Below are 72,089 nucleotides of genomic sequence, written 5' to 3'. Positions count from 1 at the left end.
GCGGCAAATGTGATCCTCACCAAAGTGCCGCCGAGGATTGAGTATGATCATCCTCATAAAGAAAAGTTGCATCGTACTTACATCGCCAGTACTAGTTCATACCTTTTCTCCCTCATAGGGCCTTCACGCTTGCAGCAGGAGTCCAGGGAGGGAGGGCGGGGGAAGACCTAAAAATAAAAATCTTTAAAAAAAAAATTTTTAAACACCAGGCCCCATACAGATAATTCTCTGGAAAAATTTTTTTAAAGATGTTCACTCATCTTTTTTTGTAAGTCTTTTTACTTACCGTCAGGGTTAGACCTGCCTCCATGCAGCGGTCCTTCCCCCTGCTGCTGCCGACTCCTGCCCGGAGAATCTACCAGCTCGGCCGGCGGGAGGACACTTACGCAACCGTCAGCGGGCGGTTCCCAGCGGTACTCCCCTCCCGCCGGCTGCAGACCTGGAGGAATCTGTCACCGAGGGGAGTCCGCCAAAAAATCTCAGCGGCAGCTGGCGGCAGTGGGCGGTAAGGCTACCGATTTCAGGCCCTAAAGTGTGTATGGTTTGTGGGGTAAGGGTCTCTATCAAAAGCAAGGCAAAATATGCACCTTTTGGTTTAAAAGCATACGGTTGTTCAGTTGTGATAATGGATATTAAACAGGTGGGAGGTAGACATCCAAGTATTGCAGTTGATGAGCTTGGTACCTGACAGGCAACTAATGCAATAGTGGTAAACTACAGTTAATTATTTTGGCACTGAAAGTGTAGGTAGTATCTAACTGCAGTTTATCTCACAGGAAGATGAATTAGGAAGCTACCAGAGGACCTCATGGAAATAAATCAACCTCAATGTGGAGCATATCCATCATGAAAAGGGGAAAAGCTTACAATTAAAACCGAAAGGTCTTTATATTGGGAAGTATCTTTGTTTAAATAGAGCGCGCAGAGAAACAGCTTCCTATACAAGTGAGTAAAGCCTCGTAACTCAAGCAACAAAGTAACTCCTTCTCACAAGAATATATTTGAGATTCTGATGGTCTTCACTACCTTGCTCATGCAACCCATTGAAGGACAGTTATTTATGAAATTGGTTTAGCTTTGATTGGCATTATTAGACATTCAGGCGTGCTATAATATTCATTATTACTCATTTGAGCTACCTCTGATCTCTTTCCAGTCATAATTCTGGACATTTTGAAGATCCCCTCAGCAGGCATAGTATTAAATTCACATTAAATTCACATAGTATTAATTTCACTCCAAGCATCTGAGTGATAGCTCTAGTAAAAGGTTTAGCTTCATGGCTTTATACAAAGACTAAATATTTGAGTGTGATGTCAATTTACAATCAGCTTCTGTGTGAGCAGAAGGAGCTTTATGTCACTTTGATTATCTGTAAATATGGCAGATCTATGGCATCAAGAGTGTAATGTTTCCACACACTGGAGTATGAATACATCATTATGATTTAACAGGATTACCAGAACACTTGCATAAATCTATTTCTGTGATTTTTCTTTTTCCTTTAAATGGTGTAAAGGTTAGTTATTTTGAAATTTTAAATTAATTGCTAAGTATTAATATTGTAGGTGGGAACTATGCAGGTCACATTTCACATGTGGATATACACGGAAATCAAAACAAAATATCTCTGAGTAAATGCATAATGGGGTGAGTACTGAGCTACATAGAGCAGGAAGATCTCAAGGTTGATCCCTGGACTGCTGTGAACTCTTGTGGAAGCAAGTCATCCTCATTCGAGGGAGTGCCTACAGTGATGATGATGAATTAGCTAATGTGGAGTTGGAGGCCTATCACTGGGCTCAGTGTCCCCAGTTTTGGAAGGGGAGGAGCAGTAACCTGGGTTTACATTCCCATTTGCTGACAACACAGAAGTAGGGGATTTAGCAGCAGCGAGAAGTGCTGCAAAAGTCTGCAGGTGGACTTGCATTTATACAGCAGCTTTCAAGACCCCAGGATGTCACAAAGCGCTTTACAGCCAATGAAGCACTTTTGAAGTGTAGTCGCTGCTGTAATGTTGTAAACGTGACAGCCAACTTGCACACAGCAAAGTCCTACAAACAACAGTGTGATAATGACCAGATAGTATGCTTTAGTGATGTTTATTAAGAGATCAATATCAATCGGGACACCGAGGAGAACTCCTTTGCTCTTCTTTGAAATAGTACCATGGGATCTTTTATGTCCACCTAAGAGGGCAGGTGGGGCCTCGGTTTAACGTCGCATCCAAAGGACAGCACGAGTACAGCACTCCCCCAGCACTGCATTGGAATGTCAGCCTAGTGCCTGGAGTGGGACTTAAACCCACAACATTCTGACTCAGAGGTGAGAGTGCCACCACTGAGCCACAGCTGAAAACTTTGCAGTAGACTATGGATGAAAAGTCTACAGTCATTACATTATTCCATTAACGTGTGAGTGCCAGCAGAAAAAAATCATAAGAATATAAGAAATAGGAGCAGGAGTAGGCCATTTGGTCCCTCGAGCCTGCTCCGCCATTCAATAAGATCATGACTGATCTGATCATTGCCTCAGCTCCACATCCCAGCAGCTCCCTATAACCCTTTACTCCCTTATCAAAAATCTGTCTATCTCCGCCTTTAATATATTCAATGACCCAGCATTCACAGCTTTCCGGGGCCAAGAATTCCATAGATTTACATCCCTCTGAGAGAAGAAATTTCTCCTCATCTCAGTTTTAAATGGGCGCCCCCTTATTCTGAGACTAGGTCCCCTAGTTTTAATTTCCCCTATGAGTGGAAATATCCTTTCTGCATCCACCTTGTCGAGCCCTCTCATTATCTTATAACTTTCAATAAGATCACCTCTTATTCTTCTGAACTCCAATGAACATAGGCCCAACCTACTCAACCTATCTTCATAAGTCAACCCCCTCATTTCCAGAATCAACCAAGTGAACCTTCTCTGAACAGCCTCCAATGCAAATATATCCTTCCTTAAATACGGAGACCAAAACTGTACACAGTACTCCAGGTGTGGCTTCACCAATACACTGTACAGTTGTAGCAGGACTTCTCTGCTTTTATACTCCATCCCTTTTGCAATAAAAACCAACATTCCATTTGCCTTCCTGATTACTTGCTGTACCTGCATACTAACTTTTTGTGTTTCATGCACAAGGACCCGCAGGTCTCTCTGAACTGCAACACTTTGCAATTTTTCTCCATTTAAATTATAATTTGCTTTTCTATTATTTCTGCCAAAGTGAATAACCTCACATTTTCCCACATTATACTCCATCTGCCAAATATTTGCCTGTCTATATCCCTTTGCAGATTTTTTTGTGTCCTCCTCACAATTTGCTTTCCCACCCATCTTTGTATCATCAGCAAACTTGGCTACATTACACTCAGTCCCTTCATCCAAGTCATTAATATAGATTGTAAATAGTTGAGGACCCGGCACCAATCTCTGCGGCACCCCAATAGTCACTATTTGCCAACCGGATAATGACCCATTTATCCCGACTCTCTGTTTTCTGTTAGTTAGCCAGCCCTCTATCCATGCTAATATATTACTCTCAATCCCATGAGCATAAAATCTGCCAATAGCATTTTGATTTTTAGAGAGACAAAAGGTAGAACTTACAACTTCAGCAGGATGCTTAAAAGCGGAGGCCAATCCGAGACCACCAGTTTTACCCCCACTGCTGAAGTTTAAAATTCCACCGATTGAGTATAAGAGCAAATAAGTTTATACAGATCATTGGTTAGGCCACAGTTAGGGTACTGTGTGCAATTTTGCGAGTCCCACTATAGTAAGGAAATTAAAGCCATAGAGAATATGCCTGTACAATGGAGATTCAGCAAGGTGATGTCAGTGATGGGAAATGATCATTCTGAGGAAAAACTTGAGCTACTGGAACTAGTTCCCCTCAAGTAGAACAGGCAAAGAAAAAAAAATATATAGGGCTAGAACCTCCACTTTTGTGCTTATCGCCCAAAAATGGGCGTTATTTCCGGTGTGGGCATTAAAAAGAGATTTTCAGATCGCCGGCTTCTCGCCCATTCTCAAAACACCTAGTTTACATTTTTGAAAATGGACGATACCGCGAGCGATATCAAATGGGTGGCAGCGTTAAATTTTCTTGACCTTCTGCCGTAAAGTGTGGCTGTCCTTAACAAACGGCGTGGCAACGCTCCATTCCCGCAATTCAGGAGGTCAAGGGTTATCATGACGTGCACAGAAGAGAGGAGAGAGAGAGAGGGAGCTCAGAGGCACTGAAAGCGTGTGTGGCTGTGGTGTGTGCTTGTTTGGCTGTTGTGGGAGGAACGACGGAGATTCACCAGCAGCAAAAAGCCGATTAAGCACCAAGAACATAGTTGGCACCGAGTTTTTGTCCAACAAATAAGATATAACATGGAAGGGATGGAGGAGGCCCTGGAACTGGTAGCCAGGAACACTGCTGCCACAGGCCTCCCAGTGGTCCCCGAGCATGGCACTTCACCCCTAGGTTTCGCACCACCACTGCGAACGACAGATGAGAGCAAGGACCAAGATCCTGCTTCTGCATTAGAGTATGTTGCCCCCTCGGCACCCCCCGGTCCCGTACCCATCCAACCAACGCATCTGCCTTCATCCCTCCCAACGAGGCACTGCCTGAGGAGCTCATTGGTCAGGTGCTGTGGAACGAGGAGGGGAAGGGGTAGAGGTGGGGAGAAGAAGGGGAGGGGGGAAGGAAAGTGAGGTGCATGTGCGCAGGTGATGGCTGTGTTACATCTCCATCTGGGTGTATGCAGTTTGTTGCAATGTATGGGGGCTAGGGACCATGCTCACGCTTTGCCTTTGTATTCTGTGTTGCTGGCTACGTTGAACATGTGAGTTATGTCAATGGTGGAAAAAGTGGGGTGTGGGCGGGGGTTGGATGTTATTGGCTGTGATATTTATGATTTCAGACCAATATTGGTATTAAACTTTTGTTATTGAACATAACCTTGTTGCATATTATCTCAGATAGCTAGACCATTACACACTGGTGATTCCTTACCATGAAAGGGTTAAATACAACTTACCATCAATCAACGTAAATTTTAACTGGCACCAAGGTGATGGGCACCATTGATGTCTGAGCTGCACACACACAGCAGTGTGTCAGCATTGCCACTCACATCAGCACTCTTTCAGGCAAATCTTTCAGATATCAGCTCCTCATGCAAGAGTGGGATTTAACAAATGCCAGTCACACTGCTGGCATTCGTTCCGGTTGGTTCCACTTTTTGTGGGCGGTTTTTTGAGCGAGCAATATTGTGAGCGATACGTGTGCAAGATGGTAAAATTGACGATGGGCGATCTCCATGGCCGCTAGCTTGGGTAAATGTGCTCTTTAAAACAAAAAACAGTTGCCGGGCGTACATATTGAATCTCAGCGTTAATTCCGTGCGGAAAGTAACACTTGGCGATATTATGGGCGTTGATTTCGCTCATTCTGCTGATTCCACCCAAAAAAAGTGGGGGCGGGCGGTAATATTTTTTCCCGCCGTTAAGCAATGGGGAAAATAATGCTTGCTGATAAGTCTCCTAAAAAAGCCCGTCAGTTTCGATTTTGTGCCAAAATGGGCGATATATGGGCGTTATACGTCATTTCAGTGGTAAAATGGACCTCAAGTGGGCGTTAAGCATGCAAAAAAAGTAGAGGTTCTAACCCATAGTTTTTTTTAAAGTATAAAGTATTTTGTTAGGGTGCATAGGGAAAGTCTATTTCCTCTGGTCGGGAGTCTGTGATAAGGAGGCATCAATTCAAAATTATCACCAAGAGAATAAGCAGAGAAGTTAAGACAAATTTCTTTATGCAAAAAGTTTTTAAAAGCATGGAATACGTTGCCACCGGTAGTGGTTGAGACAGAAACTAATGTTTTCAGGGAAAATTGGATAATTATTTGAAGCAGAGGAAGAGGTCAAGAGAGCAGGACAGCAGAATTAATTTTTGACATGCTTCAACAAAGCGTTGGCAGAAACATAGTAGACTGAGTGATCTCCTTCTGTGCTGAAAATTTTTATTCTCTGTGATTGCTAAAATAAACAATTTTCTGTTAACACTTGTAATGTATGCACTTGTGAGTATGCACACAGGTTTGTAGAGCTGTTGACTCGATGTGGGAGTCCTCCCTCTATTTATTGGGGACTTGGCCTGGAAGGTGGTGCACGGAGCAGTCCCGTGCAATAAGTTTTTAAGTCGGTTCACAGGCTCCCAGGCCGTCTGCAATTTCTGAGGTCTGAATGAGTCCGTGTTCTATGTTTTTATGGAATGTGAGAGTTTGCAGCCCCTGTTCCATTATTTAAAGGGGCTGCTCCTCAAATTCTGGTTGCACTTCCGTCCCACACTCCTGATCTTTGGGCACCCTGTGTGGAGGAGAGCAGGTAGGTCCGAGGGCCTCCTCGTAGGACTGCTCCTGGGCACGGCCAAGGGGGCCATCAGCCGGTCCAGGCAGCAGCCGGTCGAGGGGGTCGTTCAGCCTGACTGCCTGCCTCTCTTCCGCGCTTACATCCGAGCCAGGGTATCCCTGGAGATGGAGCACGCGGTGTCCACCGGTACGCTCGAGGCCTTCTGCGAGAGGTGGGCGCCGGAGGGACTGGAGTGCATCATCACCCCCGGCAACCAAATTTTAATTTGATTTTATATGTTTTAAAGTTTAATTTGTTTTATTACCGGGTTTTAGTGCCCCCTCCCCTTTTATAGGAGGCACTTGAATAATTTTGGTTTTAGTGCCCAAAAAACCCCCACAAAAAAAAGCAAAGAAAAACCCAAAAAAACAACAAAAAACAAAAAAGGACATTTGAAAAGTGTTTGGAGTGTCCCCTTCCTTTAATCAGGGGGTACTTGAGCTAACTGTTTATTTGTTTCGCAATAAAAAAAAGTTGCAGAGCTGTTGTACCAAAAAGAGTTGCAGAGTTGTCGACTCTACGCGGGAGTCCTCCCTCTATTTATTGGGGACTTGGCCTGGAGGGTAGTGCACGGAGCAGCCCCGTGCAATAAGTTTTTAAGTTGGTTCACGGGCTCCCAGGCTGTCTGCAATTTCTGCGGTCTGGAGGAGTCTGTGTTCCACGTTTTTATTGAATGTGCGAGGTTGCAGCTGCTATTCCATTATTAGAAAGAGCTGCTCCTCAAATTCTGGTTGCACTTCTGTTCCACACTCCTGATCTTTGGGCACCCTGTGCGGAGGGGAGTGGGCAGGTCGGAAGACCTCCTCCTCGGACTGCTCCTGGGCACGACCAAAGGGGCCATCAGACGGTCCAGGCAGCGGGCGGTTGAGGGGGTCGTTCAGCCCGACTGCCTGCCTCTCATCCACGGTTACATCCGAGCCAGGGTGTCCCTGGAGATGGAGCAAGAGGTGCCCACCGGTACACTCGAGGCCTTCTGCGAGAGGTGGGCGCCGGAGGGACTGGAGTGCATCATCACCCCCGGCAACCAAATTTTAATTTGATTTTATATGTTTTAAAGTTTAATTTGTTTTATTACCGGGTTTTAGTGTCCCCCTCCCTTTTATAGGAGGCACTTGAATAATTTTGGTTTTAGTGCCCAAAAAACCCCCACAAAAAAAAGCAAAAAAACCCCCCAAAAAAACAACAAAAAACAAAAAAGGACACTTGAAAAGTGTTTGGAGTGTCCCCTTCCTTTAATCAGGGGGTACTTGAGCTAACTGTTTATTTGTTTCGCAATAAAAAAAAGTTGTAGAGCTGTTGTACCAAAAAGAGTTGCAGAGTTGTCGACTCTACGCGGGAGTCCTCCCTCTATTTATTGGGGACTTGGCCTGGAGGGTAGTGCACGGAGCAGCCCCGTGCAATAAGTTTTTAAGTTGGTTCACGGGCTCCCAGGCTGTCTGCAATTTCTGCGGTCTGGAGGAGTCTGTGTTCCACGTTTTTATTGAATGTGCGAGGTTGCAGCTGCTATTCCATTATTAGAAAGAGCTGCTCCTCAAATTCTGGTTGCACTTCTGTTCCACACTCCTGATCTTTGGGCACCCTGTGCGGAGGGGAGCAGGCAGGTCGGAAGACCTCCTCCTCGGACTGCTCCTGGGCATGACCAAAGGGGCCATCAGCCGGTCCAGGCAGCGGGCGGTTGAGGGGGTCGTTCAGCCCGACTGCCTGCCTCTCATCCACGGTTACATCCGAGCCAGGGTGTCCCTGGAGATGGAGCAAGAGGTGCCCACCGGTACGCTTGTGGCCTTCCACGAGATGTGGGCGCCGGAGGGACTGGAGTGCATCATCACCCCCGGCAACCAAATTTTAATTTGATGTCTGTCTAAAGTTTAATTTGTTTAATGTCACCCCCACCCCCTTTTAGCCAGGGGGCACTTGTATAATTTCTGTTTTGGTGCTCTCGGAAAAAAAAACAATGGGGCACCTGAAAATTTTTTGGAGTGTGCCCCCCCCGCACTTAATGAGAGGGGCACTTGATTACTGATACAACTAAAATAGTTGTAGAGCTGTTCACTCTACACGGGAGTCCTCCCTCTATTTATTGCATTCTTGGCCTGGAGGGTGGTGCACGGAGTAGTCCCATGCAATAAGTTTTTAAGTCGATTATAGGGCTCCCAGGCCGCCTGTATTTTCTGCGGTCTAGAGGAGTCCGTGTTCCATGTATATGTTGAATGTGTGACGTTGCAGCCCCTCTTCCAATATTTGAAGGGGCTGCTCCTCAAATTCTGGTTGCACTTCAGTCCCACACTCCTGATCTTTGGGCACCCTGTGCAGAGGGGAGCGGGCAGGTCCGGGGGCCTCCTCGTAGGACTGCTCCTGGGCATGGCCAAGGGGGCCATCAGCCGGTCCAGGGAGTGGGCGGTCGAGGGGGTTGTTCAGCCCAACTGCCTGCCTCTCTTCCGCGCTTACATCCGAGCCAGGGTGTCCCTGGAGATGGACCACGCTCGTGGCCTTCCGTGAGAGGTGGGCGCCAGAGGGACTGGAGTGCATCATCACCCCCGCTAACCAAATTTTAATTTGAATCACAATATTTGAAGTTTAATTTGTTTAAGTTTGTCGGTTTTAGTGCCCTCCCCCCCCCCACCTTTTAATCAGGGGGCACTTGTATAATTTGTGTTTTTGGTGCCTGTAGTGTCCTTACACCTTACTATACAATCACACGAGGTATGTACTGCAGACAAGGTCACTATGTGACCTGAACTTTTATTCCCAGGACCAAGAAGTGCTGACCCTGCGTGGGACCTCCCTTTATATACCTGGATGACCAGGTGAGGTGTGTCTCCCACAAGTTCACCCCCTGTGGTCAAGGTGTGCATTACTCAGGTGTATACAGTGTACAGTGTTGTTACATAAAGGTTACAGTTATGTGAAGGTTAAAAACATGACATCACCTCCCCCCCAACGTCTTTGGGTCAAAGATTGAGTCTTTCAGGCGGTCGATGCTCTCTCGTGGAGCGCCGCAGTTGGGGCTCTGGTGGTTGGGCCTTGGCATGTGTCTCTGTCGCCTGAGGTGATTCTGGCCTGTCCGGGCTGGCCGCAGGGACTGTGCATGCTGGTGAATGTCCTTGTTGCTCGTCCACTGGCAGTGGTGTGGGTGACATCTCATGATCTTCCTCAGGTTCCTCAGTGTCCATGCTGAACCTTTTCTTTACTTGGTCCAGATGTTTGCGGCATATCTGCCCATTGTTAAGTCTGACCCTATGACCCTATTCCCCTCTTTGCCAATTACTGTACCCTCAAGCCACTTGGGTCCCAAAGCATGATTAAGAACGAATACAAGGTCATCAATTTCTATGCATCTCCCCACAGAGTTGCGATCATGGCACTCGATTTGGGACTGGCGCTTGCCCTCAACGATGTCTGACAGGTCTGGATGAATGAGGGACAGCCGCGTTTTAAGCATGCGTTTCATGAAGTTCCGCGGGCGGGACTCCCGTGAGCGAATGCGGGCGGGACCTATAGGCCAGCAGGTGGCGCGATGGGCAGTACTGAAGGGAGGGTCCTTGAATCCGGAGCATGCTCTGTTTTATGATTTGAACCGTACGTTCCGCCTGGCCATTGGAAGCCGGCTTGAACGGTGCTGGCCTGACGTGTTTGATACCATTACCCGACATAAACTCCTGGAATTCATAGCTATTGAAACACGGGCCATTATCGCTGGGTCACAAAGACCGTACGCAAACTTTCCACGGTGGTTGATGTCGTGCACAAATTCAATATGATGCACTCGATCCATTTCGAGTATGCATCGACAATGATCAGGAACATTTTCCCCATGAACGGGCCTGCGTAGTCTACGTGAATACGTGACCATGGCCTGGTGGGCCAGGGCCACGGACTGAGTGGGGCCTCCCTGGGGGCATTGCCCAGCTAAGCACACGTCGTGCATCTGCGAACCCAGTGTTCCAGGTCTGAGTCAATTCCCGGCCACCATACATGTGACCGGGCAATGGCCTTCATTAACACGATGCCTGGGTGCTCGCTGTGGAGTTCCCTAATGAATGCCTCCCTGCCCTTCTGGGGCATGACTACCCGGCTGCCCCATAGCAGGCAGTCGGCTTGGATAGAGAGCTCGTCCATCCGTCTGTGAAATGGCCTGACCTCCTCGGGGCACGCTCCGTGTGCGGGCGCCCAATCCCCAGTCAGGACACATTTCTTTATCAGGGTTAAGAGGGGATCTCTGTTGGTCCAGATTTTGATCTGGCGGGCTGTGATGGGGGAGCCTGCGGTATGGGTGTCAAAAGCCTCAACGGCCATGACCATCTCCGCGCTTTGCTCCGACGCCCCCTCGGTGGTCGCCAGTGGGAGCCTGCTGAGCACATCAGCGCAATTTTCAGTGCCTGGCCAGTGCTGTATGGTGTAGTCATATGCAACCAGCATGAGGGCCCACCGCTGTATGTGAGCTGACGCATTGGCGTTGACAGCCTTGCTGTCGGACAACAGGGATGTTAATGGTTTGTGGTCCGTTTCTAACTCGAACCTTCTGCCGAAAAGGTACTGGTGCATCTTTTTAACCCGTAGGCACATGCGAGTGCTTCCTTTTCAACCATCCCACATCCCCGTTCTGCTTGGGAGAGCGAACTGGAGGCGTAAGCCACAGGTTGGAGTTGGCCCTCATCATTACTCTGCTGCAACACGCACCCAACCCCATAGGATGATGCATCACACGTTAAAACCAATTTCTTACAGGGGTTGTACAAGGTCAACAGCTTGTTAGAACAAAGCAGATTCCGCACCCGTTTGAAAGCCCTTTCTTGACAGTCCCCCCAAAACCATTCACAACCCTTATGCAGGAGCATGTGCAGCGGCTCCAACAATGTGCTTAAGTTCGGCAGAAAGTTCCCGAAGTAGTTCAATAGTCCCTGAAATGACCGCAACTCCGATGTGTTGCCGGGCCTGGACGCACGACGGATCGCCTCCGTTTTGGATTCGGTAGGTCGGATTCCGTCTGCTGCAACCCTCCTGCCCAAAAACTCAAACTCTGGGGCCAAAAACACACACTTGGACTTCTTTAGTCGCAAGCCTACCCGGTCCAGTCGGCCTAGCACCTCCTCCAGGTTGTGGAGGTGTTCCTCGGTGTCTCGACCCATGATGAGGATGTCATCTTGGAATACGATTGTTCCAGGGATGGATTTAAGCAAGCTTTTCATGTTCCCCTGGAAGATAGCGGCTGCTGAACGAATGCCAAACGGACACCTGTTGTAAATGAATAGCCCCTTGTGCGTAGTGATGGTGGTCAGAAGCTTGGATTCATCAGCCAGTACCTGAGTCATGTAGGCTGAGGTGAGGTCCAACTTAGTGAACAGCTTGCCACCTGCCAGCGTGGCAAAAAGATCCTCCGCTCTCGGAAGCGGGTATTGGTCCTGTAGTGACACACGGTTGATGGTGGCCTTGTAGTCGCCACAAATCCTGACCAAGCCATCCGCTTTAAGGACAGGAACGATGGGGCTTGCCCAGTCACTGAATTCAACAGGCGAAATTATGCCCTCTCTTAGCAGCCTGTCCAACTCACTCTCAATTCTCTCACACATCACATATGGCACAGCTCTGGCTTTGTGGTGCATTGGTCTGGCGTCCGGGGTAATGCGTATCACTACTTTGGTGCCCTTAAAGGTCCCGACACCTGGTTGAAAAAGTGGCTCGAATTTCTGTAGGACCTGTGAGCATGAACTTCGCTCCACAGATGAAATGCCATGCACACCCCCCCCACTTCTAGTTCATCTCGGCTAGCCAGCTCCTCCCCAAGAGCGCGGGACCATTCCCCGGGACAATTCAGAGTGGCAGCCGGTTCTCCGATCCATTGTGTGTGACCACCAAGTTTGCACTGCCTAGTACTGGGATGATCTCTCTGGTGTACGTCTGTAGCTGCGTGTCAATGCGTTCCAGTTTGGGCCTGTTAGCTTCGAGTGGCCATAGTTTTTCAAATTGTTGGGCACTCATAAGCTGGCTCCTGTGTCCAGCTCCATGCGTACCGGAATGCCAGTTAATAGAACTTTCATCATCATAGGTGGCGTTTTGGTATATGAGCTGTGGACGTCTGCCACATGAACCCGCTGGACTTCAGCGTCAATAGCTTTGCCCAAGCATCACCCTGCCTTGCAGACCCTTCGTCTGGTTCCTCTGCCTCATAAACTAGCCTCGCTATGGGCTTTCTGCACATTCTGGCAAGATGTCCACTGAAGTTACAGTTTCTACAAATAAACTGTTGAAACCTACAGGTTTTCACAGCATGTCTGCCACCGCACCTCCAGCATGAGCTGAGATTGTTGTTAACAAAAGAACTGTTAACAGGCATTCCTCTCTTGATTGTCTCTTTGATTACTCCTTAGCACTCTGTTGCTGAGTGTCAATGGTCCCATCCCGGGACGCATTGTCCCTTGTGATGGCGTGAATTGCCGATCCCCCTGCCATTGTCTCTGTTGCTGGCCCACCCTAGAGCCTGTTGCTGCCTGGGCGGTGTTGAATTGCCCTTGCCTGCCTGCAGGGTTCTGAGTCTCATTTACAATGTTAACTCCCTGGTCCATCACCACGTTGGAACCAGGGCTACGCGCGTAAATTATCTTCGTCTCCTCTTCCCCCGCCATGAAGGTCTGAGCTATCCGAAGTCAAGTCCTTGGTCTCAATAAGCTTCCTGAAAATCCCGGCATGACCAATGCCCTCAATGAAGAAATCCCTTAACATCTCCCCCCTGCAGGCGTCTGTGAACTTACAGAGGCTGGCCAAACGCCCAAGGTGTGCAATTAAGTCCGATATGCTTTGTCCCTCCCGACGCCGGTTTGTGTAGAACCGATGTCGGGCCATGTGTGTACTGCTCGCGGTTTGAGGTGCTCATCGATCAGAGTGCTGAGCTCTTCAAAGGACTTGTCTGCCAGCTTCTCGGGTGTGAGCAGGTCTTTCATCAGCGCATATGTCTTGGATTCACAGTTGGTCAGTAGATGCGCCCTCCACTTGCCAGCCGCTTCCTCTCCCAGCCAATCCTTCATAACAAAGCTCTGTTGGAGCCTCTCAACGAAATCGTCCCAGTCCTCACCAACACAGTACCGTTCCTCTGTGCTACCGGTGGCCAGCCTCGTGGGTCGTTGATTCCCGTTTCTCATCGCCAAATGTGGTATCCTTACACCTTACTATACAATCACACGAGGTATGTACTGCAGACAAGGTCACTACGTGACCTGAACTTTTATTCCCAGGACCAAGAAGTGCTGACCCTGCGTGGGACCTCCCTTTATATACCTGGATGACCATGTGAGGAGTGTCTCCCACAAGTTCATTCCCTGTGGTCAAGGTGTGCATTACTCAGGTGTATACAGTGTACAATGTTGTTACATAAAGGTTACAGTTTTGTGAAGGTTACAAACATGACAGTGCCCTCAGATAAAAAACAAAAATACAAAAAACAAACAAGGGGGCAATTGATTGAAAGATTTTGGAGTGTGATGCCCCCCCCCCCCGCCCCACTAACTGGGGGTCATTTGTTTACAGATACAACAAAAATTGTTGCAGAGCTGTTGAGTTGGGAGTGGCTTAGCCAGTCACGTGATGTTCACAAGACTCAATAAAACCCCAGCCTCGTCCAAGAACCTCCTGGCTCTTTTGTGGTCTCCAATGTGCTCTTCTCCCACCTCACTGCTCTCTCCAGTGTCAGTCTCCACAGCGTGCTGTGATAGCTCCTCCTCGCTCGCCATTATAGGGCAAATTCGGTCAAATATGTGGCTGGTAACAGCTAATTTTTGATTGCCTACTTGCTATGAAGCTCTAAAGTCTCCCTCCTTCCTCCCAAAGCAGCCACACCACACCCAGACACGCCTTCAGTCCCTCTGAGCTCCCTCTCTCTCCTATTCTGTGCATGTCATGATGACCCTTGACCTCCTAAATCGCAGGAATCGAGCGTTGCCATGCCATTGCTAAGGACTGCCACACTTTACGGCAGAAGGTCAAAAAAATTTTAACGCTGCCGCCCATTTCATATCGCTCGCGGTAACACCTATTTTCAAAAATGAAGACTAGGTACTTTGAGAGTGGGCGAGAAGCCGGCGATCTGAAAACCCTTTTTTAATGCCCATGCTGGAAATAGCACCCATTTTTGGGCGATAAGCACAAAAGTGGAGGTTCTAGCCCATAGATTTATTTTGCCATATTTACAAATCAAACTTAACTACAGGTTTTCTGTTTTGAAGAGGATACCTTTGCTTTCGAACAGAACCTTCCAAACATGTTTTCGAACTTAGATTCATTCCAGGCTGATCCTGAGGAAAGTTTTCCTCCAAGGGATGCCCTTGATCTACATTTGAACTCTCTACAACTTCAGACTGTTTGTCTACCTGACTCGGACTCAAATTTAAATTTTGACTTTCTCGTGGACTTGTTTCTAGTACATCTGATGTCGGATTTGCTAATGGCACTCTGCTTATAATAAGACTATCTGATTAGTCAGAAATAATCGAATCATTCCAACTTTCAACTCCTTCCACATCTGTAGGTAAAATATGATCAATGTGAACACACCTAACCATTCCATGATCAAAATCTTGACCAAATATGTGTGAGGACCACATATCTTCACTATTCTTCCTGGTAACCACTTTAACAATTTATAGTGATGGTTCTTCACTCTCACCTTCTGATTTAATTTCACATTTCTCGGCTCTTATTCTACCTCTATCATGATTCTCTTTCTGTCTTAATTGTTTCTCTTCTACCGACTGTGCCAAGTTTGGTTTTAACAACGAGAATCTGGTTCATGGCTGTTTGAGAAACAACTCTGCTGATGTCCTACCAGTAGTTGTATGAGGAGCATTATGAGATGTAATTAAAAAGTTAGCCAATTTGTGATCTAACGACAGCTGCCATTTCTTTGGACTTTTGCTTGATGAGGGCATATTTTACAATTTGTACTGAGTGCTCTGCTGCGCCATTTGAAGCAGGGTGGTATGGTGGAACCTTGATATATTTCACATCGTTTCTGCTCGTGAACAGTGCAAATTCTTCTGCACAAAATTGTGGCCCATCATCAGACACAATTTCTTCTGGGAGGCCATATGAAGAAATTAATCTTTGCAAATGGTCTAGTGTTTTACGTGTTGTTATTTTCTGCATTGGAAACACCTCTGCCGACTTCGAATGGCTATCAATCACAATAAACAATTGATATTCTTTAGCTCAGCAAAATCAATATGTAACATTTGCCACACTCTGTGAGGCCATTTCCATGGCTGTAATGGTACTGATGGTGGTTTCTTGCTTACTGATTGACATGTTGTACACTGCCTAACGATGTACTCTATATTTTTATCGAGACCTGGCCACCATAAATAACTGTATGCAAAACTCTTGGTCAAGCACATTCCAGGGTGCTGGTCATGGAGGTCGCCTAATAGATTGGACCTGAATTTATTTGGGATAGCCACTCTTGCATCCCACATGATACAATCTTTATCCATGGACAGTTCATTCCTATGAATGAAGAATGAATGAATATCTTTCTTTGATATCTGGTTTGGCCAACCATTTGCGATATACCTTTGACATAACTGGGTCACGTTTGGTTGTTCTACCAATCTCTTCACCTGTGAATGGCAGTTCATCAATGTATGAAAAATAGAACACTTCTTCCCCATTGGGTGTAACTTATGATGACGATGGCAATCTAGACATAGCATCAGTATTACTGAGATCAGTTGATCGTCTGTATTCAATGTCATACATATATGCTGACAAAATCAAAGCCCATCTCTGCATTCAGGCTGTAGCTAAGGTTGGAACTAGAGACCTTGGATGGAGGATTGCTGTCATGGGCTTATGGTCCGTATTGATGGTAAACTTTCGACCATACTTGTATTTGTGAAACTTCTTGACCCCAAAAATTAATGCCAAAGTTTCCCTTTTGATTTGCACATAATTATGCTCACTGGCAGTGAGAGTGTGGGAAGCAAAAGCAATTGGTCTCTCCTCCCCACTTTGTAGTACATGAGATATCACTGCCCAAGATGCTCCATTTTCCTGTAGAAGAAACACTCTGCTTTCGCATGTGGACAACTTTGAGCACTGTGTTGTCCCAGGCACCAATAGCATGACTTCAATGTATTCTTACCGTGGTCAGTTGCTGAGTGCTTGGGGCCCAACTGCCTTTTTCTTTTAACCTGCAGGCGATTCACCTCAGTTGTCTGATGACTGGAAATGATACTAAATTCTCGGGAATATTGCTTGGCCATGTCCATCGACATAGCTGTCTGACAAGTTAAATCAAAAGTCAAGTTAGGGGTTGTGAACAACGTCCTCCTGATTGAGGGATGAAAAATGAAACAAACAAAGTGGTCACACAATGCTCGGTCCTGAAAGTTTCCGAAATTACAGTGAATGGATAGCTTTTTTAATGCTACAATGTACTCACTGATACTCGTCAGTTAACTGATCTCGTATTCGGAAACGATAACTTTCAGCAATTTCTAGGGGTTCAGGACTGTAGTGCTGTTCTAACTTGCTTAGAATCTCCATAAATAGTGCTTGATGGGAACAAGCAAATTTTTTACATCTCGGGGCCTGCTTCAGTCAAGAAAATAGCCCGTTTTCTTTCTAACACCACCCTGTTACGGTTTTAGTCATAGGGGACTTTGATGATACAATTTGCGGTGAAAAACATTTCTAGCTGCTCCATATATGCTTCGAAAGTCTCACAGTCGCGTTGAAACTCACCCAAGCACCCCATTTTTCCCAGAGGAGCAGCCATCTGGACTCTTCAGTTCAGCCACGTATGCTTGTAATTTACCTTGTATTTTTAGCTGTTCTGTAAACAAAGGACCTCTATAGTTTCTCTGTTGTTTGGTTTGAATCATCCACCAACAAAATTTTCAGCAGGGGAATCCAGAAACCCTATCCTTCATCGCCAAACGTGGTATATTCTTTATGACATCACAAACACACAGACTAGAAAATGGCTCTTAACACAGGAACTTGTCAGGTGACCTGTCACCTAATGCCTTTATTGTATTTTCAGCAATGGCTGCATTACCACAGTAGTCTATTTGGTGGAGCAGTAGTCCACTAGGTGGAACTATATTATAGGTATGTACTGGGAGGTAGGGCTGGAAGTGATTTCAGAGCAAGAATGCTGCAAGTCCATGCAGGAATTTGTGAATTCAATGCATTGGGGAATATTGAGTCAATGGAAGTTCATTAGAGTGTCCTCGCCTTGCCCATTATTTGCATTCTAAGGGGTGAACAGAAATTGCGAAAGAACTTCTGGGAAGTGGCGGTTTCAACTGGGTTATTGCCATTTTAATCACGGAGTAATAAAAATCTTCAGCACAGAAGGAAGTCACTCAGCCTATTGTATTTCTGCCGACTCTCTGTTGAAGCAATCCAAAAACTAACCCCGCTGTCCTGAAATACTGACCTCCTATTTACCTCCTCCTCCCCACTTTCAGCAGCAGACCCTTCAGCCACCTTGGCCCCACAATTTTGAAGTTTCTCTCTCAACCCCTCTTTCTTGCTACCATTCTTCCCTCCTGTAAAAGTCTCCTCACAACCTATTACTTTGACTATGTCTTCATTCACCTCCCAACTTGTGTACTACCTGTTTGGCTTTAGATTTAGCCCGTTTACAGCAATTTGGACATTTTATGTTAAAGGTACTGAATAAATGCTAGTTGTTGTTGACTCATCGCTACATGGGTGGTCATTCTTCCTCTGAGCTTCAGAACAAAAGCAACACTGATACCGTTGCTGCAAACAAGCTGTAACGAGTGGTGCTATCAATGTAGAAGTACTGGGGCCAAGTTTCAGCCTGAGTTGCTCCTGTTTTTTTGGAGCAACTGGTTTAGAATGGAGTATCTTAGAAATTGCAATTCTCGGTATTTAGTTTGCTCCAGTTCTAGTCAGTTAGAACAGTTTCACTTTGGAACAGATTTTTTTTTTCAAAAGGAGGCGTGTCCGGCCACTTACGCCCATTTTGAAAGTTTAGGCAGTGAAAACATACTCCAAACTGACTTAGAATGGAGTAAGTGTAGATTTTTGTACGCTCAGAAAAACCTTGTCTACACTTAGAAAATCAGGCGTAGGTTACAAATCAGGAGTTGGGAATGGGGGGGGGGGGGGGTTTAAAGGGAAGTTTACAAACATTAAACACTTCAGTTTTACAAATAAAGATCCATCATCAATAATAAATGATAAATACATCAATAAATCAACCAATAAATCAATCCAAAAAAAATTAATAAAATTTTTTTTTTTAAATCAATAAATAAAACATTTTCTACTCACCGACTGCAGCACCGGGAGCCCTCCAACAGCGTGCTGGGACGGCCCCCCCAGTGTGTCTCTGTCAGTGTTGGGAGGGTGGTCGGGAGCGGAGGTCGGGGGTGGGGGGTGGGTCGGGAGAGGAGGTCGGGGTGGGGGGGTCGGGAGCGGAGGTCGGGGGGGGTCGGGAGCGGAGGTCAGGAGCGGAGGTCGGGGGGAGTCGGGAGCGGGGGTCGGGAGCGGAGGTCGGGGTGGGGGGGTCGGGAGCGGAGGTTGAGGGGGGGAAGCGGTGGTCGGGTCCGAGGGGGGAGAAGCGGAGGTCGGGGGGGGTGCGAGAGGTCTGGCAGGGGGGTAGGGGGGGAGGGAGAGGTCGGGTCGGGTCGGGGGTCAGGTCTGGTCCGGTGGGGGAGGGGTGGGGGTCCGGTCCGGGGGTTTGGGTCGGGTTGGGTCCGGGGTGGGGTGGGGGGGGGTTGCGGTCCGGTTCGGGGGGGGGGGTGTGGGAGTCAAGTCGGATCGGGTCCAGTCGGGAGGAAGCAGGAGCTGGGCGTGGGAGGTGAGCCTTATCCACACCGCCCCAGTGAGCCCATTCGGCCAGGGCTAGGGGCTGTGTGCTTTGGGCCCCTCCCACACAGTTTTGGGCGCCTGGAGCTACTGCACATGCGCGCCCATTATAGCGCGCATGTGCAGAGGTCCCGGCGCTGTTTTCAGCGCAGGGACCTAGCTCCACCCCCCCACAGTTCATGCTGCGCCATGCCCAGCTCCAGAGGACCTGCAGGGAGCCGGAGAATAGGTAAGTTTTTTTTAGGCGCACTTTGTGGCGCGAAAATCGGGCGTCCAGTTCGGGGATGTGCCGTTCTAGGCGCAGCCCGAAACTTGGGCCCAGAGTTACTACATGTTTCCCACATTACAAAGGTGACTACACTTCAAACGTACTTCATTGGCTGTAAAGCGCTTTGAGATGTCCGGTGGTTGTGATAGTCGCTATATAAATTCAAGTCTTTCTATTTTCTTTTATGTATTCCAGTACAAAGCAAGGTTATTAGAGTCAAGTAAAGGGTCTTAAATCTTTGATAGTTCAGAAAATATCTCACAAAGAATACATTCTGCAGAATATTACATCAAGTGTATTTACATATTTAGCAACATGAAATTGCATCCTTGCAGCAGACATTTTTATTGGAAATACCTAAAAGTGGGCAAACGCATGGCAGATGCAGTATAATGTGGATAAATGTGAGGTTATCCACTTTGGTGGCAAAAACACGAAGGCAGAATATTATCTGAATGGTGGCAGATTAGGAAAAGAGAAGGTGCAACGAGACCTGGGTGTCATGGTACATCAGTCATTGAAAGTTGGCATACAGGTACAGCAGGCGGTGAAGAAGGCAAATGGTATGTTGGCCTTCATAGCTAGGGGATTTGAGTATAGGAGCAGGGAGGTCTTACTGCAGTTGTACAGGTCCTTTGTGAGACCTCACCTGGAATATTGTGTTCAGTTTTGATCTCCTAATCTGAAGAAGGACATTCTTGCTGTTGAGGGAGTGCAGCGAAGGTTCACCAGACTGATTCGCGGGATGGCAGGACCGACATATGAGGAGAGACTGGATCGACTGGGCCTGTATTCACTGGAGTTTCGAAGGATGAGAGGGGATCTCATAAAAACATATAAAATTCTGACAGGACTGGACAGGTTAGATGCAGGAAGAATGTTCCCGATGGTGGGGATGTCCAGAACCAGGGGACATAGTCTAAGGTTAAGGGGTAGGCCACTTAGGACTGAGATGAGGAGAAACTTCTTCACTCAGAAGAACCTGTGGAATTCCCTACTGCAGAGAGTTGTAGATGCCAGTTCATTGGATATATTCAAGAGGGAGTTAGATGTGGCCCTTATGACTAAAGGGATCAAGGGGTATGGAGAGAAAGCAGGAAAGCGGTACTGAGGTGAATGATCAGCCATGATCTTATTGAATGGTGGTGCAGGCTCAAAGGGCCGAATGACCTACTCCTGCACCTATTTTCTATGTTTCTATGTTTCTATGTTACCAATCCGAAGCTATCTCAGCGATATGTGTGTGTCAGCACAAAATCACCAGTATCATAATACATCACCACAGGAGCATTCAAATATTTTCTCTTCAGTGCACTATATAACTCGTTTTAAAATCTTAATTTGGCAACTAATTTCAAATGACCTTGCTTTTCATTAGACATTATGTCATTTACTTATGAGCACTTAATAGTCATACAGAATAAATACAGCAGTTGAAGCTTGAAATAAAATCCACAAGACATCGATATGGAGGCTATGAACACTGTTAGTGCAATCTTTCTTTGCTTTTGTGTAAATAATCATATAATGCAAACTAATCCCACAAAACATGAGATCCATTTTCATCTCCTATTCACAAAATCAGCAAATGCCATTTTTTTTTAGTTTTACTCTAACCCTATTTTATGGCTTAAAAGGCATTAACGTAATGGAGCCTTTCTATTATTTATCAGTTGCCACTTCACTATCGCAGCCATATTATTTATTGTAATTGTTGCAATCCAGGTTTAGTTTTTCACCTGGGGCCCAGAAATGCTTCTGCGTCAGTAATTATGTAATTAAATTAAACCTTGATGTGCAGACTCATTATGGTGTATCCCTTTTATCAAGACACACACGCAGGTAATACTTAAAATAATGCACGACTGCCCACATTAACAGTTCCACTCATTTGCGTTTGATGTTACACAGCTGTGGTAGAAAGCTGCAGGAGCTTGAGTGGAGAAGAAATTGAGAGTTTATTCTACGTAGAGATTCATTAATTAGCAGCTTCTACTGAGGACACTGGCAGGAACTTGCAAGATCTCACCAGCAGAGACTGAGTAATATAATTTGCAACCACTGCTGCCAGCTAGTGTTGCCATGATATAGAAATTAAAATTATCACAACTGAACATTATCGCTGTTATTGGGTTATTCATCATCATCACCTCTACTACACAACACCAGGGTGCACTGAGCTGGCACAGAGAGGTTCCATCAACTTCTGTCTGTACTAATCGTGCTGGCGTCTCCTCAAAGTGCATCAACATCTTTAATGACACAAGCTGTCAACCTTTTTGCCTTTTTTTGGCTTCAAGTTGTTGAAACCCATAAAATAATTCTTCCACTGAAATAATATCATTTCTTCCCACCCCTCCTGTACAAACATATCACAGAGACTTGCAGAAGCTGCAACTTCTCATCCTCGTTTAATGGATAATAAATGGTAATTTTCATTAAGCTCAGCATCAATTATAAATTATTATATTTCCTGTGCAGCCAAAATGCATGTTTTGTACTAAATAATTGATGAGGCAAAAGTTGGAATAAGTTTTTGAAAGAATTTATCTTGTGCCTGATGTGTTTACTGCCCGAATCTCTTCTGCAGCAGCAATGGATATTCATTTGCTTATCGTTAATGTAATTAATGCTGGTGACAAAAGGTTTTCCAGAGAATTGTGTAAAACTGGCTGATGAAGTAATGAAAGTGAAAGATTGAATAGTAAGTTATATTTGTGTTTAAAACTACTGTATATCAGCTCTGCAATCAATGGCAGAATCTAATGCACACTAGTATATTCTCAATATAAATACGTTGGCCCAATATTTGTCAGCTGTGGCTCAGTGGGTAGCACCCTCCCCTCTGAATCAGAAGGTTGTGGGTTCAAGTCCCACTCCAGAGAATTGAACAACAAAATCTCGGCTGACACTCCAGTGCAGCACTTGAGGGAGTGCTACACTGTTGGAGATGCCATCTTTTGGATGGGACATTAAACCAAGGTTCTACTCTCTCAAGTGAACGTAAAAGATCCCATGGCACTATTTTGAAGAAGAGCAGGGGAGTTATCCCCAGTGTCCTGGCCAATATTTATCCCTCAATCAACATCACTAAAAACAAAACAGATTATCTGGTCATTATGATATTGCTGATTGTGGGAGCTTGCTGTTCGCATTGGCTGCCGTGTTTACGACAGTACAACAGTGACTATACTTCAAAAAGTACTTAATTGGCTGTAAAGGGCTTTGGGATGTCCAGTGGTTATGAAAGGTGTTATATAAATGCAAGTCTTTCTTTCTTTCATCTAGCATTATACAAACAATTACATGACTGTAGGAGTTCAAATTTTTGCACAAACATCCTTGTATAGACAATCAAAATCTTATTCCAATTCAGAGCTTCTACCTCTATTAATGCAGGTCACCTTGATACTGGACAAATTCTGCTGGTTCCAGTATTATAGCTGTTGCTAGCCCAGGACCCCAGAAACTAACACATTTGAGTCCCTCCTATCTACTTAATGCCATGAGTTACTCTAGAGACTCCTTTGAATTTAAAGAGGAAAATTATTTAAAAAAATAATTGTAGGTTTTTAATTGGGTCTCAGTGTTAGTCATTTTATGACCAGTATCATCAAATAAGGAATACTGTTCACGTGGAAGTTAAAATCATAAAAATAGAAGTGAGAGGAATTGGGACAGAGAGAGAAACAGAGAAATTGTGTTCTAAGTGATTTAGGTTTTAATGAGAGTCATAAAGCTTCTCCTGACATTAATGTTTGCCTCAGTATCACTATATGCATGTCAAAAACTTTAAAAAGACAGGCCTAGGGACCCTGATGTTTCCCTAACAGTCAATTAAATTATCTCAAACTGAAATAAATTCTTTTCCGAGGCAGTATCGAAGGCAATATTTATAATTAGCTATAAGAAACATCTAATGCATCTACAAGTACTTTTTTCCTCAAATAACAATTGGTCTAAATTTCTCTGAGTGAGGGAACAGCAACAGATCAGACCAATCCTGAAATGCAAAGGAATTATTCAGACGACAGCTCGCCAGAGAATGTGTTATGAATTTCTACTGAACTTGGTTTGTATTCCCTTTATCTGGAAGGTTGAGGGTGATCTAATACAAGTATTTATAATGATAAAAGGATTCAACAGAGAAATTATTCCCTCTGGTGGGAGAATCCAGAACAATCTTAAAAGTAAAGCTTGGCCATTTAGGAGTGCAATCAGAAAGTACTTTTTTTACACAAAGGGTAGTAGAAATCTGGAACTCTCTTCCACCAAAAAGCTGTGAATGCTGGGTCAATTGAAATGTGCAGGACCAAGATCATTTTTTTGTTACTTAAAGTGTATCAAATGATGTGGAGCAAAGCAGAGTAAATCTTAGGATTTCCCCAAGCTCTTTACAGCCAATTAAGTACTTTTGAAGTGTAGGTATTGTTATAATGTCGGGAAATGCAGCGGCCAATTTACACACAGCAAAGTCCTTCGAATAGCAATGAGATTATGAACATCTAATATGTTTTAGTGCTGTTGATCGAGGGATAAATGTTGGCCAAAGCACCAGGAGAGCTCTCCTTATCTTCTTCAAATAGTGCTATGGGATATTTTAAAGCACCAGGATTGTGGGTTGCATACAAACAAGTCTTTCTGAAAGTAGCTTAATGGTAGTACCTGTAACAGATTTTAAAAAGCCTCATGAAACAGATTTACTAAGCACAGAATGATGTTCTCTCACACATTGACATTGAGATTGACTATGTCACACAAGCAATATGTTCAATTCTGCATGAAGTTGTAATAAGCATATCATTCATTTGGAGGTGAGTAGGCATGAGTAGCCAGAAAACCATATTAGTTGCAGATGTTCTGCACTGGGATTATTTCCACAGTCTTTTGATCCCTCTGCGCATGTACCCCCGCTGGTACTGACAAGCACACTCAATCCGCTCGCACATGTGCAGTGCCTAACGGTTCAGCGGCTACAGCCTGCACCACCGCGCTTTCCTTGATTCTATCCGGAGATTGGATGGGGGGGGAAAGAGGAGTGGGGATCGGAGGGGGTGAAAGGAGAGGGGATCGAAGGAGGGAGGAGAGGGGAGAGAAGCTTGGAGAGAGAAGCGCTCGGAGAGGGGAAAGAGGAGCTCAGAGAGGGGACAGAAGGTCAGAATCTCAGGGAGAGAAGGTCAGGAACTCAGGGAGAGAAGGTCAGGAACTCAGGGAGAGAAGGTCAGGAACTTGTTGGGGGGGTTGGGGGCGGGGGAGCACAGTGGGAATCAGGGGAAGACCGTGATCCAGGTCTAAAGGAGGGGAGGTGGATGAGAGCAAGAATGTGATCCAGATGGGAAGATAGATCACGCTCACCTGCCCTCTGATAGGCCTGGATCACATTCTTCCACCCCCACCCCCTTTACACCTGCACCACATTCTCCTCCTCCTCCTCTCACCCCCTTGCCGGGCAACTAGTTATGGGCAATAAATAAATTAATTTTTAAAAAGGAGAGTGTAATCTGTGTTGGTCCAACTTCATGCATAACGTTACATTTATGTATTATTTTCCGGACTTTAAAATTCCAATGTTCTCCAGGTCAGCTTCCCATCTTTCAACATAATATGTCCTTACTATACAATACAAATGCACACGAGGCCCATATTAGAGAGAAGGTCACTCTGTGACCAGTAACCTTTATTAGCCAGCCAGGAGACGATGGGCCCAAGTTTCCACGTGATTTGCGCCTGATTTTTAGGAGCAGCTGGTGGAGAACGGACTATCTTAGAAATCGCAATTCTCCACATTTTTTTTTCTGCAGTTCTAGTCAGGTAGAACAGTTCTACTTTGGAACAGAATTTTTTCTTCAAAAGGGGGCGTGTCCGGCCACTGACGCCTGATTTGAAAGTTTCCACAGTGAAAACATACTCCATACTAAAGTAGAATGGAGCAAGTGAAGATTTTTGTAGAACTGAAAAAACCTGTTCTACACATTAAAAAATCAGGCGCAGGTTACAAATTAGGCGTCCAGAACGAGGTGGGGGGGGAGGAAGGGAAGTCATTAAATTCTATAATAAATCCTTATTTATACTTATACAAATATTATACAAATAAATCCAACCTGAATAAACATTTATAAGCAAAGAAAAGATTAAATAAACCATTTTCCTACCTGTGTGAAAGTGCTTCAGGCAGGCCTTTCGGGACCGAAGGCTGAACGGGCCGGCCCGAGACTTCGGGCAGGGCCCGTCCCCAGCACCAGATTTACAGGTAGGTGGCGTTGGGTTGGGTCGGGTTGGGGAGGGGAGGTTCTGTTCGGGTCGGGGGGGTGAGAGAGGGGGGGAGAGAGAGAGTGGGGGGGAGAGAGAGGGATGGGGGGGCGGAGGGAGAGAGAGTGGGGGGGGCGGAGGGAGAGAGAGAGAGGGGGGGCGGAGGGAGAGAGAGAGAGGGAGGGGGGGAGGGAGAGAGAGGGGGAGGAAGAGAGAGAGAGGGGGAGGGAGAGAGAGAGGGAGGGAGAGAGAGAGAGAGAGAGGGAGGTTGGGGGGAGGTCAAGTCGGATCCAGTCCGGGAGCGGGAGTCGGGTCGGGTCCAGTGGGGGGGGGGTCGGGTCGGGGGGCGGGAGCGCGGGTCGGGTCGGGTCCAGTCGGGGAGTCGGGGAGGCAGGGAGCGGGAACAGGAGCGCGGGTCGGGTCGGGTCCAGTCGGAGAGTCGGGGAGGCGGGGAGCGGGAACAGGAGCGCGGGTAGGGTCGGGTCGGGTCCAGTCGGGGGGGCGGGGAGCGGGAACAGGAGCGCGGGTCGAGTCGGGTCAGTCGGAGGGGGGGCGGGCACGTGTGTCGGGTCTGGTCCGGAGGCAGGGGAGGGGGAGCGGGTGTCGGGTCTCGTCTGGTCCGGAGGCAGGGGGGGGGGAGCGGGTGTCGGGTCTGGTCCGGAGGCGGGGGGGGTGGAGCAGGAGCTGGCCGTGGGAGGAGCCTTATTCACGCAGCCCCAGTGAGGCCATTCAGCCAGGGCTAGAGGCTGCGTGCTTCGGGCCCCTCCCACACAGTTCGGCGCCTGGAGCTACTGCATTTGCGTGCCCACTGTAGCGCGCATGTGCAGAGGTCCCGGCACTGTTTTCAGCGCAGGGACCTGGCTCCCCCCCCCCCCACAGCTCGTGCTGCACCGCGCCCAGCTCCAGAGGACCTGTAAGTAGGTGGAGAATACCGAGGATTTTTTTAGCGAAAAACGGGCGTCCAGGTCGGGACTGCGCCGTTCTAGGCGAGTGTGGAAACTTGGGCCCGATGTGTGGAGCTTCCCCTTTTATACCTGAAAGTCCAGGTTAGGAGTGTCTCCCACAAGTTCACCACCTAGTGGTCAATGTTCTCACGGTGTACAACTTAGGTAAGTTTATACATGGATTACAATGACAGTTGAATACATGATATCACCTCCCCCCCACCCCACCACCTCCCAAGTCTTATTGGGATCACAGGTTAAGTCTCTCTGATGGTTTACGCTCCCTTGTAGAATGCCTGAGTTGGGGCTCCGGTTGTTGGGCGCTGGCCTGAGTGTCTGCTGTTTGTGGTGCCTCAGGCCTGTCCGGACTGCCCACAGTGACTGGGCTCTCCTCCACTTAGTTCCGGTGTTTGGTCACCTGTGGTGGAGTGAACTCTACAACGTGTTCTTCCTCTGCTTCTTCTATGGGGTTGCTGAACATCCTTTTTGTATGATCCACGTGTTTGTGGCAGATTTGTCCATTGGTAAGTTTAACTACCAGAATCCTATTCCCCTCTTTGGCAATCACGGTGCCTGTGAGCCACTTGGGCCCTGCAGCATAGTTGTGGACAAAGACAGGGTCACTGACATCAATACATTGCGCCCTCGCATTTCCGTCATGGTAGTCACATTGTGACCGGCGCCTGCTCTCAACAATTTCTTTCATGGTGGGGTGTATAAGGGATAACCTGGTTTTGAGCATCCTTTTCATTAGCAGCTCTGCGGGTGGAACCCCTGTGAGCGAGTGTGGTCGGGATCTATTGGCCAACAGGAGGCATGATAAGCAGCTTTATAGGGAACCCCCTTGGATTCTGAGCATCCCCTGTTTGATTATCTGCACTGCTCGTTCCACCTGGCCATTTGAGGCCGGCTTGAGCGGTGCTGTTCTGACATGGTTAATTCCATTTCCTGCCATGAAGTCCTCGAATTCAATGCTAGTAAAGCACGGGCCATTGTCACTGACCAAGACGTCCAGTAGACCATGGGTGGCGAACATTGCCCGTAGACTTTCTATTGTGGCAGAGGATGTGCTTGAATTGAGAATGTCACACTCGATCCATTTGGAGTAGGCATCTACTACAACCAAAAACATTTTACCCATGAAAGGACCTGCGTAGTCCACATGGATGCGTGACCATGGCTTGGCGGGCCAGGACCAGGGGCTAAGAGGGGCTTCCCTGGACGCATGTGTTGCACCTGTGAACACAAAGTTCCAGGTCTGCATCTATCCCTGGCCACCAAACATGTGACCTGGCAATTGCCTTCATCATGACAATGCCCGGGTGCTCATTGTGGAGTTCTCGGATGAACGCCTCTCTGCCCATCTGGGGCATGACTACTCTGTTACCCCATAGTAGGCAATCGGCCTGAATCGAGAGTTCATCCTTGCGCCTGTGAAATGGTTTAAATTCCTCAGGGCATGCCCCGTACGTGGCTGCCCAGTCCCCATTCAGGACACATTTCTTGACTAAAAACAGTAGCGGGTCTCTATTTGTCCAGACTTTGATCTGACGGGCTGTCATGGGTGAGCCTTCGCTTTCAAAAGCTTCAACAGCCATGACCATCTCAGCAGCATGCTCGGTTGCCCGCTCGGTGGTGGCTAGTGGGAGCCTGCTGAGTGCATCGGCGCAGTTTTCAGTGCCCGGTCTGTACCGAATGGTATAGTCATAGGCGGCTAACATGAGTGCCCACCTCTGTATGCGGGCCGACGCATTTGCATTTATGGCCTTGTTGTCGGCTAAAAGGGACATAAGGGGTTTGTGATCTGTCTCCAGCTCAAATTTCCTGCCGAACAGGTACTGGTGCATTTTTTTTTACAGCATATCCACATGCAAGCGCTTCCTTTTCTACCATCCCGTAGCCCCTTTCTGCCTGCGACAGACTTCTGGAGGCATAAGCTACCGGCTGTAACTGACCCTTGACATTAACATGCTGCAACACACACCCGACCCAATAGGACGATGCATCACATGTTAAAACAAGCTTCTTACATGCGTCATATAGTGTTAACAGATTGTTGGAGCATAACAAATTGCATGCTCCATCAAAAGCCCTTTCCTGGCTCTCCCCCCAGACCCATTCACGACCTTTGCGTAGGAGCACATGTAGCGGCTCTAACAGCGTGCTCAATTTGGGAAGAAAGTTACCAAAATAGTTCAGGAGCCCCAGGAACGAACGCAGCTCCGTCGTGTTACGGGGTCTGGGTGCCCTCTGGATCGCTTCCGATGCGATAGGTCTGATCCCGTCTGCTGCTACCCTCATCCCCACGAATTCTACCTCTGGAGCTAGGAAGATGCACTTCGCCTTTTTCAGTCGCAACCCTACCCAGTCCAATCTGCGTGGCACCTCCTCCAGGTTGTGGAGGTGTTCTTCAGTATCGCAACCTGTGATGAGGATGTCGTCTTGAAAAACCACTGTCCTTGGAATCGACTTGAGGAGACTTTCCATGTTTCGTTGAAAGATTGCGGCGGCCGAGCGAATCCCGAACGGACATCTGTTGTACTCAAACAACCCCTTGTGTGTCGTAATGGTGGTCAGCTTCTTTGACTCACTCAACAACTCCTGGGTCATGTAAGCTGAGGTCAGGTCCAATTTTGAAAAAAGTTTGCCACCGGATAGCTTCGCAAAGAGGTCCTCCGCTCTCGGTAGCAGGTACTGGTCTTGGAGTGACACCCGATTGATGGTGGCCTTGTAATCACCACATATCCTGACCGACCCATCCGCCTTGAACACCGGCATGATCGGGCTCACCCAGTCACTGAATTCGACTGGCGAGATGATGCCTTCCCTCAGCAGGCGGTCCAATTCACATTCTATCTTTTCCTGCATCAGTACGGCACCGCTTTGGCCTTGTGGTGTACTGGTCTGGCGTCCGGGTTTATGTAAATCACTACCTTGGTCCCCATGAAAGTGCCAATGTCAGGTTGAAATAGTGAGTCAATTTTGTCCAGGACCTGTGAGCATGATATTCACTCCACAGAAGAAATTGCATTAACATCGCTCCATTTCCAGTTCATGACAGCAAGCCAACTCCTCCCCAGTAGTGCAGGACCATCCCCCGGGACAATCCAGAGTGGCAACCTGTTCTCCGAATCTTTGTGGATCACGACTACCGTGGCACTGCCTAGCACCGGAATGATCTCCTTTGTATATGTCCGTAGCCGTGCATCAATCGGCAATAATTTTGGCCTCCTGCTTGGACGCCCACAACTTGTCGAACTGTTTGATACTCATCAGGGACTGGCTGGCCCCCGTGTCTAGCTCCATTGATACTGGGATGCCATTGAGGAGCACTTTCATCATTATCGGTGGCATCCTGGTGTATGAACTGTATATGTGCTCCACATTAACTCGCTGAACTTCAGCTTCCAGCGAGTTCCCCCAGTGTCCATCTGGCCTCGTAGGGCTTACATCGGGCCCGTCCACCTCGTACATCAACCTGGCTGCAGGCTTCCTGCACATAGGTGCCAAGTGACTGCTGACGTTGCAGTTTCTGCAGGTATATTGCTGATACCTGCAGGTGTTGATGGCCCCATTACTGGCCGCATTGTCCCTTGCGATGGCATGAATCGCCGTTCAGCCAGCCATTGTCTCTGTTGAATTCCCCCTTTGGGTTTGACTACATGCTCGGGCATATCCGATTGCGTGGAGAACTGTGTGCCACGTTAACAATGTTGACTCCCTGTCCATTTGCTGCATTTAAACCAAGATTTTGTCAAACATCATTCTGGTCTCTTCCTCCCCTGAGATAAATGTCTGGGCTATCAAAGCCGCCGTTGCCAGGGTCAAGTCTTTAGTCTCAATCAATTTCCTGAAAACTCTAGCATGCTCGATGCCTTCAATGAAAAAGTCTCACAGCATCTCCGCTCTGCATGCATCTGGGAACTTTCATAGGCTCGCCAGTCACCGAAGGTCTGCCACGAAGTCTGGAACGCTTTGCCCTTCTCGCCGTCGGTGCTTGTAAAACCGGTGTCTCGCCATGTGCATGCTGCTCGCCAGTTTAAAGTGTTCCCTGATCAACTTACTGAGCTCTTCAAAAGTCTTGTCCGCCGGCTTCTCTGGCGCTAGAAGGTCCTTCATCAGGGAGTACGTCCTGGATTCACAAACCGTCAGGAGATGAGCCCTGCGTTTGTCGGCCGAATCCTGTCCCTGCCATTCCTTAGTGACGAAACTTTGCTGTAGTCTCTCAATAAAATCATCCCAATCATCACCAACACAGTACCTCTTGTCTGTGCTGCTAGTGGCCATGCTTGCGTGATTTAAATCCCAGTTTCTCGTTGCCAATAATATGTCCTTACTATACAGTATAAATGCACACGAGGCTCATACTAGAGAGAAGGTCACTCTGTGACCAGTAACCTTTATTAGCCAGCACTGAAGTGGAGAAGATGTGTGGAGCTTTCCCTTTTATACCTGAAAGTCCAGGTTAGGAATGTCTCCCACATGTTCACCACCTAGTGGTCAGTGTTCTCACGGTGTACAACTTAGGTCAGTTTGCACATGGATTACAATGACAGTTGAATACATGACACACCATGAATGAACTTGAGCTGATCCTAAACTCTGCTGCACGTATCCTAACATGCGGCAAATCCCATTCACCCATCACCACTGCGCCCAGTGACCTACATTGACTCATGGTCCACCAACAATGTTCCCGCTAAGTTGCAGGGCTACTCAGCCGTCTGGAGGTCCCATGCAGGCTGCTTACCAGGGAGATTTTGTGCATAAACGAAATGTTGAATGGACCATGCAGCCCATTAAAGGGATGGCACCCCCCCCCCAAAAGTTAGGGGGAACGTTGTCCACTTACACCTTGATGTTAAAATGCATCCGTGGCCTCACCCCTTCTTATCGGAACTCAGCAGTGTGAGCACTGTGGGTGCTCCTAACCCAGGAGGGTGAGCTCTGTCTGTTCTCTGAAAGCAGTAATGTTAGCACTGTGAGCTCTGGAGCCTGGGTGCCACAATGAATGGATCAATTTACACATTGAAAAGATCTTGATTAATCTCCAGAAGGCAGGACCAAATTACACGTTGCAGACAAGCTGTTAGGTATGACTTGTCCTCCAAGGAGATCAATCAGAAATCAGGCCTTGTCCTCCAAGGGGACCAATCAGAAATTTGGTGTTGCAAATAGACACGACCTATGTTCTGTGTCTTAATGGGCACAATTCCTCAGACACAGTGGACTGGATTTTAATGTGCAGACGTGCTGAGAGCGGGGCGGGGTTGGGGGGTGGGAGGTGGGGACCGATAGAATGTGGGAACCCCGGAAATATCTTAAGCGCGTCTGTCAATTACTTTTTAACGCAGCCACTTCATTAGCATTTTATTTCCAGGTATCCCGTCCAATATGTGGTAACCTGCATGCCACGATCTCAACTCCAGTATTTATAGGAACAATCCAAACATGCAAGTTGACGGAGTTGGGGTTGGCTGTCAAAGAACTGGAAATGTTGCAATGGAATGCAGACAGCCAAAGGCTGCGTTCCGCTTCACGGACACCACCCTGGATGTGCTGCTGGGGGTTGTGAGAAGTAGGAGAGACATACACTTCCCTAGCAATGGGAGGAAGAACCTGCTGGGGAAATCAAGAAGGCGTAGTGGAGGTGGCAGAAGAGGTCATCAGCAGGAACAGAGTGTCACGCTCCCGGATCCAATGCAGGAAGTGGTTTAGTGACCAGAGCAGGAAAGGTGAGAGCAATGGCACATTCACCTACACCCTGATGTGCGAATCATCCCAACCCCCTCACTCTGCCTTCTTAAGCCGACTCCAGCACATCGCTCCTCACACCAACTTAACTTGCAACAATTCCTCACATCCCTGTCTATCCATCTACCACTGACACCCACCCTCATCCTTATTCAATTTCATGCCTCTCCGTCATAGTCACCCTCGCCAAATGCACTCCATTTATCGGCTGAACACATGCCATTATTCTCAGGCATACGTCTCTTCTTTCCCTCCAGGAGAAGAGAGCACAGAACATCAGGGAGAGGGAAAGAATCAGAGGTGGCCCTCCAGCCAGTTCGTAATTAACAGCTGCAGAGGAGGAGACACTGGAGATCTGTTGGAGACCTGTTGGAGATGGATGCCTGCCAGCTACCCGGTGACAGAATTAAATATTTGCTGTCAACTGTGGCTCAGTGGGTAGCACACTCACCTTTGAGTCAGAAGGTTGATGGTTCAAATCCCACTCCAGGGACTTGAGCACATCATCATCATCACCATCATAGGCAGTCCCTCGAAAAACTTGCTTCCACTCTAAAAGTGAGTTCTCAGGTGACTGTGCTGTCTAATATGGGAATTACAGTCTCTGTCACAGGTGGGACAGACAGTGGTTGAATGAAAGGGTGGGTGGGGAGTCTGGTTTGCCGCATGCTCCTTCCGCTGTCTGCGCTTGTTTTCTGCATGCTCTCAGCGATGAGACTCGAGGTGCTCAGCACCCTCCCAGATGTTCTTCCTCCACTTAGGACAGTCTTGGGCCAGGGATTCCCAGGTGCCGGAGGGGATATTGCACTTTATCAAGGAGGCTTTGAGGGTGTCCTTGAAATGTTTCCTCTTCCCACTTGGGGCTCACTTGTCGTGTAGGAGTTCCGAGTAGAGTGCTTGCTTTGGGAGTCTCGTGTCAGGCATGCGGACAATGTGGCCCACCCAATGGAGCTGGTCGAGTGTGGTCAGTGCTTCGATGCTGGGGATGTTGGTCTGATCGAGAACACTGATGTTGGTGCGTCTGTCCTCCCAGTGGATTTGCAGCAGTGGTGGCACTTCTCCAGCGCTTTGAAGTGTCTACTGTATATGGTCTATGTCTGAGCCATATAGGAGGGCAGGTACTGCCCTGTAGACCATAAGCTTGGTGCCAGATTTGAGGTCCTGGTCTTCAAACACTTTATTCCTCAGGCGACTGATTGCTGCACTGGCACACTGAAAGTGGTTTTGGACCTCGTCGTCGATGTCTGCACTTGCTGATAGTAGGCTCCCGAGGTATGGAAAATGATCCATGTTGTCCAAGGTCGTGCCATGGATTTTGATGACTGGGGGACAGTGCTGTGAGGCATGGTCAGGTTCATGGAGGACCTTTGTCTTAAGGATGTTTAGCGTAAGGCCCATGCTTTCATGCACCTCGGTGAAGATGTTGGCGATGGCTTGGAGTTCAACCTCTGGATGTGCACAGACGCAAGCGTCGTCCACGTACTGTAGTTCAATGACAGAGGATGGGAAGACCTTGGATCTAGCCTGGAGGCAACGACGGTTGAACAGGTTCCCATTGGTTCTATAGCTTAGTTCCACTTAGCAGGGAGCTTGTTGAGAGTGAGATGGAGCATTGCAGCAAGGAAGATTGAGAAGAGCGTTGGCATGATGCAGCCCTGCTTGACCCTGGTCCGGATGTGGATTGGGTCTGTGGTGGATCAGTTGACCAGGATCATGTTGTCATGGAGCAGGTGGAGGATGGTGAAACGGAGTAGAACGCTCCATAGTCCCTCATGGTTGACAGTGTCAAAGGCCTTTGTGAGGTCAAAGAAGGCTATGTACATCTCTCTTATCTGGAAGGAGAAGAGCATGTCGGGAGATCACAGAGATGCCGTAATCGTGACCATCTTCAAAAAAGGAGACAAGTCTGACTGCAGCAACTACAAAGGAATCTCCCTGCTGTCGGCCACTGGGAAAGTCATCACTAGAATCTTCCACAACCGTCTTCTCTGTGGCTGAAGAGCTCCTCCCAGAGTCCCAACGCAGATTCTGTCCACTAAAGGGTACAACGGACATGATCTTCACTGCGCGACAACTACAAGAGAAATGTAGGGAACAGCATCAACCCTTGTACATGGCCTTCTTTGACCTCACAAAGGCTTGAGCACATAAATCTAGACTGACAGTGCAGTGCAATGCTGAGGGAGTGCAGCACTGTCGGAGGTGCCGTCTTTTGGATGAGACATTAAACCGAGGCCCCATCTGCTCTCAGTGTGAGCGTAAAAGATCCCATGGCACTATTTCAAAGAAGAGCAGGGGAGTTATCCTCAGTGGCTAATATTTATTCCTCAATCAACATAACAAAAACAGATTATCTGGTCATTATCACATTGCTGTTTGTGGGAGTTTGATGTGCTCAAATTGGCTGCTGAGTTTCCAACATTACAACAGTGACTACACTCCAAAAGTATTTCATTGGTTGTAAAGCAATTTGAGATGACTGGTGGTCATGAAAGATGCTTTATAAATGTAAGTCTTTCATTTTCTTTTATCAAACAGCTACATGGCATACGACACCCAGTCATGTTGACTTGACGGTAACAGCGACTGAAATATGATCAGGTGTATGATGATACATTCCAACATTCTTACCTTGACAGTATTAACTGATGTCTTTTATCTCCCACAGGGCTTTCACGCGTCCAGCAGAAGTTGGTTGAGGTTGCCGCCGCCGACTTCTCAGAGGAGTTCACTCCCTCACAGGACACATGAAGATGCACCATCACAGGACTCATGCAGACCATGTACCAGCTCAGATACTCACGCTTCAGTGGGACCAGTTGGAGAGATATTTGGCTTTGCACCTGGTGACTCACACTTCACAAGCGAGCAAGAGCAGATGGTGGAGTCAGGGACAGCAGTGGAGAATCCGTGTCAGAGGGCACAGGTCTCTCCAAGCTCTGCTCAGTTGGACACAGATGCTGTACCTTGAGGGCCGGCGATGATAAGGATAATCATTGAGCAGCAGCAGAGATTGTGCGATGTACTGACAGGCGTTCTAAGCGCACTATCCACGCTTGCAGAGAGATTAGAGGAGTCCGTCTCAAGCATGAGTGCATTTCTGTCGCAAGCCAGTGCGATGATGTCTTCTTCCATGGATAAAGTGGCCAGTTGCATAGAGCATCAAACAGGGCAATCAAACAAGTGCATGCAGGCTTTCAACAAGGGCTTGCCGACTCAAGGGCTTGGAACATTAAATAGGATCAAGGATACCCTTGCCTTGGTCTTGCAGCACCCCACTGATTGGCAGCAAATGTGTTCTCCAACACAGTGGTGGCAGGGATGTGCGGCTGGGCCATGAAAGAACATAAGAACATAAGAAATAGGAGCAGGAGTAGGCCATATGGCCCCTCGAGCCTGCTCCGCCATTTTATATGATCTTTGCTGATCCGATCATGGACTCAGGTCCATGATGGTGAAAGGGGACATGGTACTGGGGACTCTACTGAAAGCGTTTCCACTTCTCACTTATTGCCAATCTCCCGACCCCCAGTCAGTACCCCACATGCTGCCTCGTGTCTCGATGGCTGAGTCTTCCCCTGCACAGATGCAGGTGGTGCAGTCTAAGGTCGAGCTCTCATGGGCTCAAAAACACAGAAGACATCGGCGAAGAGCACCTCAGCAGTCAGAGCAGGGATCTGAGCAGCCATGTAGAAGCTCTAGGAAAAGCAAGAGTGAAGATTTGTAGTTAAACAAGGGTGTGCACATGAATGTCTTACACATTGTTCTGTTATTCATTTCATTACCTCATTTGAAGCACGTAAATCTTATTATTTTGCCCCACTTTCCCGTGTTGCCCATTCTTGGTTGCTGCCTGGCAAGTGGCCTTTTCAGTTGTTTGCTGATGAATGTGAAGACTTGAATTGACGATGACCAATGGGGAGATGTGAAAGGGATGCTTGGTTGTTTGCAGGATGGCTTTGTGTTGGTAGCATTGGGAGAGTGGGGGGCAGAAGGTGGCTTTTGCATGGGATTGTAAGATGTGCATACTGGTGGAACCTAAGCGAACCTCGTAATAATCAGGACATCCTGCTGGTGCTGCATTGCCCTTATCACCTTTCGTCTCCTCATCTTCCTCATCATCATCTTTCTCTTCCTCTTCATCTTCCTCCTCCTCCTCGGAATCCTCTGAAGTAGCTCTTCGCTCTGTGCCTTGGTCCTCCTGCAGGTCCAAAGCTCACTGTTGCACAATGTCATACAGAGCACAGCACACCACAACCATTCTGGAGACACTGGTTGTACTGAAGGTCACCTCCAGAACTGTCCAGGCACCTGAAGCCCATCTTCAGCATGCCAGTGGTTTAATCGATGACACATCCGGTGGTCATATGGAATTCATTGTAGTGCTCCTGGGCCTTATTCAAAAGCTTCTGTGAGGTATCATCAGTCACATTTTAAGTGGGTATCCCTTGGTTCAAGCAGCCAGCCGATATCTCTTCTTCCAGATGTGAAGATGTTTGAGAGGAAGGACTGCCGCGGGACGAAGGCAGCTGCCGGGGAATGTTGCGCACAACTGCATAAAGATCTTTTTGCGGTTGCACACCAGCTGCACACTGATGGAATGGAAGCCCTTGCAGTTGACGAACACCCTTGTTAAAATTGTAGAAAGTTGGTTTTAAGGTCCCCGCATGAAGATCTAAAAATGACATGCAAATTGCAGGATCGGCATGTAAGCCACAAGTACCGAAAACATAGTTGAAGTCCATCCAACACTTGAATACTGATCCTGCGATTTCTCAGGAGCTTCTTCCAACACACGTGTCACTTCTGGGTAGAATAAAAGAAAGCTCATCATCTGGTAATCAATCCCCATCTCAAGTCTAGACTCTAACCATTCCTTCTCCATCACAACCTTTCTATTTTATTGATGCTCCAATGATTAGTGCTCTTTCCTCTCATTTCTTCTGAGCTCTAAATACATCTTCCTCCACACTCTATTTCCTCTTTATATCCTCATTGTGTTGCTTTATAACTTGTTGCATACTATAATTCATTACTTTCTCAGGAGCTTAACTACACAACTTCTCACCTCCTTCCTACAATTTTGTGACTTTTAAAACCAAAGCATGCCACCACCCTAATCACTGTTTTCTAATTTTCTTAATTTCACTCTTTTCAGGGCTTTAAAACATGGATTTCAAGCCCTTCAACATGCTTTCTCATTGTAAAAAGGTGAATAGGTATTGCGTCTGAACTAGCCACAACATAATTGTTGGTAATAGGGGGAAACTGCAAGGCTAGAAAGGAGAAATTAATTTTTCATATGATGCAGTTCTGATGTCAGGTTTAAGCATTGCTCAGGTTTTGGGCCTGAAATGACAGTTTTAACCCTTACACTTGTAAAAGGCCCCACAAGTTCCGGGTACAGCATGTGCTGTGCATGTGCGAAAACCCGGAACTTGCGATTTGTCACGGTTCGCCTTGACAGGTCTACCGCGCCGACCCAAAAAGACTTTCACTGATGCACAGGAGGGCTATTTGCCCAACTAATGCCCAGCAAATGCCCCGAAACCCTTATGCCTGGTAAATGCAGGTGTGGGGCCTGCTTTTACCAGTGTAAGGGTTAAAATAAATGTTAAATTTAATTTTTTCAAATGATTAAAACATACAAAAACATTTAAAATTAGTTTATTTAAATTTTGACCCAATTCATTTTTTATTTTAAATGCTTAATTAAAGGGACTTTTAATTAATTTTGAAAATGGGAACATTGCTTTTATTCAGTTGTGTTAATTAGTTAATTATTTGGGGAATCCCCATAAGCTTATGAGGAATCCCCCTTTCTAATTGGTTGACTGGGCCCATGCGACCCCCATCGAGGCTTCTGAACTGCCTGCGCCCCTGGGATCTGGGGGCATTTACGCAGATGTACGCCTGCAGGCCCAGGACCTGAAGACTCCGAAGCCCGGGAGCCAGCAGGTAGGTTCATATTTGTTTTCGGGCCAGAGAGACACCTCCGACTACAAATTTCGGCCCATTGTGTTTAGCATTGTTCCTAAGTTGCACTTTGCTGCAACTCTCCAAGAATTACTTGATAGCAAAGAATAATACCATTGTCCATCTAAACTAACCATAAATGTAAACCAAGTAATCTGTTCAGATTATTATTTTTTTAATTATCCTTTAACTAACATCATTAAAATAGATTATCTGTCATTATCTCATTGCTGTTTACGGAACCTTTCTGTGTGCAAATTGGCTGCTGTGTTTCCTTACCTTACAGACTGACTACACTTCAAAAGTACACAACATAATCCAGGCTGTAAGTAGATATTTGGAATTTAGCAGCAATAGGGCAGGGAGGGGATTGTGCCGCTTAGCAGCACTGTGTTTTGGTAGCAACATTATAGGAGTGGTACTGAGGATGGTGGCATTGGAGAGGGCTCCTGTGATTTGGTAGTATTGCAGCAGTCGCCAATTACAGTTTTTAGACAATTTTTCCTCAAAGAATAATCGCTTCCCTTCTTTCCCTCAACAATGCAGCTGCATTTAATTCATTTGAATATTTCTGATCTGAAAGCATAAACGAAACATAGCTGAAAATAATTACCCTGTACATTGGTGCAATGTTTACCTGTAAAGGAATAGATAAGCTCAAGTTTTACAATATCAAGAAAGGCATTGACAGAAAATAAAATGAAATACAATTTTCCAATAGCAACGACTTTTCAAATTCAAATGTCTATATGAAATCTATTTTTGAACTATAATAAAATACAAATGGTGGCAAAGCCCCCTTTCTTTGTCCCTCTCCCTGACTGATTAATTGGATGTCCCTGATTTTACTTAAAGAGAGTAGAGAGTGATGCTGAGTGAAAAAAAGTTTAATGAAGGAAAATAAAGGGAAGAACACGACTGATTCAGAATGAACTGAGAAAGCACTGGAGAAAGGAGATTTAATTGAATTGAAGGTGAGTGGCAATGCATGTGGGTGTTTATTCCTTGAAGACTGTAAAGTTTAGTTGATGTTTTTTAAAATAGTGGATACATTCGTATTCAAATCCATTCAGAGACTGAGGGGAGAATTTTTCGGGGGGTCAGTGGGCGCGATCGGTGGTGGGTCGGATGGGAAAATGTTTGTTTTTGACAGTGGGTGGAGGTGCAAGGTAAGTTGGTGTGAGTATGCATGTGCAGGAGTAGGGTTGGGAAGGCAGAGTGATGGGGATATGATGAGTGGCACAGCAGGATGAGGTTGAGTGTGGCTTTGCACTAATGTTTCATGATCTACTGAGGTTATTGAAAAGTTTGTGCCACTGCAGCCTGGTTTTCCTGACGACATCCCTGCTTGTGTCCTCCTGTGCAATGTGCAACCAGGCTGCGTTGGTCTCGTGGGGAGGTCTCTTCCGCCCATTGGAAGGGAAGAGAACCTCCCTGTGTGCTGTGACTCCCTCCATAAGCATATAGAGGGAGTCATAGGAAAGCCTGGGTGCAGTCATGCTGTAGAACAATCAATGCTGTAGAACACTGACAGCACAACTGTCCAAATTAATTTGCGCATAGTCCCTTTAAGGAAACCGGCTGATGACGTGTCATCGAATGACATCACCAGCCCTGCTTCCTTCAATTTGACAGGAAACGAGCTGGGCGGACATAACAAGCCCAATCAGGGGAAAATCATTTTGGACAGCGGGCTGGAGGCAGCAACGAGGCCAGGATCTGCCAACCACGTCGCCTGCCACGGACCCACCGAGGTATCGGAAATCACGGCCTGAGATATTGTGAGCTTGGTTGCTGGAGAATTTGTCTGACTGTTCCAAATTACTATCTTAATTTCTCGAACTTTTTTTTAGTGTCACAGAAATTTACATTAGAGAATATTTGTCATCTTAAGTGTGACAGGCATGATTATTGGGGGGGAAGTTTCCGCTTGTTTTGAACCAAGATTCCAGTGCAGTCTGGGTGGAATAGTCTAACCAGTGCAAAAAAATCGGGAAATTTAAAACGTCGATGAGTTATGGACAAAACCATTTAAGCTTGGGTATTTTGTGCTTCTCCCCTCCCTATCTCTAACTTCTTCAAGCCCTACAACCCTCCGAGATTTCACCGCATCTCCAACTCTGGCTTCTTGAGCATCCCCGATTTTCATCATTCCACCATTGTCGGTCGTGCCTTCGCTGCCAAGGACCAAGCTCTGGTAGTCCCTCCCTTACCTTCTCTGCCTCTCTACCTCTCTCCTCCTTTACGACGCTGTTTAAAACTTACCTTTTTGACCAAGCTTTTGGTCATCTGTCCTAAGATCACCTTATGTGACTCAGTGTCAATTTTTGTTTGATAACGCTCCTGTGAAATTCCTTGGGATGTTTTACTACATTAAAGGCACGATATAAATGCATATTGTTGTTGTTGTTGTTGATTCAAAATTTAATTCGCTGAATCAGGTCCTGCCCACAAACTGGCCACACCCCCTAGGTCAAAATTGCGAGATTCTGGCAATTGTGCTGATTAGCGAAGGCTCTTAACATTGCACTAATTTTCTTAGGTGCACAGGAACTAGTAGGCACATTTTTAAAATATTTTCATATCAAAAAGTATTTAATTTACTAAGAATCTGACTAGTTTACACCAATGCAACTATTAAATCGTTCAATATAGTTTTTTAAATTCATTTTTAGTGATTTAAAATCAGTTGGAGGACTAGCCACCCTTATTAAAAACGCTTCTTTTTGGTGAACCCATTTTCAGCTATATTAATACAACAACAACAACTTGTATTTATATAGCACCTTTAAAGTAGTGAAACATCCCAAGGTGCTTCACAGGAGTATTATGAGATGAAAAAATTGACACTGAGCTGCACAAGTAGAAAAAATAAAACTGCACCAGGTTACCACTCTTAAATACATCAAGGAATACTTTTTAATGGAAAGAAAAAAACAAGTAATTATATTCATGGAAGATTTTGTCCGGAATTATGAAAACCTGGGTGGTTCTGGTGTGGATGGTGTCCATGACAGGTTGCAACCTTACTGCTGGCTCCATCCCTCTGCTGAAAATGAACTTACCTTAATGGGGGCCTATTAAGCCCGCCCATCGCATTACCTGGCCCAATGAGATGAAGCAGGTCTGGTAACATCATTAATAATACGTTTTCAGCCAGAAAAGTTAAAGGGACCATGGCCACATTAGATTTGAAGTTTAATCTAACATAGTGCTATTTGTGTACTACAGCATTAGAGTGCTGCAATCACTGACAATGACTGCACAGAGGCAGAGGACTGCAGCCAGGTTCTCCAATATCTCCCTCCCTATGCTTATGGAGGGAGTGAGAGCACACAGGGAGGTCGTCTTCCCTTCTGATGAGCAGGAGACCAACGCAGCCTGGTTGCGGATTGTAGAGGAGGTCACAAGGAGGGATGTGTCAGGAGGACCTGAGTGCAGTGCTGCAAATATTTTAATGATCTCATTAGATCAGGAAATGTTAGTACAAAGCCACATGCAACTGCTTCCTGCTGTGCCTCTCATTACATCCCCATCACTCTGCCTACCCTACCCGACTCCTGCACATCCTTACTCACACCAACTTACCTTGCACCTCCACCCTTCCTTCTCTTTATCTACATTATCACATCCCCATCTCACTAGCTGCCCCTCACACTCATCCTCGTCCTATTGAAATCATACCAACTAACAACACACAAGGGTAGCTACTTGGGTGTTTTATCCAATGTTTATGTAAGGTTTCTGTTAATGTGGCGTCAAACATAAAAATCTTTATTTTCAAAACATGGACAGATTTGTGTGCACCTTTGGAAGTGGCTTAGTGAGTTTCAGTGAAATGGCGAGACGTAACGGTATCCCCCCGCCCCCGCAATGGTGATGAGTGTGAAAGTAATGGCTTGGTTATTGTAGGGATGCTTTATGGTGTTGGTGTGGAGTGGTGCCAACCTGGTGCATCATGTGACAGTCATATGGGTGTACAGCATAAAGTTAACTAAATCTGGCCATGATGAGGCCAGCCCCATCCTCCCAGGAGTTCTCCAGTGCTGATGCCCTCTGCCCTCTGTCCTGTGCAGCATCAGGTGATTGTAGAGAAGGTCTGTGTCGTTGTTGGTGCTGCTGGTGTGCCTGGTGATGCTGGTGCTGGGGCTCATCATGGTCTGATTCTGAGGACCAAGGTGAGAGAGTATAAATGGCACTTAAGTTGATGGAATAGAAGGCAGGTCAAGTACAGATGACAGAAGCATTCTGTCAATGGTGAGAAAGTTCTTCCAATGAGGTAGGACTGAATGGAGACTTTGCTGGAAGCACTTGCAGCCTGCAGAATCTATGCTGGAAATGGACTGAGCAACAGCTTCTGCCTGAGGAAAATGATCATCTGTCAGGTGGGAGCTTTTACTGTACATTTCATGCTATCAAGTAGTGGAGCAATGGCCACAGAACTCCTGCCTCAGGTTGACAGATGTGGTTCCCAACCTGCGTGAATCCCATGGCCATGCAGGGAAATTTAAAAAGTAAGTGGAAAAAGGCCTGTAAGCTATCTGATAATGGTTTAAATTGGGTCGGCCACCGCTGCCGGTCAGATCGGCTCCGCGATGACAGACGCGCTGGGATGGGGGGTGGGGGGCGGGTGGAAGGTGCGTGGGAGCGGGATGACAGCGGATTCCCAACCCATTGTCAAAAACAACTTTCTCACCCGACCTGCCACCGATCTCGTCCGCTACCGCCCTGGAATATTCAGCCCTTTATGTTTGTGATAATGCAAATTAAATTTAGCGGAAACTTGAAGCATAATCTAACCAACATAATTTCAAGCACATTTTGGGTGCAATTTTCCCAACTATGTTTTAAGAATATTATGGAGGTAGATTGACATACTCTATACACACACACAGGAACTAAAATTGATTTTTTTCATATTTCATGTACAATTTATTTTATGTGACCCATCACCCATAAATAAAAGCATGTGAGTAACCACTACATCACAACATTACAGATCAAGAAACAAAATGACTATTTGGCACCTAATTCTCCTGGTTGGGGAGGCTGGCATTTGTAAGTGTTTTTGCTCAGCTGAAGCTTTGTTTAGGAGGAATGTGCAAATGATTGCCTGATACCAAAGACACACATGAAAAACGCTCACAATAAAGCTGCAAAACTGTTTGTAAATTGCCACTTTTTATTTTTATGGTACCACAGTGTGCTTGCATTATATAGTGCTTCTAAAATAAAGGAAAACATTAACCAGCTCATTGTAATAGCAATAAGAATATTTTGCAAGACACAAGTAATTCGTGAATATGCCGAAAACATAGATCACAAAATTAACCAGTTTTACAATAACTAAAATGTAACATTTATCTGAAATAATGCAGGTAAAATCATTCTAAAGCATGAATCAAAATAAAATTATTGGACTTCATGCCATTTTCTTTTGTTTCTGTTCTAAAACAGCTGGCTGTTGGGGTCACATATGTTTTAGCACACAAAGCCCCTAGATGACAAAGTGGAATTTATGAAAATGGAAGATCCATCCTTCAATCTTGAATATGCAATATTGTCAGGCAAAACAAGGCAGTAGCTGCATCGTCCAGTGGCACAATACAATTCAAAGCCATTTGACAAGGTTGGATTGCTGCTTTATCTGAAAACCTTGATGTATATTATGCTGTATTGTGACCATCTGAACTGCATAGATTAGAATGCTTCCTAACAGCTATCAGCTACATAATTTTTGCCTGCAGCAAAATCCTAAATAGGCATAATAAACCAGACAAAAAGTCTACACTGATGAAATTGAAGCTATAATTTCCAGATGCCTGACATTTATGGCTTGATACTATTAGAACTCAAGTGCCTATTTGTTTTGCACATTGCTTTTATCCTGCTTCAAACATTTATAATGAAAATGAAAGCATTTCACCAGGTACAGCAGATGTCCTACATCAAATGGAACACCAAAATAATCAATGTGACACTAAAATCATTCTAGCAAATAAAATAGCATTAAACATTCATGACAACATGTGCAAATTGTATACCTATATTCCATAACCCATTATTTAAACAAATTTTATTCAGTTACTAAATCACTACTTCAAATTAACTATTGAATTAACCATTATTTCATGAGCATTTCCTTATAGATTAAAAAAAAATCAAATTTACCATTGACAAATGATAATTTTCTGTAAATTTCTAATGACATTGTTAGAGGTGCAGCACAACCTGCAGAATATCTAAACCTTTTACCCAAATACAACTTTAAAAAAAAACTTAATCTGGTCTTCTTCATCAAGGACTTCAAGGAATTTCCCTGAAAATAAATATTTATGTTTCTTAATATGAACATGAGATTTTGGTAACCAAGATGATTCAAGATATTAATGGGAGTTTGGTGGATACTTAAAGAAGAAGATGAAAGATAAGTTCAGGAAGTAACTTCTGTAACATACGCATGGTTCATTTAGCCTGAGGTCTATATCGGTCTGGAATGAGTCAATAATCCGAGATCCATATCGATCTAAACAAGAATATAATTTGACCAGTAATATGACTGCAAGATTGCCTCATGTGCCCCATTTAACCTATACAACAATCATATGTCTGCCACATAAAGTCCGAGTTTGCTCTGATAGATTTTGATACCACTAACACTATGTGATACAGTATTGCCTTTGCATGATGAGGGTAAACATTTTAAGAAATATTCAGCATGCTATCTAACACAGGAAATGGTGCTGGCCTTAGTAACACTAAGCCCTAACTGATTTTACTCTCAAGCAAAATACAACTTATTAGTCAATGATATTTCAAAGTGCTGTTCAATCAAGAATGAATCTGAAGATGCCTTTTGCACACACCTGTGCTGACAAACAGAAAAATGTGATTTAATTGATGCATGCTGGAAAATCGAAACACTGCTCATAGAAGGAAGTTCTTCTGAAATATTGTGCTACCAGGCCAGAGCAAAAGACTGCATGGTAAATGAAAGGTTAGAACTGACCTTGCGATTTAATCCAGCCAAATATTATATGGCAACAAATTTCCATCAACGACATAAATACCAAGTGAAAACCATATCATGCAAAGATGAGTTCAGTTGGGCCAAGCCCACTCCCATTGTCTGTAAAAGAAAGTACCCTCATCCTGGTGATTGCCCAGCAAAGAGAAAAAGAATGTCATGTTTATGGGAAATTGAGTCACTTCCCCTAGTGCTGTCAGTGATCCAATTGTAGATGTCTATAATACATAGAAACATAGAAAATAGGTGCAGGAGCAGGCCATTCAGCCCTTCTAGCCTGCACCGCCATTCAATGAGTTCATGGCTGAACATGAAACTTCAGTACCCCCTTCCTGCTTTCTCATCATAACCCTTGATCCCCCGAGTAGTAAGGACTTCATCTAACTCCCTTTTGAATATATTTAGTGAATTGGCCTCAACAACTTTCTGTGGTAGAGAATTCCACAGGTTCACCACTCTCTGGGTGAAGAAATTCCTCCTCATCTCGGTCCTAAATGGCTTCCCCCTTATCCTTAGACTGTGTCCCCTGGTTCTGGACTTCCCCAACATTGGGAATATTCTTCCTGCATCTAACCTGTCTAAACCCGTCAGAATTTTAAACGTTTCCATGAGGTCCCCTCTCATTCTTCTGAACTCCAGTGAATACAAGCCCAGTTGATCCAGTCTTTCTTGATAGGTCATCCCGGGAATCAGTCTGGTGAATCTTCGCTGCACTCCCTCAATAGCAAGAATGTCCTTCCTCAAGTTAGGAGACCAAAACTGTACACAATACTCCAGGTGTGGCCTCACCAAGGCCCTGTACAACTGTAGCAACACCTCCCTGTCCCTGTATTCAAATCCCCTCGCTATGAAGGCCAACATGCCATTTGCTTTCTTAACCGCCTGCTGTACCTGCATGCTAACCTTCAATGACTGATGTACCATGACACCCAGGTCTCGTTGCACCTTCCCTTTTCCTAATCTGTCACCATTCAGATAATAGTCTGTCTCTCTGTTTTTACCACCAAAGTGGATAACCTCACATTTATCCACATTATACTTCATCTGCCATGCAGTTGCCCACTCACCTAACCTATCCAAGTCACTCTGCAGCCTAATAGCATCCTCCTCGCAGCTCACACTGCCACCCAACTTAGTGTCATCCGCAAATTTGGAGATACTGCATTTAATCCCCTCGTCTAAATCATTAATGTACAATGTAAACAGCTGGGGCCCCAGCACAGAACCTTGCGGCACCCCACTAGTCACTGCCTGCCATTCTGAAAAGTACCCGTTTACTCCTACTCTTTGCTTCCTGTCTGACAACCAGTTCTCAATCCACGTCAGCACATTGCCCCCAATCCCATGTGCTTTAACTTTGCACATTAATCTCTTGTGTGGGACCTTGTCGAAAGCCTTCTGAAAGTCCAAATATACCACATCAACTGGTTCTCCTTTGTCCACTTTACTGGAAACATCCTCAAAAAATTCCAGAAGATTTGTCAAGCATGATTTCCCTTTCACAAATCCATGCTGACTTGGACCTATCATGTCACCATTTTCCAGATGCACTGCTATGACATCCTTAATAATTGATTCCATCATTTTACCCACTACTGAGGTCAGGCTGACTGGTCTATAATTCCCTGTTTTCTCTCTCCCTCCTTTTTTAAAAAGTGGGGTTACATTGGCTACCCTCCACTCCATAGGAGCTGATCCAGAGTCAATGGAATGTTGGAAAATGACTGTCAATGCATCCGCTATTTCCAAGGCCACCTCCTTAAGTACTCTGGGATGCAGTCCATCAGGCCCTGGGGATTTATCGGCCTTCAATCCCATCAATTTCCCCAACACAATTTCCCGACTAATAAAGATTTCCCTCAGTTCCCCCTCCTTACTAGACCCTCTGACCCCTTTTATATCCGGAAGGTTGTTTGTATCCTCCTTAGTGAATACCGAACCAAAGTACTTGTTCAATTGGTCTGCCATTTCTTTGTTCCCCGTTATGACTTCCCAAATATGCATCCACAAAAAATATAGTCAGTCAAAATAGAACCATGTGCACAGTTACTGAACAGAACATACAACTCTGGAGATGATAATGCATATTTATTCATCAGATTAGAACAGTACACCATGAATTCAATAATCATTAGATTTCCAGGTGTACCAATTCGTGTTTTTGTTGATACTGTGTATTTGTGAAATATTATTGATGAAACTGTTACAAATAATAAATGATCAGACTGAATACCATGTATAATGAGCAAGTGTGACCTTAGCTCCTTTATTAAGATTCCAGAGTGCAGGTACCTCATGGGTGGCCTGCTGATATACTGTGCTCCCAAGGGATGCTGGGATCCAACAGGTAGGCCCTCTGGTGGTCAGGTGTGAGGCAGGTTACAAGGGATTAAATACATAACATCATTCCCCCGTGAAGTCAACAGTACACTTATTTACAAAGTGAGACGATCTGGGGCTTTGCGCCTTGTCGGGCTGCTGGGGATGATGAATTCGGTTTTGTGGTCAACTGTGATGTCAGTTGTCACTTGTGCGTGTGTTGAAAGGAAGTTGGTGGTGTCATCTTCAGGTTGTTTGTAGCTGTTAGTGAACTGCAATTTGATTTGGTCCAAGTGTTTTCTGTGCGTTTGTCCATTGGTCAGTTTGACCTGAAACACCCCACTCCCCTCTTTGACTGTGATCATGCTAGCGAGCCATTTGGGACCATGTCCATAATTGAGCACAAACACAGGATCATTGATCTCAATATCGCATGACAAATTTGCGTGGTCATGGTACACACTTTTTTGATGCCGCTTGTCTTCCACGTGATCATGTAGATCAGGGTGGACAAGAGAGAGCCTTGTTTTAAGTGCCCTTTTCATGAGTAGCTTAGCTGGGGGAATCCCAGTGAGTGAGTGGGGTCTGGTGCGGTAGCTGAGCAGTATTCGGGACAACCGGGTCTGCAGGGAGCCTTCCGACACGCGTTTCAAGCTTTGCTTGATGGTCTGAACTGCCTGTTCTGCCTGGCCATTGGATGCGGGCTTGAACGGGACAGATGTGACATGTTTGATCCTGTTGCGGGTCATGAATTCCTTGAATTCAGCACTGGTGAAGCATGGCCCATTGTCGCTGACTAGGACATCAGGCAGGCCATGCGTGGCAAACATGGCTCGTAGTCTTTCAATGGTGGCCGTGGATGTGCTTGCAGACATTATTGCACATTCAATCCATTTTGAGTAAGTATCCACGACAACCAAAAACATTTTGCCTAGGAATGGGCCCGCATAGTCTGCATGGATCATCGACCATGGTTTGGATGGCCACGACCACAAACTTAGCTGTGCTTGCTGGGTGCATTGCTCAACTGAGAGCAAGTGTTGCACTGACGCACGAATGACTCTAAATCTGAGTCGATGCCAGGCCACCACACGTGGGATCTGGCTATGACTTTCATCATTACGATGCCTGAGTGGGTGTTGTGCAGTTTGCAAATAAATGTGTCTCTGCCTTTCTTGGGCAAGACTACGCCATTGCCCCACAAAAGACAGTCCGCCTGCAGGGACAGCTCATCTTTGGGTCTGTGGAACGGCTTAATCGCTTCCTGCATCTCCACTGGGACACTGGACCAGCTCCCATGGAGGACACCGTTTTTTAGCAAGGACAGTAAAGGATCCTGGCTGGTCCAGGTCCTGATCTGGCGGGCCATAACGGGGGACTTCTCATTCCTGAATGCCTCCATGTCCATGAGCAAGTCCGCTGGCTGTGCCATTTCCATCCGGTGGTGGGTAATGGTAGCCGACTGAGAGCATCTGCGCAGTTCTCTGTGCCCAATCTGTGGCAGATTACATAGCTGTATGCTGACAGGGTGAGCTCCCATCTTTGGATGCCGGCAGAGGCATTGGTATTAATCCCTTTGCTCTCTGTGAATAGTAATATGAGCGACTTGTGGTCAGTTTCAAGCTCGAACTTGAGGCCAAGTAAATACTGGGGCATTTTTTTTGCCCCATAAATGCACGCTAGAGCCTCTTTTTCAACCATGCTGTAGGCCCTTTCAGCCTTGGACAAACTTCTGGATGCATAGGCAACTGGTTGCAAAATTCCTGATTCATTAGCCTGTTGTAACACACACCCGACCCCATATGACGACGCATCGCAAGCTAACACCAATCGTTTACATGGGTTATGCAGGACAAGCAGTTTGTTACAACACAATAAGTTTCTGGCTTTCTTAAAGGCAGCCTCTTGTGAATTCCCCCATACCTAGTCATCTCCCTTGCGCAGTAGCGCATGTAGGGATTCTAGCAGGGTGCTTAACCCAGGTAGGAAATTAACAAAATAGTTAAGGAGCCCCAGGAACGACCGCAGCTCCGTCACGTTCTGTGGTCGCGGCGCGTTCTTGATGGCCTCCGTTTTGGCGTCGGTGGGTCTGATGCCGTCTGCTGCGATTCTCCTTCCTAGGAATTCGACGTCCTGTGCCAGGAAAACACACTTCGAGTGTTTCAACCTGAGCCCCACGTGATCCAACCGATTAAGAACCTCCTCCAGGTTCTTCAAGTGCTCCATGTTGTCCCGACCTGTAACCAATATGTCATCCTGGAAGACCACTGTGCAAGGAACCGATTTTAGCAAGCTCTCCATGTTCCGCTGGAAGATCAGTTCAAAAGATACACTTTTGCTTCCTCAGTACGAGTTTCCAATTCCGTCTGATCCACTGTGGACCGATCTTCCTCTGCAACGTGGTGCTTTGCAGGGTTTGCAGGGTTTGCAACTCGCCTGCACATTCATTGGAGGTGTCCCATTGTTCTGCAGCCATTGCACGCATAGTGCTTAAAGCGGCATTGTTGCGGCCGATGATCACCTCCACAATGCCAACAGGGTGTGAAGGAACTTTTTGCATCCCAGCTGAAAATCGCGGCGCAAGAAAAGATCCACATTTCATGCATGCGTAGATGTGTTTAAATTTTCTCGGGAGCAGGCAATACTTTAGAGTGCAGCGGTTTCCTTCACGCATGTGCAGATAACCGGCCCACTTCCAACAAAGCGGGAGAGATGGGGCAGCAAGAGGGCAGGCAGCGTGCATGGTGATTCTCTCCAGCGGCTGCTGCGGCCTTAGTGCGGGCCATTGTGAAGAGGTGGCCTGCGCTCCATCTGGTTGGTGGAAAAAGGCTGGTGCCCAGCATCTTTAAAAGAATATGGAGCGAGATTGTCCAAGAAATGTCAGCAGCCAACACGGTGGCCAGAACTGGCACACAATGCTGTAAGAAATTCAACGACCCTTCACATTTATGTAGGCCTGCCATGCTTGCAATATCACTGTCTCACACAATTGGTAAAGCTTTTGCTTTCATGGACACCAACAAGCAAACAAGCAGTTTTAACTGTTATGCTCATCATGTTTGTGAATTCTTTGATGGAGCTAGCCCTCCTCATGTGTGGATTATTGAATCCAGCAGAAAGCTGCAGACTCACTTCTCCTGCCATTCCCTCTGCATTCAGGACTCATGTACCCTCATGTCCCCCTCGCACTTCACTCCCACTGTTGATTTACAATATATGCCAATGATTTAGATGAAGGAATTGAGAGTAATATCTCCAAGTTTGCAGATGACACTAAACTGGGTGGCGGTGTGAGCTACGAGGAGGATGCTAAGAGGCTGCAGGATGACTTGAACAGGTTAGGTGAGTGGGAAAATGCATGGCAGATGCAGTATAATGTGGATAAATGTAAGGTTATCCACTTTGGTGGCAAAAACATGAAGGCAGAATATTATCTCAATGGTGGCAGATTAGGAAAAGGGGATGTGCAGCGAGACCTGGGTGTCATGGTACATCAGTCATTGAAGGTTGGCATGCAGGTACAACAGGTGGTAAAGAAGGCAAATGGCATGTTGGCCTTCATAGCTAGGGGATTTGAGTATAGGAGCAGGGAGGTCTTACTACAGTTGTACAGGGACTTGGTGAGGCCTCACCTGGAATATTGTTCTCAGTTTTGGTCTCCTAATCTGAGGAACAATGTTCTTGCTATTGAGGGAGTGCAGCGAAGGTTCACCAGACTGATTCCCGGGATGGCAGGACTGACATATGAGGAGAGACTGGATCAACTGGGCCTGTATTCACTGGAGTTTAGAAGAATGAGCGGGGATCTCATAGAAACATATAAAATTCTGACAGGACTGGATAGGTTAGATGCAGGAAGAATGTTCCCGATGTTGGGGAAGTCCAGAACCAGGGGTCACAGTCTAAGGCTCAGGGGTAAGCCATTTAGGACTGAGATTAGGAGAAACTTCTTCACTCAGAGAGTTGTTGACCTGTGGAATTCTCTTCTGCAGAGAGTTGTTGATGACAGTTCATTAGATATATTCAAGAGGGAGTTAGATATGGCCCTTACGGCTAAAGGGATTAAGGGGTATGGAGAGAAAGCAGGAAAGGAGTACTGATGTGAATGATCAGCCATGATCTTATTGAATGGTGGTGCAGGCTCGAAGGGCTGAATGGCCTACCCCTGCACCTATTTTCTATGTTTCTATGTTTCTGTGTCCAAAGATCACCCTGAGCCGCTATACTACCTGGCACTCATTTCCTCGCAGTCTTTGAAAAATCTCAGTCAATAGCCACACAGATGGAATTGAAGACATTTGCACATCCACACAATGGCAGCTATTGAATTACGGAAGGGCTCATGTGGCACAAGAGGAGGTGGACCCTTACTGAACCCTTCTTCTTGCTCTTATTGCAGGCCAAGCTCTCCCATAATAGGAGGGAGCAACGTTGAACAGGAGGCAGACAACCAGAACTGCTGGAACTCACAGTGGTCGAGCAGCGAGTGTCGGCCCTCATTGGCACTCCAGTTCATGCAGTGGTCAGGGGCGATGCCGAGCACCCATCGGACAGTGAGGGTATGTGAATGGCATTTGCAATTGATGTGACTTCCTTGACCCCTAATATCAAGTTGCCTAGCCCCTGTACATATACATGTCCAATGCCACCTTCCTGCTATCACCTTGCCCTCTCCCTTGCTGTTAACCACACGTCTGTTGTGTTCTGCTCACAGATGACCAGCCAGAAGCATGCCAGCCTTCCCGTGAGCCATCGACATCTGGCCATGGGGGAAGACAATGAGGGAGGGAATGATAGTCTGCGACCTGAGCACCAAAGCCCATCAGTCGCACTGTGTGGGGACACAACATCAGGGGACGAAAGCGACTTTGAGGGGTTTGAGGACTCTAAGGCTCCTGGCCCCAGTGGCCTACAGCAAAGCTGAGCGGGAGGGGGAGCTCAGAGGCCAGCTCCCCTGAGGGTGAGTCGGCACAGTAGTCCTGCTCAAGAACAGGTAGACGTGGACTTGGACTTGGTGGCAATGTCCAGGGAGAACACAGAAATGCACGGCGAACTCATGGGTGCATTGGATAGGGTCCCGCAAGACATAGACGCACTTGCTGTGGGTGTGGCGGAGGCCGACTCATGCATTTTCCGTGCGTCTGAGGACTCCAGCACATTCTTGGCCGCTCACAGAGGAAGATGGGCTCCAGCAGCAACAGTGGTGTTCCAGAGTGCGTGGCGCGAGCCATGGGTGAGGTTGTAGCAGCAATCGCATTGCAGGCACAAGCTATACTCCAGCTTGGTGATGTCATGCGGTCACTGACTGCTGCCATCCTCTCTGTCTTCCCCACTGTCCAACGGGGAAATGACGGTGCCGAATCAAGTCAGCAAGTTATGGTGACACATCATGCTCCAGATGCTGAGGCCCAGCCCTGTGTGAGTTTCATTGGTTCCCAGGAAATGGAAGGTGCTGCCCTTCCTCAACTTAACAACATTCCAGCTCCCACCACTGACTTTCCCACTGTGCACCTTACGTGGTCCACACCTGAGCCATTAGAGTCTGCTGCTGCCGATGCTGAGGTGCAGCAGTCCGCAGCCGGGCCTTCCAGGCCCAGAGCTGGTCCAGGGCATCTTCCTAGGCCATCTGCAGTGTCTGGCCCACCAACACAGCAGCCCTCAAGCAGCCTTGCTGTAGGCACTGAGGCCTCATTGAGGAGTAGCAACAGGCATGGGAGAGGGATGAAGGGAAGTGGGGGAAAGCTCAGGGCAAATTCCATTAAGGAGTGGGACAATGTTATGGAGATGTCCTGATGTATTGTCATGACACATGTAAATAGTTGAGTTTATTTAATCCACGTCATTGTTCTTGAGTGCCTTGCAGCAGAACGCTGTTTATTGTATGGTTTTGTTTTGGTGGGCGGGGGGGTGGGGGGGGGGGTACTATTTGTTACTTTGCTGGAGTAAAGTGCCACTTTGACCCTTTGCCATTGGTGTTGTGTGTATCATTTCAAAGTTCACCAAAAATATGCCTGTATGGTGGCACATAGCATGGCCAGTATTAGCTGCATCCCTCAGCTTCCTCCATTCAATAAAACCGGTCCATTAGGAGCTGGCGACATGTGGCTCTTGGTCCAGCAGCATCTCCAATCGGCCTCCCCCATGGATGGGGTAGCTGTCCAATCAGGGCTTTGTCAGGCTCCTCTTCCTCGTCCTCCCCCTCCTGAGGTTGGCCTGCAATCCCCAATGGTAATGCCTGGCCCCTCATGATGGCCAAGTTGTGCAGCACACCACAATGAATTCAGTGACCTGTTGAGGGGAGTATTGAAGGCTGCCTCCAGAGCGGTCCAGGCATTAGAAGCATTGCTTGAGCACCCCAACTGTCTGTTCGATGATGTTGCGGGTGGCTGCATAGCTCTCATTGTAGCACTGTTCGGCTTCTGTGGTGGGCTTGTGGAGGGGGGTCATGAGCCATATCCTTTGTCCCAGAGCAGCCAGCTGCACCCTTCCCTTTGTCGCTGAAACATTCAAGAGACATGGCTCTCACGCAAGCTGAAAGCATCATGTGCGCTCCCTAGATAGCGGGCATTCATTGCAAGGAGTCGCTGCGTGTGGTTACACACCAGCTGGACGTTTAGGGAGTGGCATCCCTTTTGGTTTCTGAATATCTCTGCATGTGGAATGGTGCTCGCAAGGCCACGTGTGTGCAGTCAATGGCTCCTTGAACCTTCGGGAAGCCTGCAATTCTGTCAAACCCACATGCCCGCTCATTCTGACTCTCCCTGCTCATTGGGAACTTTATGAAGTCCATTATGCAGGTGTACAAAGCATTTGTGATGTGCTGAAAGCAGCGATGTGCAGCATATTGAGAGATGCTGCATGTGTTCCCTACTGCTGCCTGGAAAGAGCCAGCAGCTTAGAAGGCCATCGTCACAGTCACTTTCACTGCGACGGGCATCCTGTTGATGCTGTAAAGCCTGCCTGTAGGAGATGGCATATCTCTGTCAGCACTTCCTTTCGGAAGCGCAGCCTTCTCACACACTGGTCCTCAAAGAACTGGAGGTATGAGCGTTGGTGCCTGTAAATTCTTGGGGGGGTAAGCCCTCCTCTCCAGACATCTTCGGACTCTCCTCATCCGTGGGCCAACATGGCCAAGGGTTCTTCTTCTATCTTGACTCCACCTAGCAAAAGCATGGAGCATGATATGCTGGTGAACTAGTAATGCCCCCATTAAATTACCTCACTTATATTGTAAAGGCACTGTAATGGCAGATAAAACTGCTGCTTTCAAGTCAGAGCTTCATGTAGCATGCTGTGCGCACGTGTTGCAGTCAATGTGACCTGCGATGTAGGATCCTCCTCCCTACATTTAAATTCGCCAGAAATATCGCCTGCTGCACCTTAGGAATGCCTGTTTTATCAGGCGTTTCCTGGGGAGGGCATATAATGCAGCGTTAGGGCCTAATTTTGCATCCGGGACTCTAGTGGAGCATTGCACGATGATTGATGTCACAATCTCAGTGAAACTAGAGGGCGGGGTGGTAAGTTTTCGTAGCACACAAACCATGAGCTGAATTTGTCGACCGGGCGGTAAAAGCTGGTCGCCTGCCGTAATGCCTAGAAACACCCTCCGGGGCGCTATCAGAGACGCAAGGGTGTGGAAAATCCAGCCCTTTGAGCTTCAATATACTAACATTGGAGGATGCTATTTTCAGTGTATTTTCTCAAGTATTCCATGGTATAGGCAAGCTGAAGAGCAGTCTGGTCAAACTGCATATTGGCAAATCTGCTATTCCTGTTGTTCAACATCATTGGAAAAGTACCATTTTCATCATGGGAGGAAGTTGAGCTATAGGTAACAGATTTGGAGGTTAACACATAGATGGTCCTACACCTTGGGTATTACTTGTGGTACTGAGGGAGTGAAGCACTGTCAAAGGTGATGTCTTTCAGACAAGACATTAAACTAAGGCCCCATCTGATTTCTCAGGTGGATGTAAAAGATCCCATGGCACTTTTTGAAGAAGAGCAAAGGAGTTCTCCTGGCCAACATTTATCCGACAACCAACACCATCAAAAATAGATGATATGGTCATTTATCTCATTGCTGTTTGTTGGACCTTGCTGTTCACAATTTCCCCCATATAACAAACAGTGATTACATTTCAAAAGTACTTCATTGGCTATGAAGCACTTTGGAATGTCTTGAGAACATGAAAGCAAGTTCTCTCTTTCTTTGTATTGCCATACAAGGAGCATCCGAAACCATTAAACATGAGCAACATAATAATCAGGCCCAGGATGAGATTATCGCAACATTACACTGATCACTCATTTAATCGAAGCTGGATCTAAAATCTGGACATCACCAGCTGAAGCCCGAGAGGAGAACCACTATATTACAGTGTTTTCAACATACATTGGTCTAAATCAATATAAATAAAATGTCAGAATATCTATTGCAGCTGAGATAACTCAAAATATCATTCAACAAGAAGCAATGATATTCTGATATGTGCGCACAACCCAACAGATTTTGCAGCATTCTTCACAGGCTGCAAGAAAATGGCCCTACATTCACACGAGAGGTGTGAATTTGGTAAGGAACACAGAGAATATTTTGGTCTCATCTTCACAAAGAAAATAATGTGAGAGCCCAAGACGGTCAATACAATCCACAAGGATGCATGCCTGAGTGATGCGTCAAAAGTCCACAGCCTTCCAGCTGTGGTTACGTACTGTTTCCAATTTATCTGCTATTTGGCAAAATGAGAGCAAACAACTAAATGTAGCATCTTCAAGAGAAAAGACAAACATGATTTTGACTGTCCTCAGATCAAGCAAATGTTCACTGGTCATTCACTAATGGCTTATTTCGCTACTAATAGACCAACAAATATATATGCTGATACCAGATCTTAACATTAGGAGCCACCCTTGTGGAAAAAAATATGATCTTGGTGCAGCAAGAATGATCATGCATGCCAGTCATTCACTCAATTCTACAGAGCAGCACTACAGTCAGATTGAGTGTGAAGCAATCCCAAATATATAAATCTATGGTTAACTATTTATGGTGTCATCAGAACATAAGATCATAAGAAATAGGAACAGGAGTAGGCCATACGGCCCCTCGAGCCTGCTCTGCCATTCAATAAGATCATGGCTGATCTGATCATGGACTCAGCTCCACTTCCCCGCCCGCTCCCCATAACCCCTTATCCCCTTATCAGTCTATTTCTATCTTAAATTTATTCAATGTCCCAGCTTCCACAGCTCTCCGAGGCAGCAAATTCCACAGATTTACAACCCTCTGAGAGAAGAAATTCCTCCTCATCTCGGTTTTAAATGGGCGGCCCCTTATTCTAAGATTATGCCCTCGAGTTCTAGTCTCCCCCATCAGTGGAAACATCCTCTCTGCATCCACCTTGTCAAGCCCCCTCATAATCTTACACGTTTCGATAAGATCACCTCTCATTCTCCTGAACTCCAATGAGTAGAGGCCCAACCTACTCAACCTTTCCTCATAAGTCAACCCCCTCATCCCCGGAATCAACCGAGTGAACCTTCTCTGGACTGCCTCCAAAGCAAGTATACCCTTTCGTAAATATGGAAACCAAAACTGCACGCAGTATTCCAGGTGTGGCCTCACCAATAGTTTGCATAGCTGCAGCAAGACTTCCCTGCTTTATACTCCATCCCCTTTGCAATAAAGGCCAAGATACCATTTGCCCTCCTGATCTATAGTTTCCTGCTTTTTGTCGGTCTCCTTTTTTAAATAGGGGCGTTACATTTGCAGTTTTCCGATCTGCTGGGATCTCCCCAGAATCCAGGGAATTTTGGTAAATTAAAACCAATGCATCCACAATCCCTGCCACTACTTCTCTTAAGATCCTAGGATGCAAGCCATCAGGTCCAGGGGATTTATCTGCCTTTAGTCCTGTCATGTATGTACATGCTGTTTGTAGCCACCAGATGGTGTCATTGTTGGAGGCCACTGAGCAGCACACACATGGTGCTTCTCGCGTATAAAAGGCCAGCCATTTTGTGAGTCAGACACTTTGGGACTAAATAAAGCTCAGGCAAGATCGTACCTTGCTTAGTTAAACAATACTCAGTTTGAACCTTTATTGCATACATAACATTTGGCGACGAGGATACAACAACCTTTGTTTGCAAAATGAGCACAATTGGATTTTTAGAGCGATTCATGGAGGGAGAAGATTGGGAAGACTTTGTGAGCCGTTTGAACCAGTACTTCGTGGCCAACAAAATGAAGGGGGTCGACGATGCAGATCGGTACCAGGCCGTTTTCCTCATTGTGTGCGGTTCAAAGATCTACGATCTGATAAAGAATCTACTCATGCCTAGTGATCCAACAGAGAAAATGTACAAGGAGTTGTGTACATTGGTACAGAAGCACCTCAAGCCAGATGATGGCATCATCATCTCAAGATACAAGTTTTATACACACGTTCAATCAGAGGGTCAGAGCCTGGCGGAATTCGTTGCTGACCTGAGACGTCTAGCGAGTCTGTGAAAGTTCGGGTTAGAGTTGGCAAACATGCTGCAGGACTTCTTTGTTATTGGTATCAACCACAAGGTGATCCTGTGCAAACTTCTGGCAGTGGAGGAGTTGAATTTAAAATGGGCCATCCAGATGGCTCAATAATGTATGACGACAGACAGGAGTTTAAAGTAAATGTCGGTGAAGAACCGAACCTTGGCAAGTACTGTAAATGCAATTGATTCGGCATTCGGCAGAGTGGCACATGGCAGGGCCTATCCGGCTGTGTTTGCGAAACCCATGGCTGCCCAAAGTCCGCCAGTGGGAATGTATCCGACTTCTCCGTGTTGGCGTTGTGGGGGAAATCATCGGCACTAGCAGTGCCGATTTAACCAATATAGTTGCAAAGGCTGTCTGAGAGTGGGGCATCTCCAGTGCTGTGGAACAATAGGACCCTTCCAACATATGTGCAGGTGAGCTACAAACCTTGTTAATCCTGTAAATCGTCATGTTGCAGAGGAGAACAGATCCACGGCAGATCACGACGAACCAAAGCCTCAGACCGAGGAGGCAGAGGTATATGGGGTGCGCACATTTACCACTAAGTGTCCCCCGATAATGTTGAAGCTTGAATTAAATGGACTCCTGATGTCAATGGAGCTGGACACGGGTGCAAGCCAGTCCATTATGAGCAAAAAGACTTTCAAAAAATCGTGGTGCAGCAAGGCCTCAAGTCCAGTCTTGACTCTCATTTGCACGAAACTGAGAACTTACACAAAGGAACTGATTCCCGTAATTGGCAGTGCTACCATAAAGGTCTCTTACGATGGAGTGATGCACAAGTTACCACTCTGGGTAGTACCGGGCGATGATTCTACGCTGCTCAACAGGAGCTAGCTGGAAAAGATACGCTGGAACTGGGCAAACATCCGAGCGCTCTCGTCCGCAGGCGACACTTCGTGTGCCCAGGTCTTAACAAGTTCCCTTTGCTGTTCGAACCAGGCATCGGCAAGTTCCAAGGAGCAAAATTGCAGATATACCTAATTCCAGGGGCGCGACCCATCCATCACAAGGTGAGAGCAGTACCATACATGATGGCCTACTCCTGCACCTGTTTTCTATGTTTCTATGTTTCTATGAGAGAAAGGGTAGAGATCGAGCTGGACCTTCTGCAACGAGAGGGCATCATTTCGCCGATCAAATTCAACAAGTGGGCCAGTCCGATTGTTCGAGTCCTTAAGGGAGACAGCACCGTCAGAATCTGTGGTAATTACAAAGTAACTATCAATCGTTTCTCCCTGCAGGATCAATACCCACTACCAAAGGCTGATGACCTTTTTGCTACGCTGGCGGGAGAAAAGACGTTTATGAAGCTGGACTTGACTTCGGCCTAGATGACGCAGGAGCTGGAGGAATCAGCGAAGGGCCTCATCTGCATCAACACGCACAAAGGTCTCTTCATTTATTAGAGCTGCCCATTTGGAATTCGATCAGCCGTGGCAATATTCCAGAGAAACATGGAAAGCTTACTGAAGTCGGTCCCACGCATGGTGGTCTTCCAGGATGACATCTTGGTTTCAGGTCGGGACACAGTCGAGCATCTGCAAAACCTGGAGGAGGTTCTTCGTCGATTCAACTGGGGCTCAGGTCGAAATACTCAAAGTGCGTTTTCCTGGTGCCTGAAGTAGAGTTCCTGGGGAGAAGAATCGCGGCAGATGGCATCAGGCCACCAATTTGAAGACGGAGGCAATCAAGAACGCACCGAGGCCACAGAACGTGACGGAGCTGCAGTCGTTTCTAGGACTCCTGAACTACTTTGGTAACTTCTTATCGGTCTCAGCACACTGTTAGAACTACTGCACACATTACTGCATAAAGGAGACGAATGGGTATGGGGCAAAAGTCAAGAAAATGCCTTTGTAAAAGCTAGAAAATTGTTATGCTCAAACAAATTGCTTGTGTTGTATGATCCATGTAAGCGTTTGATACTAACATGTAATGTGTCGTCGTATGGTGTGTATTGCAACAAGCTAATGAATCTGGGAAATTGCAACCGGTTGCTTATGCATCCAGAAGTCTGTCTAAGGTTGAGAGAGCCTACAGCATGATTGAAAAAGAAGTGTTAGCGTATGTCTATGGGGTAAAGAAAATGCATCAATATCTGCTTGGGCTACAATTTGATTTGGAAACGGACCATAAGCCACTAATATCCCTGTTTTCCGAGAGTAAGGGGATAAATACGAATGCATCCAGGGATGCATCCAGAGATGGGTGCTCACGTTGTCCGCATACAACTACGCCATCTGCCACAGGCCAGGCACAGAAAACTGTGCCGATGCTCTCAGTAGGCTGCCATTGACCACCACGGGGCTGGAACTGGCGCAGCCCGCAGATTTAGTCATCATAATGGAAGCATTCGAGAGTGAGCAATCGCCCGTCACAGCCCGACAGATTAGAACCTGGACGAGCCAGGACCCCTTACTGTCCCGAGTAAAAAATTGTGTGGTTCACGGGAGCTGGTCCAGTGTCCCAGTGGAAAAGCAGGAAGAGATAAAGCCATACCAGCGGCGTAAAGATGAAATGTCTATACAGGCAGACAGCCTTCGGGTAGTGGTCCCCAAGAACAGCAGAGACACTTTCACAGTGAACTCCACAGTACCCACCCAGGCATCGTAATGATGAAAGCGATAGCTAGATCCCACGTGTGGTGGCCCGGTATCGATGCGGACTTAGAGTCTTGCATGCACAGATGTAAAAAATGCTCGCAGTTAAACAATGCACCCAGGGAGGCGCCACTAAGTTTATGGTTGTGGCCCTCCAAACCATGGTCCAGGGTCCATGTCGACTATGCAGGCCCATTTTTGGATAAAATGTTCCTTGTGGTTGTAGATGCGTCCTCCAAATGGATTGAATGTGAGATAATGTCGGCAAGCACGTCCGCTGTCACCACTGAAAGCCCGCGGGCCATGTTTGCCACGCATGGACTACCTGATGTCCTCGTGAGTGACAACGGGCCATGTATTACCAGTGCCGAGTTCAAAGAGTTCATAACCCGTAACGGGATCAAAAATGTTACATCTGCCCCGTTCAAACCAGCATCCAATGGTCAGGCAGAGAGAGCAGTGCAAACCATCAAGCAGGGCTTGAAGAGAGTAACTGAAGGCTCACTGCAGACTCGCCTATCCCGAGTTCTGCTTAGCTACCGCACGAGACCCCACTCGCTCACTAGGATTCCACCTGCTGAACTACTGATGAAAACGGCACTTAAGACAAGGCTCTCGTTAGTTTACCCTGATCTACATGAACAGATAGAGAGCAGGCGGCTTCAACAAAGTACATATCATGATAGTGCAAATGTGTCACGCGAAATTGAAATCAATGATCCTGTATTTGTATTGAATTATAGACAAGGTCCCAAGTGGCTTCCCAGCACTATTGTGGCCAAAGAGGGGAGCAGGGTGTTTCGGGTCAATCTTTCAAATGGACTCGTTCACTGGAAACACTTGGACCAAATCAAACTCAGATTCACGGATTATCCTGAGCATCCCACCTTGGACCCTACCTTCTTTGACCCCCTAACATACACACCAGGAACAACCGACACTGCGGTTGGCCATGAAGCAGAACCTATCCCCCACAGCAGCCCAGCAGGACTCACCACACCAGGCATCTCAGCAAGGCCAGCTGCACAGCAGCCCAGTGAGGGCCCAACAAACAATTCAACAAAAAACAGCATTTGCACCGAGAAGATCAACCAGGGAAAGAAAGGGCCCAGATCGACTCACCTTGTAAATTGTTACACTGTTGACTTTGGGGGGGAGTGTTATTATGTATGTAAACTTGTATATACATTGTACAGCCACCAGAGGGCTCATCCCCTGGAGTCCCAAGAGATCCCACAATCCCTTGGGAGCACAGGTACTTAAGGAGGTCTCACAGGCTGGAGTGACACTCTGGAGACCTGCAATAAAAGACTAAGGTCACACTTTACTTTGAGATCACAGTATCCAGTCAGACTCTTTATTCATATACAACATAAACGTTTAGTTTTGGCCTGTGACGCGTCATCATCTTTAATTAGTTGCGTGTTACAACAAGCCAATGAGTCGGGGAAATTTCAACCTGTCGTGTATGCATCCAAAAGTTTGTCTAAAGCAGAAAGAGCCTACAGTATGGTAGAAAAATAAGTTTTAGCGTGTGTGTATGGTGTTAAAATGATGCATCAATATCTGTTCGGTCTGAGGTTCGAATTAGAGATCAATCACAAGCCGCTCATTTAATTGTTTTCCGAGAGTAAAGATATCAATAGCAATGCTTCATCCTGTATCCAAAGGTGGGCGCTGACATTATCTGCCTATGATTATGTCATTCACCACAGACCTGGCACAGAGAATTGTGCCAATGCTTTGAGCCGGTTGCCATTGCCCACACCGGAGGTGGAAACGCCACAACCGGCAGATTTAATGTTAATCATGGATGCTTTTGAGAGTGAAGGTACCCCTGTCATTGCTCAACAAGTCAAGACCTGGACCAGCCAGGACCCGATATTATCGGTGGTAAAGGGTTGCATCCTCAAAGGGGATTGGTCTGCCATACCTAAGCAAATGTGCGAGGCGGCCAAGCCGTAAATTCGTCGCAAGGCCGAACTGTCTATTCAAGCAGATTGCATATTGTGGGGCAATCATATTGTAATGCCTAAGAAAGGGAGAGAGCAGTTTGTGCATGAGTTACACAGCACACATACTGGTATAGTGATGATTGAGCTGGAAGCATGCATGCATCAGTGCAACACCTGCATGCAGCTCAGCAAAGCACCAGCAGAATCGCCGCTGAGTCTGTGGTCATGGCCATCCAAACCTTGGTCCAGGATCCATGTAGATTTTGCAGGTCCCTTCCTGGGAAAGATGTTTTTAGTGGTGGTGGATGCTTATTCGAAGTAGATAGAATGCATAATCATGTCATCCAGTACGTCCACGGCAACCATAGAGAATCTCAATGTCATGTTCGCGACACATGGTCTGCCTGACATAGTGGTGAGCGACAATGGTTTGTGCTTCACCAGTCAGGAGTTTCAGGAGTTTGTAAAACTTAACGGCATAAAACATGTAAGGTCAGCACTGTTCAAGCCTGTGTCCAGCGGGCAAGAATGTGCAGTACAAATTATCAAGCAAAGCATGAGGAGAGTAACCCAAAGGTCACTGCAGACCCGTTTGTCTTGCATACTGCTGAGTTACAGGACAAGACCCCACACACTCACAGGAGTCTTGCCTGCTGAACCAAGCTCTTGTACACCCAGATTTAAGTAATCATGTTAAATACAGAAGACAGAGTCAACAAGGGTACCACGATCGCGCAACTGTGTCACGCGAGATTTCTTTTAATGATCCTGTATATGTGTAGAAATATGGTCAGGGTCCCAAAAGGATCGCTGGTATGGTCATGGCCAAGGAGGGTAACAGAGTATTTGTTATTAAGAATGGGCAAATTTGCAGGAAACACATGGATCAAACAAAACTGAGGCACAGAGACGAGCCAGAGCAGCCGGACGAAGAAACCGTCAACGACCAACCAACCTACCAGCAGTCTTCAGTGGACTCAAGGGTCATCAATGAATCCGGAATTTCCATCACGGACTTGTTCAATAAAAATGGACTTGCAATTCCTGACATGGCCACTGTCACCCCCAATAAGTCAGCCATCCAGCCACCAGTCACAACAGACTCCGCACACTCACCCAAGGCCGGAATTGAACTGAAACAGTCAAGCTGGAAGCATAAAGCACCAGACCATCTCAATCTGTGAAAGACTGTGATAAGATCTCAGAGGAGGATATAGTCATGTAGGTACATGCTGTTTGTAGCCACCAGATGGTGTCATTGTTGGAGACCACTGAGCAGCATGCACATGGTGCTGCTCGGGTATAAAAGGCCAGCCATTTTGTGAGTCAGACATTTTGGGACTAAATAAAGCACAGGCAAGGGCGTACCTTGCTTAGTTAAACAGTACTCAGTTTGAACCTTTATTGCATACATAACAAGTCCCATTATCTTACTGAGTACCATCTCTTTAGTGATTGTGATTGTGTTAAGTTCCTCCCCCTCTATAGCCCCTTGACTATCCACTGTTGGAATATTGTTAGTGTCCTCTACCGTAAAGACTGATACAAAATATTTGTTCAAAGTTTCTGCCATCTCCATGTTCCCCATTACTAGTTCCCCGGTCTCGTCCTCTATGGGACCAACATTTACTTTAGCCACTCTTTTCCTTTTTATATACCTATAGAAACTCTTGCTATCTGTTTTTATATTTTGTGCTAGTTTACTTTCATAGTCTATCTTCCCTTTCTTAATCATTCTTTTAGTCGTTCTTTGCTGGCTTTTAAAAGCTTCCCAGTCTTCTGTCCTCCCAGTAGTTTTGGTCACTTTGTATGCCCTTGTTTTTAATTGGATACCATCCTTTATTTCTTTAGTTAGCCACGGATAGCTATCTTTTCTGTGATACCCTTTCCTCCTCACTGGAATATATTTTTCTTGAGAGTTGTGAAATATCTCCTTAAATGTACACCACTGTTCATCAACCGTCCAACACTTTAATCTATTTTCACAGTCCACTTTACCCAACTCTGCCCTCATATCTTCATAGTCTCCTTTATTTAAGCTTAGTACGCTGGTAGAGATCCAACTTTCTCACCCTCCATCTGAATTTGAAATTCAATCATGCTATGATCACTCATTCCGAGGGGATCCTTTACTAGAAGACTGTTTATTAATTCTGTCTCATTACACAGGACCAGATCTAAGATAGCCTGCCCCCTGTGTCTACAGATCACACGATTATTAACCGTCATCCGAGATCCAATAATGTTACTGACTACATGTCATGAAAGTCAGGTCTGTATGTGGCCTCAAGGCATGATTCAGAGACAGCTGAAGAATCTATTTAAATTTTCTAGCTCAACTTTCTACATCTAACACTATCACTCTGGCTGAAATCAAGCATGGTACACAGAAGCATCTGCAAAAGATTAGCAGCAGCTATGGCTGGTTCACGATGAGTTATCTGTCACTGAGGATAATACCATTCTACACAGTGAGCAGACAGTCGTCCCTGAGACCTACAGGATTGGTGGATCCTGCTCACCTGCAGTGATCATCAAGAGATAGCCAAGATCAAAGTCCTCCTCAGAACCAAAACATGGTTTCCAGGCATAGACAATAAAATAAAAGAAGCTTTTAAATTATGTCTCGGTTGTCAGGCAACAACTGCAAAATGCAACACAGCATCACTCACCAAACTAGATCTATCGGAAAGGAAAACAGGGAGATACAATATTAGGTTAAGTTTTCTGTTAAAACCTTGTAGTACCTGTACCTATGGTAAGAACCAATGAGTTCTCCTCCAAATAAATCAACAGTGTTTATAAGGACAAACATGATAGGAAGCGGGCGCAAAAACTTTGTGCTGAAATCTTTTATTGGTCCCCAACTTGGAGAAGACTTCCAAATGCCATCAGGCTGGTCCCATACACCTTGTAACTAAGGTGCAGAATCAAAAAAACAGAAAAATACATAAATGAAGTGTAAACAAAAGGATGATTTATTTGTTTTTCATCCCTAGTGCTTTTGATTCTATTAACCTGTCGATGATACTGGTGCATCTCATCTCATTACATCATACACAGATACTGCATTACTCTGACCTTATCTCCATTTCAGACTGGAGATACCCAACAAGTCGCCTCTTCACAGCGATGGCTTCAATGTGAAGTTGTGGAACTCGTCCTACCTGGGATCAGTCATTTAATTTTCAGTAGATTAAACTGCTAATAACTCCGCAAATTGCAAGGGTTGAAATAAACAATGCCTTGCTCACCAAAATAAGTCGTACCAAAAAAAAATCACAATTCAAATTACTTTTGTTTTTGATCTATTAAAATAGTTTGCTGAACTTTTAATGGATTTTATTAAAGTATATTTTGCTGATACTCCACGCCTCTGAATCATTGAACCCAACTTCAGGAAACAAAGTAAATTCTTTCTTCCCCCCCCCCCCCCCAACTCCTCTCTCTCCTGATGATGCATGGTGCTGGGGTAATAATGAGCAGACCCCTGACACCATCACAGACAAACTTGATCCTCCCCTTGCCTGACAACCACCTCCAGCAGAGAGTACCAGAAAGTAGATAAAGAAGAGAAACTCTGGCCAATTATCCCCAGTATAGCTCGGGGTCACTGCAAAATTATCTGATGTCAGCTAGGGAATCAGCTCGGGTTCCACAAATGGCATCACAGATTGGGAACTAGACCTGGGACTTTTTGTCGTGTATAGCCCAGTACTAGACCAGGTTATGCCATTAGAGCACCAGGAAGCCAACCAACTAGTCCCAGTACAGATTCTTCAGCTGGTTTGTATTGCTTGGACGAAGGGGCTGTAAAGATACATCAAGATACTACAGTACTACAAAAAAACTATTAGAAAAGGCATTTTCTAGCCAGTTCAAAACGGTGGGTGGTAGTTTGAATTAAAAACATGCATCTTCAGTGTCCAATAGTTATTTCAGTAAGATATGAATCATGAGGTTCTGTGGCTGCAAAGCACACACTGCAAATGATAAAACAAGTGGAATTCAATCGGTAGCAATACAGTATTACTGGGTCATTTTGGTTGAGAATTAGATCCATCACTCTTGGAAGGTATCAAAATGGGCGTGAATTATAAAGATTTTTGCGATATAGTATTGGTTTGTCCAAATTATTAATCTGATCTAATAGCAAGTATTTCACCTAAGGGTGAAGCTAGTTACACTCTGAAATCAGCCAATTATCAATCTAAAATGTGCTTCATGTCAACAATTTGTAAATAAAACCCTGCTTCCACAGGTTTTTTGGATCAAATCATCTGAGCAGCAAGGTTTAGAAAATCCCTTAATCCCTGCTTTGTGCTGGTACTCATGTATAAACTGTTTTATTGCTGACAGCACCTGTAGCACCTAAATCCATTACCATTTGATTGGGTACTTAGGATTAGGCGATGAAGCAAAGGCTTTTACATTTGAAACAGTTGTGATCAGATCAGATCGCATTCGGGTGCTTCATAACAACACTGGTTTGCTGGAATGGTACAATCTGCATAATACACCAAGACTATTGAGAAATCAAAGAGCTGCCATCGAAGCTCAGTATATATTCAATGCCAAAATGATATTGTTTATAGAATTTTAAAAATGGGACCTAGCAAAGATTCCACAAAGAATTGGAGCACACACAATCTTTTCTGAGCAAGCTACCTAATCTAAAACTGACCAGGTGCAGTTAGATAACAGTTGCTTGGCAAAACAAGTTGAAGGCTTTTCTGCACTCCCAAGGTCAAGTGAGATTATGTTTTAACTCATGATTTCCTGGGTTTTAATTTTTGTGATACAGTTTTGTTTCATGAGAAACAAAGACATTGGAGGAAAGTGGTTGATAGATATAATGTGGAGCAGCTGATTTAAGCTTATGCTGCTCTGTTCTTTTAGAATCACAGAATCATAGAATTATAGAAATTTACAGCTCGGAAGGAGGTCATTCAGCCCATTGTGTCCGTGCCGACCGACAAAGAGCTATCCCACCTAATGCCACTTTCCAGCTCTTGGTCCCTATCCCTGTAGGTTATGGCACTTTAAGTCATATCCAAGTATTTTTTAAATGCTATATGGGTTTCTGCCTCTACCACCCTTTCAGCCAGTAAGTTCCAGACCCCCACCACCCTCTGGGTGAAAAAATGTCTCCTCACATCCTCTCTAAACCTCCTACCACTTACTTTAAATCTATGCCCTCTGGTTGTTGACCCCTCTGCTAAGGGAAATAGGTCCTTCCAATCTATTCTATCTAGGCGCCTCATAATTTTATACACCTCAATGAGGTCTCCCCTCAACCTGCTCTGTTCCAAAGAAAACAACCCCAGCCTATCCAATCTTTCCTCATAACTAAAATTCTCCAGTCCAGGCAACATCCTCATAATTCTCCTCTGTACCCTCTCTCGTGCAATCACATCTTTCCATTAATGTGGTGAGCAGAACTATATGCAGTACTCTAGCTGTGGCCCAACTAGTCTTTTATGCAGTTCAAGTATAACCTCCCTGCTCTTATATTCTATGCCTCGGCTAATAAAGGCAAGTATTCCATATGCCTTCTTAACCACCTTATCTACCTGTACTACTTTCAGGGTTCTGTAGACATGCACTCCAAGGTCCCTCTGTTCCTCTACAACTCTCAATGTTCTACCATTTATTGTGTATTCCCTTGCCTTGTTAGCCCTCCCCAAATGCATTACCTCACACTTCTCCATATTGAATTCCATTTGCCATTGTTCTGTCCACCTGACCAGTCCATTGATATCTTCCTGCAGTCTATAGCTTTCTTCTTCCTTATCAACCACATGGCAAACTTTTGTTTCATCTGCAAACTTCTTAATCATACCCTCTACATTCAAGTCTAAATCATTGATATATACCACAAAAAGCAAAGGACATAGTACTGAGCCCTGTGGAACCCCACTGGAAACAGCTTTCCAGTCACAAAAACACCCATTGACCATTACCCTTTACTTTCTGCCTCAGCCAATTTTTGATCCAATTTGCCACTTTGCCTTGGGCTTTTACTTTCGTGACCAGTCTGCCATGTGGGAACTTATTAAAAGTCTTGCTAAAATCCATACACACTACATGCACTACCATCATCAACCTTCTTTGTTACCTCCTCAAAAAATTCAATTAAGTTCGTCAGACACGACCTTCCCGTAACAAATCCATGCTGACTGTCTTTGATTAATCCATGTCTTTCTAAATGAAGATTTATCCTGCCCTTTAAAATTTTTTCCAATCATTTCCCACCACTGAGGTTAGGCTGACTGTCCTGTAATTACTCGGCCTATCCTTTTCTCTCTTTTTAAACAATGGTACAATGCTACAGTCCTCCAGTCCTCCAACACCATACCTGTAGCCAGAGAGGATGTTCAGAGCCTCTGCTATTTCCGTTCTTGCTTCTCTTAACAGCCTGGGATACATTTCATCCAGGCCTGTTGGGAAAACAGACAGAAAGTATTCGTTATGAACCATATCCACATCTCCGCCTCCACACACAGGTTACGTTTATGGTTCCTAATAGGCCCTACTCTTTCTTTAGTTATCCTCTTGCTCTTAATGTATTTATAAAACATCTTTGGGTTTTCCTTGTTTATACCTGCTAATGGCCCTGAAATTCTAGATTGGGAACTAGACCTGGGACTTTTTGTCGTGTATAGCCCAGTACTAGATCAGGTTATGCCATTAGAGCACCAGGAAGCCAATCAACCAATCAGTCCTCTGCTTCCCACGGGCGCTCACCAGAAAATGGCTAAAAAGATCCGCACCTACCTTTTCCTGCTGCGCCCACCAGAGATCCCGGTCCTGAGGCCTCCTCTTCTTGCGCAATGGAGCGCGTTCACGTTGGGACGTCTGTAGGAGTCACGGGACCTGGACATCCAATCACGATAAAGTATTTTCTCGTAAGTCCAAAACTCCTATTACTATGAATGAGAAACACCCCCAAATACCCAAACACTACATAAAAAATTTTTAAAAACACCTCACATAAATACAAAATAGAAATTTAAGTTGATACAGTGTATAAATGTTTTTGAAAAATATATATATTTGCTGAATTTTTTTAAAAGTTTTAATTATGGTTTAAAATAAACTTACCTTAGTGGGCAGGGTTTTTAACATTAAAATGTGTTTTTTAAATTTTATTTTTATATGTTTTTGTATGTTTTAAAACTCTTACACTGGTAAAAGTAGGCTTTGCGCCTGCTTTTACCGGGATCAAGAGTTTTAAGGACATTTGCAGGGCAAGAGATTGGCAAATAGCCCAATCTCTGCTGTGGGATGTCCTTCTCCCTGAGATGCGTGCGATCTGTCAAGTTCCAGCTTGACAGATCGGAAATCCAGTTTTCAGCGCATGCGCATTGTGTGCCGAAAACCGGCTTTTGCGATGCCTTCCCGGGTCCGTACACACTCCATATGGACCCGGGGAGGCTGGGAATTCAAGACCAATATTTTTTGATGTCCTCTCTGTGCTTTCCTAGTTTCCTTTTTAATATCACCCCTGCACTTTCTATTACCTCTAGGATTTCTGCAGTATTGAGTCCTCGGTACCTGTCATAAGCTTTCCTTTTATTTTTTATCCAACCCTGTATGCCCCTTGACATCCGGGGGTTCTAGATTTGTTAGCCCCACCCTTTTTCTTTAAGGGAGCATACTTTCTGTCAGTAAAGCAGTGGCACTGTGTAATATTCTTCCACTCTGCAATTCACAGCATAAAGTAGCTTGTACAAAGTACCCATTACAAACTCATACTTTGTCATTCAATATATTCAAGTGAGTCTTCAAGCCAACAACATCTATTATATATTAAAAATGCTGGGTAGATTTTCCCCCAGGCAGTTTTTTGGGCAGAACGATTGAGGTGATCGCCTGATCGTGTGAATGGATGGCCCAGCCGGGCTTTATTTGCATTTCATTGGCGGGTTTCACAGCCTACCCAATTGGGGGTGGGATTTGCATCTGAGACTGCAGTATTTAAAGGGTGAATGCACCTCTTAAAGAGCGATATCAGGTCACCCTGAGTAGAGTTTGCCCTGCTGATTTGTTGTGATTTCTCAACAATTGCTATTTGTTCAATGTCCCTAAGAAAGTGTTGCTGTTTCTCCACATGCTGCAAGGTTCAATGACATGGCAGTGGAAGTCCTGATGGAGCAAGTGTGGAAACAGAGGCAGCTCCTATATCCCAGAGATGGCACCAAGGGTCCCAAAGAAGACACAGCAGCAATCCTGCAACTAACAGCATAAAGTAACTTGTACAAAGTACCCATTACAAACTCATACTTTGTCATTCAATTCATTCAAGTGAGTCTTCAAGCCAACAACATCTATTATATATTAAAAATGATGGGGTAGATTTCCCCCGGGCAGTTGCTGAAGTCATCGGCAGCCACAGCATTACCTCGAGGTCCTGGGTTCTGTACTGGAAGAGGTTTAATGACTTGACCAGGTCAGCAAGGGTGAAATGTGGCTAGATGCAATAGATTATCAAAACCTACAAAGGTGATGCAGAATATGGGTGACTCACTTTACTTTGTGGTGATGTTCAGTAGCATGGGGATTATATTTTCTGATATAAGTATGATTGTATGACACCAGAAAATCATTCCCTTAATAACAGCAGCTCATGTTTGTAGTATTCCACAAAGGAAGGAGCAGGAAGATTTTGAAATGTTCAACATTAATTTAGGGGGAAAATCCAGTCAGTTCTTACAACATATGCTGGTCTAGATTGTCCAATCATAACACTAAAGGTATACTGTCAGTGTTGTGATTGGAAAACATAGGGCATATATTATTTTGAAGTCAGTATAACCAAATTTTCGGCAATTAAAAAGATTAATGTCTTTCCAATAGCCTAAGCACTAACGTCAGTATTTCATTTGTTTACTTCTCTGGGACTAGATAGGTAGACACCTATTTTCCACTTGCTGGATTTTTGGTGCCCGCGCATGTTAAGGTACGATTTTTTGTGTACGTTCGTGCTAGAAAAAAAAGCGGGAATTTCGCCGAAGAAATATTTGAATTTGGCGCAGCGCTCTCTGAAGCTTCAAGTCTATGCTAAAAACTCTCTGGGCATGCGCAAAAAGCTGAAATTGCCAGGGCAAACAGAGACGGTGAAACAGGCCCTGAAACGACTGCTACCCCAGCACTGCCGAAAGGGCCACAAAGGAGCTCCCTTCCCACCGGACCCGCGGCCACCGCTCCTCCCC

General features: G+C 46.0%; 1 protein-coding gene across 1 annotated transcript; it reads left to right on the top strand.

The window, feature by feature from the left end:
- Positions 1-36,940: 36,940 nt before the first annotated feature.
- LOC139278191 (uncharacterized) lies at positions 36,941-53,299 on the top strand. Its single transcript, XM_070896842.1, has 5 exons — positions 36,941-37,079; positions 38,354-38,406; positions 40,060-40,178; positions 52,170-52,329; positions 52,485-53,299. The coding sequence occupies exons 1-5, from the start codon at positions 36,941-36,943 to the stop codon at positions 52,692-52,694; spliced, it is 681 nt and encodes a 226-aa protein (XP_070752943.1). The 3' UTR covers positions 52,695-53,299.
- The last annotated feature ends 18,790 nt before the right edge of the window (positions 53,300-72,089 follow it).

This window comes from Pristiophorus japonicus, chromosome 13 (genome assembly GCF_044704955.1).
Source record: "Pristiophorus japonicus isolate sPriJap1 chromosome 13, sPriJap1.hap1, whole genome shotgun sequence".
Lineage (NCBI taxonomy): Eukaryota > Metazoa > Chordata > Chondrichthyes > Pristiophoridae > Pristiophorus > Pristiophorus japonicus.
The sequence above is the reverse complement of the archived record's forward strand: the minus strand, read 5'-3'. Positions and strand labels throughout refer to the sequence as shown.

Bases quoted from the DNA above. Each gene is read 5' to 3' on its own strand.
- LOC139278191 (XM_070896842.1), top strand. From the start codon at position 36,941: ATGTTTGAGAGGAAGGACTGCCGCGGGACGAAGGCAGCTGCCGGGGAA. The intron at 38,407-40,059 runs GTAGGTTCATAT...TCAATTTGACAG, and splicing joins CGAAGCCCGGGAGCCAGCAG to GAAACGAGCTGGGCGGACAT. The intron at 40,179-52,169 runs GTATCGGAAATC...CTCTTATTGCAG, and splicing joins CCTGCCACGGACCCACCGAG to GCCAAGCTCTCCCATAATAG.